Genomic DNA, 72,089 nt, shown 5'->3' with positions numbered 1-72,089 from the left:
GAAGGAAACTTGTCCCTTGTAGTTCATCCAACAGTTCCTCTATCACGAGTAATAGGAATTTGTCCATAATGGTTGCCTTGTTTAAGGCTCAGACATGCAAAACCTCCAGTTTCTAGGGTAGAGTAAGGCCTAGGCTTAGCAAATTTTTTCTTTTACCAAAATAACTAGGCTAGAGTAATGTTTGGGCTTAATTTTCCTTATTCCCAACATTTCAACCACTTTTTTTTTCTCTATTTTAGACTTAAAGAGGTGAGGATATCTACAAGGTCTCACATTAATCGACTCCACTTTGACTTTTATGGGAATCTTATTATGTGAGTCTTTCCTGGGTGGCAACTCTGCGGGTTCTTTGAAAATTTCCCCATATTCTCCCAAGATTTCCTCAAGTTCTGCATATTGCCTTGTGGTCAATCTCTCCACCATTTCCTCCCTTTCTTCCAACTTAGTCCTTCCTAAACTCTAAACTAATTAAACCACCTCAATATTTGTTTCTTTCAACAACGCTTCTGGGGTCACAACTTTCTTGGTAACTGTTGTGTCACCCTTAATCAACACCTCCTTCTATCCATGGCCAAAAATCATAGTTAAATTTCTCTAATTGATCTTAATTTCTCCTAGTGACATCAACAATGTTACCCCCATGATCAAATCCACACCACTTAAATTATCACTTTGTCTAATGATGAAATCTTTATTCAACACTTAGTATCTTTAGAAGAAAAACTTAATTGTTAAACGCTACCTTAGTGGTACGAAATCAAAAAATACTTTATTCTTCTGAGCAAACATTAAATGTCATTAAAGGGTTAACATTCAAAAACAAAAAAAGTGATAAGAGAAAAAACATATTTATTGCATGCACAATCTACTCTATTCTTTGCAGATGAGCTACTCTACACTCATCCACAAGCTTCAAATTAAAAAAATCAGAAGTGGACATTAGAGACAAAAGAGATATTCACAGAATGTTCTTCATTTGAAATGGTGGCTAAAAGAAAGTACAACCTACTTCAAGCAAAGTATTGAAAAAGCATGTCTGTTCTGACAAGTTGACTTTAACCAACTATTGCTGAACACGAAGAAAGAGAAGACACAAGAAACAAGGCTAAAAACTTAGTCTAACGAACACTTATCCAAAAAGCCTTTAAATAGAAGATCATTATAATGAAGAATCAAGATGATAACAAGAGAATAGAAAGAGGATAGCACACAACAAAAAATTCATCCTTTAAGAAGCATTAGAAAGAGAATAATTAACATTATTCAAGTACTTCAACTTTGTAGGGAGGGGTTTCTTCTACCACCAAGCCTTGTTCAACCACCAATTTAGTTGAAATGAAATTGTGGCAAACACCACTATCGATTAACACTAAGATGTGTTTCCCTTCCACCAACCTTGCAACTTTATTGTGCTTAACTACATTAGATCCCTTACCGAGAAGACTGAGAGTTCCATTTTCCTTTGCTACATTTCTTTTTCCCCTTCCCCTTCACCTTCCTACTCATCCTCAACCATGATTAGTATTGTAATATTCCTTTTGGACACCTATGGTTTGGGCTATAAGGACCACCATAATGAAAACATCTCCTCTCTTCCCTTCTCCAGATATATTCTAGGTAAGGCAGATTCCTTATCCCTAAGCCTCTATTATCTTCTATCATGTTGTTCCGTATCTTGGAACCTATCGTGGTATTAACACCTTCTTTCCTTGTGATGCTCATGTTACTCAAAGTCCTCTGTCCACTTTTGGCCCACTAGTACAAAAACAGCGCACAACGTCGAATATTTTTGGCCTTTCACGTCGAATTCGAGAACGACGTCATATCGGGAGACATTAAATTGACGTCGAATTTAAAAAATTCGACGTTAATTTAACGTTGAATTTTGTCAATATACGACGTTAATTTAACATCGAATTTTGAACATATACGATGTTAATCAATTTTTTTAATTAATTGTAATCCTTTTTAACAATCCTACGAAACCTGAAAAGCAAAACTATGAACGATAATATAGGATCAACAAAAAATAACAGTAACAAACAAAAAATAAGTTCAATCAAACAAAAAACAAGTTCAATCAAACAACAATAACAAACAAGTTCAACCAAACAACAACAAACAAGTTCAACCAAACAACAACAAACAAATTCAACAAAAAAAACAACAAACAAGTTTAACAAATAAGTTCTTCAAAACGAAAACGAAAACTAACCTTTAAAAGGTGAGTTCATTGGAATAAAGTTTTGCCACCAGTGAGAGAGAAAGCAAAGTGCGCCTATGAAGGACAAGAACACGAAAATAATCGGTGAAAACAAACGAAAATCATACCTAAAGTAGTTAATTAACATGCATTTGTATCAAATGAAAGAAAGATTACATGTGATGGTCGCCAAACTTCATTTGAGAAAAGTTTGAGTAGAGAAGAGGATCTTGCGCGCTAAGAAATGAATGAATTTTCAATCTCCCGCTCAAATTTTTATTGAATTCACTAGCCTTTTGACGTCTAATGCTGAGGCATTCGACGTTTTATATCGTCTTACGCCCAATTATAATTCTAAACGACGTTTAATAATTGCATTTGTTTACAAAATTGCCATCGGTCATTTTTAACGTTGGTTATTTAGTGGTTAGACGTTAAACGCGTGACATTATACGCTGTTTTTCCACTAGTGGCCCCCTTAAATGTCTCTATTTTGGAAACAACCCCAATTCCCCTTGATACCTTCCAATCGATTGATTATTCCTATTGGCTACTCCTCCTCCCATTATGGAATCTCTTGTAACCTCCTCCAAATACCTGGCTACTTTCATAGCCCTTAACAACTCCCTGGGATTATGGGGCTTGATTCGGCTCCTAATATCCCCATGCAAACCAATAAAGAAGTACCCCAATAGTTGTTCCTCTGTTAACTCTGTAGTCTGTGCCACCAACATCTCAAATTCTTGTATATATTCTTCCATTGGCCTTCTCTACCTCGTTGTTGACAATTTTTTAAACATAGAGCATCTATCCTTTGCTCTAAATCTTCTAGTTAAGGCTTCCGTTAATTCTTCCCAAGAAGGATTCTTAGTCTTTTTTTTCCAATACTTGAAAAAAACTTCTCAGTTGTAGATATCCATCATACTGGGTCTCCCCTTTCAAAAGTAGGTAACTTTACTATTTTCATCCAACCTTTCTGTATTTCCCCTTTCTCTTCCTGCATCACCTTCTCCATCTTGTCCTTCCTACCCATTCTTTCCCATTAACCAACCTCTAACTACCTTCCAAGCTCCTATTTGTGTTCTTTGTTTTCTTCATAAGAACTTTGATCATATACTTGAATTCTTGATGACTTTCTCTAGTCTCCTCCCGTAGATCTTCCAAGGCTCTTCCTTGTTCGCTGACCAATGTTTCTAGTGAGCTAATTCTCCTTCGCATAACTCTCTCCTTTTAGAGATTTGAAAGGTTAGACCAGTTGATAAGTTTCTTGGTAGCAAGAAACCTAGGACACCTTCATGTTACCACACAACGCACACACAAACACACAAACACACAAATGGTAAATCGTATTGATATTTGAGATACAAAGAAAATGTAGCATCTAAGGAAGATATTCTTCCTTCACACATGATGTAATATTCCTGTCAAACAACAAACATGTCTCCTCCGAGACACTCTTCCCCCTTATATAACTAGCTCCTAATTCAAACCCACCTACCAAAACCGCCTAACTAACTTCCCCATCCTAACCATTATGTCTTGTTTTTAATTCCCTTCGTCCTTAAATAGACCTTTAAGGTCCTATCAGGTAGTAAATAAAAATGTTTTAGACTCAAGTAAGAATTCAATATACCATCCTCACATAAAACACACCAATGTTCACTATCAATGGATACACGATATGCGAGCTCAATAAATGTTGAGTTTGGTGAAGATCACAATTGATAATAATGCAATAAACATGTTTACCAAAATAGTTACTCGAGAAAAGCTGAAATTGTGTAAAGACATTATTGGAATGGCTCTAAGATGATAAATTTCAATATGTAATTAAAGAGGAAGAATTGTTGAATAAATTCAACTATATGTAACTGCAAGAAAGCCAAAGGATAAGATGCCTACATATTTATATGCTCAAAGGTAGAATAATACCTACATTTAATACGTGGCTTCCATTCCTTCTATAGACTAGTATAAATACATTACCATTGGAGTTGTAAAATGGTCATAAAAAACACAACTATAATTACAGATAAATATAGAGACTTTTTTTGTGAGGTGTGTGTTATGTAATAAGGATGCTGTGATTAATTCGGTGTTTCTCACACACTCTACAAAGGTCACTTCTAATACAAGAAGAAGCAAAGACAAACTTTCCACAACAAATCAAATTCTTGAAACAAGAATGATTCACTGTAAACAAGTTGACAAGTCAATGAACTTCAAGAAGATATGGATCTACATCTTCGTTCCATTTCTTCCCCGAGAGTTTGGAGTACTATTTTCAATGATTTCCACAATTCTAATCATCAAATAAAATATTGCTTTCATTGATGATCTTGTGAGATTTTTTTCAATTACTAAAGTATAGAAGGTCCAAGGTGTGAAATAATGTTTTCTTAGATGATGACGATAATATGACTTTGGCCTTAGTTTATTCATCATATTGTGTCTTGAGATGCCCATCCTTTCTTCTCCAACTCTTGTCGCAGTGCCTGACACCAACCAAGATGTTTTCATCACAAAAATGTTTAAGGTAAGGATTTACATCCATCTGAAAAATATTCTTTTTCTCTACCATCTAAAAAATGTCAATTTATTTCTGACCAAAGCACAGTTAACTAAATTTACCTTCAGTTAAAGTGTGACTAATTTACAAAAAGAAAGAAAATCATTTAGACACAAATTTAGTGAATCATATAAAAAACTTTAACAAGTGTCAAGACATGATATGAGGGAAAAAGGTTTTTCCCTGCAAACCAATAATTTCTTTATGCAACTATAGAGAAAGGACTTAAACCATACCTTTATTCTTTTCCTATTCAGATCAAAATCAAAGTTTCCCACTCGAGATGCAGATCGATACTCCACAGTATAACCCTTGCCTGGTCGAAACCAGAACTCGACATCATCCACAAACTGTTAGAACATGACACAAAAAAAAGAGGAAATTAGAGATGGTTGATGATATCAACTAAAATATATAAAATGACTATTTTTTTTTTTCATGAGGAGTTTCCTTAGATATAAGTTACGCATACCCCCAAGATTGAGCTTTGATACTCCACACGGATATAGTCTTCTTTTCTTTCAACTATTCTTGGAGTAAATTTGTCTGGTGTTGTTGACTCAATCTGTAAAAGTTACGGGGAGCTGGTTTTTAGCATAAATGATTGAAAAAGTGCAAATATCCAGCTTTTACAACCCAATTATATATAACAAACTAGAAAAAGGTTAGCACTATAATTAAAGTTTAGATCTGATTTGATCCTACAAAACAGACTAGCAATAAGGGTTATCTCGACTCAAATATTTTGATTTGACTACATCAGTTAAAGAAGGATCTTGAACGCTCTTTTAAATAACTCTTCATTATTAGTAAAAATTTATTAAAAGCCACCCAATTATGTAGGTTACCCTCCTAAAGTTTCTTTTGTGACTATAATTTTCAATAAATTTTAACCAATAACAGAAAAGAAATTGCAATAGAAAGACTGTGTTGCAAAGTGTACTACTAACCCTAGTCTGATAATTTTTATAAATTATAATCAATGTTGACAGAGTGAGGGAAGGGAAAGAACAATTGCAATCCAGTGATATAATTCAATGCTTCAGTTCAGCTAGATTTTTTTTACCACGTCTATCAGTTCCTCCATGGCTTCCTCTCTGCTCACAGGATTTTTCCTGCCTTCAGGATTATAGTTCCTGAAAAAGAAGGAAACAAACTAAAACAAAGTGACATCATGATTCATCTATCTCCAATAATAAAGTTAGGAATTTGGTGGGTCCATACTCAATAATACAAAGACCAAGCTAGAGAAAAGTTTCTTTTGTCAAATAAATAGTAAAAGTAAAGATTGTACAACTTCACCGGCCAATATTTGTGTGACCAGTAATCCAATTCTTCTGTCAAGTAAACATTGTTTAACAGTCTATAGTCCAAAGCCGCCAGTTGCACAATTTTCAGGTGGTTTAAATTGTGATAAATTGTTCAAAGTGCACTTTCCTATTGCAACTTGATTCTCACAAATATTCCATAACATCCTTTTGAACTAAATCCAAAAAATAAATAAAAAAACCTTCACAAGTTATCTCCTAAATTTGGTTTACCAGATTCTCCTCAATACCTAAATTTGACACCACTTGATACTTACCCGAAGACTCAAGAACAACGTAATGAAAATACTTCAACTTTCAACATGTTTGAAAAGACTTTGTTAGACTTATAAGTATTTTTGCAAGTCATGGTATTTAAAATAACTTATGATATCTTTATAAGTTGTTTTCATTATTTCGACAAGATTTTCATAGGTTGTGAAAATAGGTTAGAACTTTATGAAAATAATTTAACCATATTTTTTTAATCCTGGTAACACATACATAAATAATTACTCTCGTTATGAGAACATAATCAGTAAACAAATAAAACATTGCATTTACTTCACTTATTCATAGAATCCCATAAAACCAAAACTAAAATTAAAATGAGGAAAAGAGGAGTTTTACCAAGGAGGAGCATAATGTGTGCGATCACTGATATTCTCAGAGGTTGATACACAATTCTTAGTTGCTGGACACAGAGCTAATGCTGGTGGGTTTTTCTGCACTCCAAGATAATCAGGTTTTTTGCCACTGTTTTAGATAAAGCAAATCAGAGTGTTAATCACAGAAGGAGAAGGACGATTTCTGCTGATTCCATACTACCATCATGAAAGAAGAAGAAAACAGTTTTATTTGATTAAATAAGACTTGATAAAAACTCAGTCCAGCAGAGGACTTATATACACAGAGGAGGGACACTAAAACACAACAACAGCATAAGAAACAAATCAGTAAACAACTAACTGAACAGAAGAACATATAGATATCTGATAGAGACCGCCACCAAAACACACAACCCATACCAAATTCTACTTTTTAACGACCACCCATTTCCAGCATAAAGCAAAACCAAAACTGAAAACCAAAAGGGTCTCAACACCCATTAACAAAATCAAATCCTGGATTAAATTTACATTAAAAAAATTGAAACTTCTCCCAAAACAGAGGAGAGGTACCTGAAGTTGAAGATAGCACCAATGGTCGCCATTTCACTGCTTCTCAAAATGATTTCTCTTCAATATAGAAAAGCAAAATTGAATGTGAATAAATTTCATAAGATGGTTATGACCAATCAAAAGAAAAGAGTAAGAAAAGCGAGAGAGTGAAGAACCTTCGGTGGATTTGGTCGGTGGGAACATCATCGTGGTGCTTCTGACAGAACATAATGCGAGGGAAAGAGGAAAAGCTGCTTCTACCATTGTTGGCTTTGGAGGGAAACTTGCGGTAGCTACAGAAAGAGCTTGCAGGAGTCAATGAAGCCATTGTTGTCGGGAGGTGAAAATGAAGGTGTGAGAAAATTAAAGAACTTGGACTGTTTATGAACGTTGAAGAATGTGATGTTAAATATTTGAGAATGAGGTGTGAACCACGTGTTGAATACAAGAAGGTGGACGGTGGGAATCTTCCTTTTAGCACCATTTTTTATGATTTGGATATTTACAAAGACAAAGTATTTGGAATGTTTGATCAAGAAAGGAACAGGTTTTTTATTCTTGAATTATTTTAAACTTGTTTTAAATTATAAAACTTTAAATTGATGAACTCACTTTCGATTTTTTAAAATATATGATTTTAGTTTTTTATATTTAAATTTAAATGTTTTATTAGGAAAATTAATAATACGTATACATAAAACAATACTTATGCAAACTATATATATTTTATTAAAATAACATTTTTAAAATATATTTTCTTCAACTTTTGTTTAGAATTTTGAGAAATCTGTATAACTTTTTGAAGATTTTAAGTTCTTCTTAGTGTCTATGGATTAAAATTTGATAGTATCTTAGAAAGTATAAAGTTTGAACTAGATGGATGTGACTTAATTTGTAGATATTATATTTATGTGAATTTTCTTGATTGTTGTGTTTTGAAACATAAAAATATATTAACATGAGAGTTATCAGATTAAAACGGTGATTTGGTTGTCTGTCGTTCAAAAATTTGATAAACTAATTTATATTTGTTGTTGTACTTCAATTAGATATGCTTTTACTTGTTGATAAAATAAAACTTGAATAGTTGATAAATAAACTGTATATTACACTTTGTTTGATATTTTAGGTTGAAAATGAATGGAGAGTGAAGTATAAAGAATGAACATTTTTATTTGAATATTTTAAGCTTATTTAGTGAAACACATTAGAAAAAGAGATTTAAATTATTATATGGCCTTAACAATACTTAAATACTTAAGTTAACAAAGAGTGTTGAAAGGAAAACTTTTAAAAATAAAAACACTAAAGTACACTTCGTTTTTATACTAGCTCGTTCCAAACTATGTTATGTTTAATTTTTTCCGTAAAATTCTTTAAGGGGTTCTACTAATCACAAAGATTACGTATGAGTTTAACATTTCTTGGTTTACTAGCTAACCAATTGGTTAAACGAGTTTCACCACTCCTCGTATCAACATTAGTCCAAATGAGTAGAATGTTTAACTCGAATGAGTTAAACTTATGAGTGTTTGAATTTATTTATGAATCTAAAACAACAAAGTGTTTTTGAAAGATTATGTTGATAGGGGGAGCACATGTGATAGCTGAACCCAATTCCTGTTATGTTGGTTTTTGATGATGACAACACACTGATAATAACAACACATGAATGTTGTCAACTCATAACAGAAAGGAGTTTCTGTGTGTTATATCAATGCATATGCTGATTTGAAATTGCATAAAATGTGTGATAAATGCATATGTTGAACATACTAATGTGACTGCATACTATCGTGTTTATGATGTGATTATATCTGTGTATGCATAATGTATGATTCTGTGTTATGAATACCACATGCAAAAAAAGCATATCTGAATGACAAAATCGATTACAATGTTGTAGTGATTAACTAAGGTCATTAGACAACTTATGGTTTTGAAATGTGGCAAAACAACTAATTTGAATCGATTACATTAGTTGTTGAATCAATTAAAACTCGTGTGTTTGCATATATCATTTTCAAATATGCTGTGATGAGTCTTTGGAAAGAAAAATTTTTAAAATTCTCTTAAGTGTTGAAGTTTAATCATTTATATGCTTTGTGTATTCAATTAAGTATGTTATGTTTGAAAACTAATTTTTTGCTAATTATAACTCCTATAACGGTCATATTTTTAAATTTGTTTGACTAGCATTTAATGAGAATCGATTACATTAATTATGTATTCAATTAAGAGCTAAGTTTGTTGTAATTCTATTAGATCTGTTTAATGTAACCGATTACATAAGTTTAGTAATCGATTGCTTTGCGTTAGGACTGATATAAACTATATATTGACACATTGTTTGAAAATATAAAATGATTGATCATACTTACATTTTCATATTTGATTGATTTCATTTGAGAGGTTTTACAGATTACTCAAAAGCTCCAAGAATCAAGAACGAGAAGAATTGGATCATCTTGAAGCATTCTTGAGAAGTAATTTACTGGGCTACATTGACTGATCGCTTTAGCACATCTAAAGGTGCATCTTGATTGATCAGGAGAGAAGACTTGCAATCTTGGATTATCTGTTTCCCTGTACGTGATCTTCAGGAAGAATAGTGGTGTGCTCTTGACTTTGGGAGGGGATATCTCAAAGGGTTTGCTGCAACAGGGACGGGTTGTTCTATGTTGGCATGTGTTGTTGTTTCTATATTTGATTGAGAGTTTATGAGGTGTTTACATTTGAGAGTTGCTCTATAGAGCCTTAGCCACAATACTCTGATCATTATAGTGAATTACTCTCCGATCTAAGGTGGATTGGAAGGGTGACTTGATGTAGGCATTAAGGTCGAACCAATATAAAAACTGTGTTTGTTTTTCTCTCCTTTATCTCTTTACATTTTCATTATCATTGCATATACACATACTTTTTCATCAGAGCTGGTTTTCAAAAGTTATTTGAAAAACAAATCGATTACTCTTTTTGTATAATCGATTACTCGATCCTGAAATGACTTTTGTTTCTCAAACCTTCGGTGAAGGTGCATCCACAAATAGACCACCTCTATTTGCTGGCAAAAATTATGCTTTTTGGAAAATCAAAATGCAAATATTTCTTGAGTTAGTGAACAAAGGTATGTGGGATGCGACTCTTAATGGTCCCTTTGAACCCACTCAAGTGATTAAAGGAAAATCTGTTTTGAAATTTTTTTCTGAGTGGAGTCAAGAGGAAAATAGAAGAGCACAATATGATGTTAAAGCTAGGAATGTTATTGCTTTTGCTCTTATTATGGATGAGTTTTTCAGGATTTCTCAATGCAAAAGTGCCAAAGAGATGTGGGAAGTACTCGAAGTTACACATGAAGGCACAAATGAGGTATAGAGAGTAAGAAAGAACTCCTTGGTACAAGAGTGCGAAATGTTCAGGATGAAGGCTGGAGAGACCATATATGACGTGCAAAAGAGGTTTACTCACATTGTCAATCACTTGATGGCTCTCAGCAAAGCTTTTGAGAAGGAGAAAATCAACATCAAGATCTTAAAGAGTGTTAACAAGAGTTTGAAGCCAAAGGTAACAACCACATCTGAATCTAAAGATTTAACTAACATGAATATGGGTACACTATTTGGTAAACTCAGGGAACACGAGCTCGAGCTTGGTATATTAAAAGAAGAAGAGGAGATTGAACATAAACAATCCATTGCACTCAAAGCTATCAACAAGAAGACCTCCAGAAAGGTTGAATGTGATGTAGACTCAGATGCAGACATCTCAGAAAAGAGGTTATGAACATGATGGTAAAAAAATTTACCAAATTTATGAAAAATAGAAATGGTGCAACTGACTTTGTAGGTAACTCCAAAGGAGGCAGAAGAAACTCAAAGATCAGCACTGTTACTTGTTATGAGTGTGGAAAAGATGGTCACATCAAGCTAGAGTGTCTAGAATTGAAAAATAAACAAAAAACTGATGCAAAGTATCCTCAGGACATGAGAAGAAGTAAGCAGAGGAAGGATTACATTGCTTGGGAGAACAGTGATGGTGATTCATTCAGCAATGATGATCAAAGTTTAGAGGAGGAAACAAATTTGTGCTTCATGGCTGATTCTGTATGCTCTGAAAGTAGTGATAGCGATTTCGAGAGTGAGCCAATTGAAGTCAAGTATGCTATGCTGCTAGATGCATTTCAAGAATTGCATGCTGAAGCAATGAGGCTACAGTACAAGGTTAATCGATTAAACTATGAAAGAAAAGACTTTGAATATCGAATTAATAACCTTGTGGGTGACAATGATAAACTTGAAAAGGAACTTGATCTTGCTTTACAATCTAGTAAACATGTTAAAACTGAAATTAAGATTGTAGAAAAGGATTGTGTTAATTGCCACGCTCATATTGAAAAAATAGAATATCTAACCAGTACTTTAGCAAAATTCATACTTGGTAGAGAGAATTTGGATGTTGTATTGGGGTCACACAGAAGAGCAATTAATAGGAATGTAATTGATTATAAGGCTAAGAGTGAAAGAATAAATTCTAAGAAATTTATTGACTTAAGCAAACCTGTAACCAATGCTTGCTTTTACTGCAATACAATTGGTCATACTATAAAGAATTGTTATTATATAAAGGTTGGTATTCCAAGAGGAAGATTTTAATGTTACTGCCAAAAACCCTAGAGCGAGCAATTGTGGCTTCCAAAATCACTCGTTAATAAGTCAAAGAGTAATTAAGTGCGAAAGATTTATTCTTGTAGTCGCCAATATGCTATGATATAATAATGATCTTGTGCCTGGTAAATAGTTAAATCGACTTCGAACACGACAATGAGTTGTGCATAACGTCTAAGCTCGTTTTCTTAACAAGACGACCCATCTGCGTTTAGTCTTTAAATTTTTGTGCTCATGAGGCTTATCTTCATGTCCACATCATTGTTACAATTAATTTTGCATGTTAGCGGTTACCAAAATAGACTCATCATCTTGGGATCGAAATAAGAGATACCAATTACATTTTAACCACTCGGAAATAGGGCAAATATAATAATTATATGATGTATGATTTACAAATAGAAGCAAAATAAGTCAATATACCTATGCTGATATATACTTTTAATTCGTTGGCCTAATAGGGCTATTATAATATGTTTACATAACACGAAGTAGGATCCATCACATTATTACTTATGCTCACAATAATTATTCATAAAGCTCTTAGGAGGCGTAGATTCAGAGAGTTCTTGTAGGTAGACTTGCCCTCTCTGTGATTTATATCCAATTCACATGTCAATTATTGGTCAACCCACCTCAAAGTCTACTCGACCAAACTCGGTAAAGAACAATGAAAATTACAGATTTTATATGTTGTATACATTTGGGGTTTAGGGTTTCATATATTTAGCAAAAACAATGGCAAACATGTTTTTGGTGTCTATGGCCATAGACTTTGCAACGACCACCTTTTCCGCAGGGATGATTTAGGCAAATGGAATTACAACGTTTCTCGTCATTCGTTCCTGGGTTGCAACTTTGTACTTGGTTGTCATAGCAGCAATGCACATTCATTTGTATATCTTTTGTGTCAATCAATTCCGCCAAATCCATAATTTCACTCTCCTGCACCGCTTTCTCGTACCTTGATTTTGCTTCAACTATGCTCACACAACAACACAATAGGTACATTATTCATTTATAACCTCATAATCAACTCCTCTCACATGAATGAATGATTAATGCCACCACACGTTTTAAGATAAACATTCATCCATCAATGCATGACCTTAATATAAATTGGTAAAATCAATTCTAAATACTTTTTAGTAATATTTACAAATTCATACCTTTCTCTTCTAAATATATATTTGGTTTTTAATTTGTTTTTAATACTACTTGTATGGATCGATCAAGCATCCATCCAAAAAAAATTATTAGTAAATAACAAATCAAATTTTACTTAAACCAATTGAATCAAATCAAATTGAAGAAAGAAATAAAATAGAGTAATAACTTCTTTATTCGACTCAAAATAAAATGTATTTCGTAGATTCAAATATTCATCCTAATTCCACTCATCAATCTATTACTCAACATAAAAACATATAACAAAGCCTTTTTATTCCCCTATTCAATCATAAAAAAGGAGTTTACCAGATAAGAAAATGATGACACCAATTGTGAAAAGAAGTAGAACGCTTTGGGTTCGTCGGGCCATTTTCAATTGTTTAATTGCCTTTGTGGAATAATGAGAGAATTTCCAAATATATATTCATACTTATAGTTGGAGGGACAACTTGGCCTTAGTTAATTACCCGTAGAGAAAACTGGCTGATAACTTTAAACGGTTAATGTTTTGTATAAAACCTAAAAATAGTTAAAATTCAATTTGTTTTATAACCTAGAAAAAGCAATAACCGTCATAAAAGAAAACAAATTAGATTTAATATTTCAAAAGAACTTGATTCAAAATCATGGTTGAATATAATATGCTTGAATCCAAAGTATTGGACATGCTAAATAAAATAAAAGCAAATAGCTTAATAAAAGAGAACAAATTAGGTTTACATATCTAAAAAAACGTCAACTTGAAATCATGGTTGGGAACAATATCCATGAATCCAATCAAAATATTGACATGCTGAAAACAGGGAAATAAAAGGAAAAAACTAAGAAATTGCATAGAAAACATTTACATCGTGATAACAAAATCAAATTAGAGACCATTATCATAATTTTAAAATGACGTCTACATATGTTGATTTAGGTTGCTAATGGCTAGGAATGGTGATGCAAGTGCTAATGCAGGAGTGTAGATTATAGATCAACGCGTTACGTATAAAGTCATTCATATCATTTGTGTAGAATAAATTTAGAGTTTTTAGTTTAGATAATACAATTAATGTTATGTTTTAATGGTCAAGATGTGAAGAATCATCATAAAGCAATGTAGTTCCAAAATTTTTATGAGTTTACCAATCAATTATTATCACATAAGATCCATACGCATTGAAAATATGCAGAAACCTTTCGTTATGGTTAAAGAGGTAAAACAACAATGGCTGATATCAAAAACTGTTGTAGTAGATTATGTAACTTTTCACAGATAACAGTAAAATTAACAACAAAATCATATTATATTATTATTTTTTGTTTGTTTAGTGTATTCTAGGAAACATAACACTTAATCCTGTAATGGCTAAAAAAACTTATTACATTAATCATTTTGACTATGATATCAAACTCTTTAGGGACTACCTAACATAAAAAATCACCAAAATATTAGTTTTGTTTTCCTAGTATTGAATTCAGAACTAAAATTAAAATCCTTGGTATCCCATGTTTATCGACATTTCAAAAGATTTCAAATTATTTTGACTATGATATCAAACTCTTTAGGGACTACCTAACATAAAAAATCACGAAAATATTAGTTTTGTTTGCCTAGTATTGAATTCAGAACTAAAATTAAAATCCTTGGTATCCCATGTTTGTCGACATTTCAAAAGATTTTTTCTAGCTATTTCAGAAATTAGAAATTGCGTACTATTATAATGATGTATCTAAGAGTAATAGACATAACTTGAAATTTAAAATATGTTTACTATATTTTGTTCTATGTAAATTAATTGATTTTTTTCTAGTTGTAGTTTAGTTAAGGTCTTTATATTTTTATTTTAGAAAAAAAATAGTGATTTTACTAACATTTACAACCATCATTAAATATTGCATAACTTTCCACTGAAAAACTAAATGGTTTTCTTGGGTTTATAATTGCCAATAAACACTACAAACTTATTTCAAATTAATTTAGTAGAGCTTAAAAAGGCCACAAAATATTAAATAAATAATTGTCGTTTATAATCGTCGTTAAATATTAGATGAGATCTTTTAAAATGTAAATTAGATGCACTCAAAAGGGACTCTAATAATTTTAATGGTCGTTATTCGGACGGTTATATTCATTTGAGGCTATAATACTTTTATGATGCCAAACTTTATATCGGTGGGTACGAAAATTGATTTTTCTGTGATACTTTAAATCAATCGACTTAACTACTGCTAAAAAATAGTTTTTATTTGTACTGCCAAAAACCCTAGAGTGAGCAATTGTGGCTTCCAAAATCACTTGTTAATAAGTCAAAGAGTAATTAAGTGCGAAAGATTTATTCTTGTAGTCGACAATATGCTATGATATAATAATGATCTTGTGCCTGGTAAATAGTTAAATCGACTTCGAACACGACAATGAGTTGTGCATAACGTCTAAGCTCGTTTTCTTAACAAGACGACCCATCTGCGTTTAGTCTTTAAATTTTTGTGCTCATGAGGCTTATCTTCATGTCCACATCATTGTTACAATTAATTTTGCATGTTAGCGGTTACCAAAATAGACTCATCATCTTGGGATCGAAATAAGAGATACCAATTACATTTTAACCACTCGGAAATAGGGCAAATATAATAATTATATGATGTATGATTTACAAATAGAAGCAAAATAAGCCAATATACCTATGCTGATATATACTTTTAATTCGTTGGCCTAATAGGGCTATTATAATATGTTTACATAACACGAAGTAGGATCCATCACATTATTACTTATGCTCACAATAATTATTCATAAAGCTCTTAGGAGGCGTAGATTCAGAGAGTTCTTGTAGGTAGACTTGCCCTCTCTGTGATTTATATCCAATTCACATGTCAATTATTGGTCAACCCACCTCAAAGTCTACTCGACCAAACTCGGTAATGAACAATGAAAAATACAGATTTTATATGTTGTATACATTTGGGGTTTAGGGTTTCATATATTTAGCAAAAACAATGGCAAACATGTTTTTGGTGTCTATGGCCATAGACTTTGCAACGACCACCTTTTCCGCAGGGATGATTTAGGCAAATGGAATTACAACGTTTCTCGTCATTCGCTCCTGGGTTGCAACTTTGTACTTGGTTGTCATAGCAGCAATGCACATTCATTTGTATATCTTTTGTGTCAATCAATTCCGTCAAATCCATAATTTCACTCTCCTGCACCGCTTTCTCGTACCTTGATTTTGCTTCAACTATGCTTACACAACAACACAATAGGTACATTATTCATTTATAACCTCATAATCAACTCCTCTCACATGAATGAATGATTAATGCAACCACACGTTTTAAGATAAACATTCATCCATCAATGCATGACCTTAATATAAATTGGTAAAATCAATTCTAAATACTTTTTAGTAATATTTACAAATTCATAGCTTTCTCTTCTAAATATATATTTGGTTTTTAATTTGTTTTTAATTTGTTTTTAATACTACTTGTATGGATCGATCAAGCATCCATCCCAAAACAATTATTAGTAAATAAGATAAATCATTTTTTACTTAAACCAATTGAATCAAATCAAATTTAAGAAAAAAATAAAATAGAGTAATAACTTCTTTATTCGACTCAAAATAAAATGTATTTCATAGATTCAATTTTCATCCTAATTCCACTCATCAATGTATTACTCAACATAAAAACATATAATAAAACCTTTTTATTCCCCTATTCAATCATAAAAAAGGAGTTTACCAGATATGAAAATGATGACACCAATTATGAAAAGAAGTAGAACGCTTTGGGTTTACCGGGCCATTTTCAATTGTTTAATTGCCTTTGTGGAATAATGAGAGAATTTCAAAATATATATTCATACTTATAGTTGGAGGGACAACTTGGTTTTAGGTATATATATATATATATCGGCAATGCACATTCATTTATATATCTTTTATGTCAATCAATTCAGCCAAATCCATCACTTCAAACTTATAGTTGGCGGGACAACTTGGCTTTAGTTAATTTACCCATAGAGAAAAGAAGCAAATAAATGTGAAGCGTTAATGTTTAGTTTAAAACCTAAAAATAGTTAAAATTCAATTTGTTTATAACCTAGAAACAATAATAACCGTCATAAAAGAAAAGAAATTAGATTTAAATATTGAAAAAAAACTTGATTTCCAATCATGGTTGGCAATAATATGCTTCAGTCCAAAGTATTTCACATGCCAAATAAAGTAAAAGCAAAAGGCTTAATAAAAGAGAACAATTTAAGTTTAAAAACTTCAATTTCCAATCATGGTTGGGAATAATATTCATGAATCCAATCAAAGTATTGAACATGCTAAAAAACGGAAAATAAAAGGAACAAGCCTAAGAAATTGCGTAGAGAACATCTACATATCGTGATAACAAAAACAAATCAGCGACTATTGTCATAATTTTAAAATGACGTCTACATATGTTGACTTAGCTTGCTAAGTGGATGCAAATGCTTGTTGATGGAAACATATTCAGGCATTACACGTGAAGAGCTTTCTTGGAACCAGAGCAACAGTAGACCCATTTAGCTTTGACTACATGCTTTCCTTTGGGTAACTCAATAAGTTCCCATACTTCATTTTTCTTTAATCGATCGAGTTTGTTCTTTCATATCTTCAATCCAAGAATTGTCTTCAAGAGTCTGATTGACGTTTGATGGCTCAATCTGGGATATGCGAGCAGTTGTTGACAGATTATGATATGATCTTGTCCTTACGCGTTAGTAAAAAAGCATTTTCTAATGCGTCATATACACTTATGTTATATAAAAATTGAAGCGTATAAAAACGCCGTGGCATTTTCAAAATTTTAGCCAAACTATATGCCTCGGTTGCCCAGGAACCAATGCTTAAACAGGTATACTGTTTCAGTTCTCTAACCAACCCAAGGCAGAAAGCTTTGTCTCCCCCTGCAAATCAGACTTTTCACATGAAGGGCTTTTCGGAATAGGAGATACAACATCGGTTCTCTAGGGAATCGAGGTAGTATGTCCTGCTAAAGGCTGACAACCTCTACATGGAACGTTCCAAATTCTTTTTTCCAACCTCTACTACCTCAGTTCAGAGCAGAACCGATGCCATAGGGCCTATCTACATCAGTTTTACCACGAACAGATGCGTATAAACACAAGAAAGAATGGATGAAGTTGATGATATTGTTGTTGGGGTTTAGATTTCACCTAACTTACTCTCATGCATATATGAATTCATCTTTCTTCATTAATGTTAATGCCACTTTCTAATTTACCTTAAACCCGATGTCTCGGCGAAGAAAGCCTAATCATAATCACTAGTTTACAATGTCTTGTCTCCCTAGCAATTAATCATGCATTATAGTGAACAGAAGCTTAAATGCAACCAACCATCATACTCATATGTCTAGGTTTATATTACTATTGGGAGAATTCCCCAGATCGTGATTTGTAAGATATCTCTCAATAACAATCCTAGGGAGAGAAGAGGAGAGTTGTCACATCCCCAAATCGTCCAACCCTAGGAGTACGAAATCTCCTGATACTTACAAATCATAAGATTTATGCCGTACATGAATAAAAAATCACAAGCATTTGAGCAAAGAAGAATATCTCTAACAATTAATGAAAGAAAGCATGTATCTTTAAAAGATCTTGAAGAACAAATTCAATACATGAGAGTTTAAGAGGTTACATCTTTCCCAAAAACAATAAGGGTTAGCCCTCCGTCGTCATGGAGAAACTAGATGAACAATGGAATGAAAGAATGGAAGAGATAGAAAAACCAGAGAAAGAGAAGAGGAGAGTCGTCACCATCTCCAAATCTACCCCCCAAGGGGTGAAAAGTGTGTTTCTGTGCTTAAGCCATCAAAAGATACAAAACCTAGGATGTTCAAGTCCTTAAATAGAACACAAAAATAACAGAAAACTAGTCCAAGCCCATAAAAATAACAGAAAATAGGTCCAAGCCCATAAAAATGGCGCTCAACGGCACTTTTGCCGCTCAGCGTTAAGTGCGGCACTGGCGCTCAGCGGAATTTGGCACTTAGCGGTGATTTCGACACTTCAAAACTACCGCTCAGCGTAACTTTTTCTGCACTCTGGTTGACTTTTCTGCATTTTGGTTGATTGTTGACTTTTCTAGTTGACTGGTTGACTTTTTTGGTTTCTGATTGACTTTTCTGCATTCCAACCATTCGGTACTTTAGCTCTTCTTTCAAATCAATCCAATAACCTACAAAATCAAAGGAATCTAGCACAAAACCATTAAATTCACCTTCAACTCTCTTATTCACAAAACTAAAGCAAAAACATGAGTTAAAGCAAGTTTCTAAGTCAAAAAGGGTTGATTAATGATCAAAATTAAGTATAAAAGTAACGGTTTTTCAACCGTTATCAGTTGTGTAGGGTGTCCTTTGGAGTGACTAGGAGTGGGTGGTGAAGGGTTAGTAAGGTTTAGGATTAATTCTACTTAAATGTGTAATTTTAAGTTTGTTATGTTGCATTACAAACACTTGGAGAGTGGAAAAGAGAGAGAGAATCGTGAGTTGAAGAGACACTTTGGGAGAGCAACCAAGTTGGTGAGAGAAAAGAAACCTAAGAACCTTGGAGCTTGGGATATAACTTGAAGAGGAAACTGGAGAAGGGAAGGGCTTGGAGTTTAGTGAAGGAAAGAAACTTAAGAACCTTGGAAGATTGCTTGGAACTAGAGGTAAGGGATTTAACTTGGGATATAACATGGTGTATGATAGGTAGAAGATAACATGTTATTACATGCTTTCTTTCTTTTGTGTTGAGATTAAAAATAACATGTTGATTCATGTGTTCTTCTTTTGTGTTTAAGTTTCATGTGTTGTTACATGGAAAATGGGTATTCACATGTTCATTTTCGTTTTGCTATTATATGGGGTATATAATGGACTATACATGTTTATATTTTATGAAAAAATGTTGTTATTGTAATGGGTATACATGTTGGGTGTATTGGGTTGTTTATTGTGTATGAATGGGTTCACTTAAAATCATGATTTTAATGTGTGTATCTTGGTTATTGTTATCTTACATGAATTATATATTTTGAGGGGCACATATCTATACTCTTTGACCAAGACTATGGGTAGGAGGGAATTGAGAGTTCTCTTCCACTTTTGGAAGAGAAAGGAATGAGTTATGAAGAATAAGAAGAGTAAAGGTGAGGTTTTGGTAATTGAGATGCATAGTTTTGATGAAAAACATTGATGGAAGATGGAGTTGCCACCATGGATGGAAGAAGAGCATGAAGGAAGAAGAATAAAAGTGGAAGATGGACATGGACATGGCTTGGTTGATCTAAAAGTGGCAAAGAAAAAGAAAGGTGTTGCAAGAGGAGAAAAATCGTGAAGGAAGCAGCTTTGGGATGGTCTTTGAAAGCAAAGAAGAACAAAATTAAAAAAAAAAAGAGTTCTTGGAGTTTGCATATTTTACATAGAGGATGAAGAAGAAGAAAAAAATAGAAGAGAGCAAGGGTAGAGGTTGATGTAGCATGGTGAGGAAAAAGGTAGTCTTTGGGTTTTAGGTTGGGAAGAAAAATATGAAAGAATGGTGGGAAGATGGTTTACGAGCAACGAAGGGGGAGAAGATTGGTGTTGAAAAGTTAAAGGAGATGAAAAATGGAATGTGTCTGTTAGTGGTTTGCTAAATTGAAAAGAAGGGGGAGAGTAAGTGGTTATTTACGTTATGTGTAGAGGAAAAAGTGAAAAGAGGAAAGGTGTAGTTGAAAAGTCAAAAGGAAATAAAAGGAATGGAAGTAGGTTATGTGTGTGAAAATTTACATGTAAGTGTAGGTAGAGAGAGTGTTTAGAAACCAATATAAAAGTGTGTGGGATGAAATGGTGTGGGGTCGTGAGCTTTTAACGAGGGAGAGAGAAGAGAAAATTATAGTGTGTAGTGTGTATGTGTCCAAGTTACGTAAAAGTAGAAGAGTGGAGAAAGAGAACTTAGTTTTAAAAGTAAAAGGAGAAAAGAAGAATTAAGAGTGGTTTTGTGGAATTGAATATAAAAAGAAAAAGAGAGAATGACGGAAGTAAGAGTGGTTACGTAAAAGTGAGTAATTCAAGTGGGTCATTTGGTGAGAGAAAAATGGAATTTGTTTTAAAAGAGAATAATATTTAAGAGTGTTGAGATTGTTGATAGGGGGAGCACAGTGTTAGCTGAACCCACAATCTCTGTGATATCTATTTTTGATTATGACAACACATTGTTAATAAAAACACATGTGTGTGTACTGTGTTATTTGTGTTATATATGCTTCTGCTTATTGTGAAATTTGTACAAGCATAGTTGTGGACATATTGTGTTGATTATTGCATACTACTGTGTTTGAAATGTAATTATATCTATGTATGCATAATATGAGTTTTGGAAATGGAAAAACCACATGCACCAAGCATATCCTATGACTTAATCGATTACAATGGTGTGTTAATCAGTTAAAGTCATCAGACAGCTTAACTTTTGAACTGTGGCAAAACAACAAGTTTTGAATCAATTACATTAGTGATTAAATCGATTACATGGATCCTGTATTCAATTAAGTTTGCTAAAGATTTGAAAATTGTTTCACTGCTTGACATAACTGTCTCAAAGGTCATATTATTAAATATGTTGACCAAACATTTATTGCAAATCGATTACATTAATTGAGCATTCAATTAATGGCTTTGACTGTTGTTAATATGTTATAACTATGTAGTGTAACATATTAGATTAATAGCATAATTGATTAAAATGCGTCTGATTTGACTTACTGATGAGTCATTATTTTCTACTACTAACTTAGCTTTTTGCACCATATTGTGTTTAATTCTCCATTTTTATCTCATTTTCACTCTTTGGGCTTAATTTCAAGATAATTCTTATTTTAATTAATTTGAATTATTTGAGCTTAATTATTTCAATCATTATGTGCAGGTCAATCGTTGTCTGAGGTTGAGAAAAGATTTGGGAGTATTGCTCAGCACCAAATGGTCTGTTGAAGAATTGACCGAACGGTTTGCTGAAGACTTGACCGAACAGTTTGTTGAAGCATATGTCGAACGTCCTGTAAATGCCTACACCAAACGGTTTGTAAAGCCTAACCAAAATGGCAGAGCACTACAAAATCGAACGGTCTGTGAAAGCCTCTACCGAACGACAAATCATCATTGCATGAGAGTCTTGGCCGAACATCTTAACCGAGCGCATATACTGAATGGACGAGCACCAGAGAACCGAATGGCAAAGAAGCACAGACTGAACTTGCACTTAACGACTGAGCACAACGACAGAACCGAACGGTCTCAACAGTGTTGCATGACCGAACGGTCTTATAGAGACTGTACCGCACCAGTTCCTGAGCCTGTTGAGCATTGCTGATTGAACGGTGTGAGTCTTTCATGACCGATCGGTCAAATGAGCTGACAAGAGGAACTCAACAACAATGCTGGAAGCACATTCTGGGACTTCAAGAGGGTGGCCACGTCACTGTTAGAGTGTAATTTCGTTTTAGAATGCCATTGGGTCAAACCTTAGGACTTTGGGCCCAATTTTAGGTCATTTTGTAGGACAAGCCCATTAGAAGGGCAGTTTGGTCTTTTGGGGTCTATATACCCCAAAATCACTTTCACTTGACCGAAGTCTCCTAGCCGCCAATCACATTTTCCATTTCTTTGGAGCGTCTTCTTCTTCCTCCCCCTTGGAGGAGGTTTAGGTTTTGGCTTTCTTTTCTTTTTCATGTATTGAAATCATTATCTTTACAATTTCATGGTTGAATTTGTTGTTGCACTCAAGTTTCTTGTTCATTTATGTTCTATGCTTTTCACTGTTCATTTTCGCGTTTATCTTCATGCTATGCTGCGTTCTGCATTTCCGTTTTTATTTTTCACTTCGTTATCATTTGCGTTTCTAGATTTGAAATTTATGTTTAAATTGAATTGATGCATTTTAATTTATTGCAATTTCATTTCTGCCTACGTGTTTACTGTTCCAGCATTTTGTTTCTACTGCTTTTTGTTTCTGCACATTTATTGTTTCTGCATTTACCAAATTACAATTAGGTTTTTCATTGCTACTGTTCAGTCTGTCAGGACTGAATGACCCGTCGTCTTTGCTTATGTTTACCGTTCAGTCCATCGTTAGGACCGTTCGACTTTTATTTAGGCTGTTGAATTTTACTTTTACCGTTCGGCTTTAGTCTGAATTTCCATTTTACTGTTTTAATACCAATCGGTCTCCTCTCCAGGATCATTCGATCTAGGAACATAATCGTTCGGTCTCCAACACACTTATTATTAGAGCCGATCAGCCTGGTTAGTAGAACCGTTCGGTCTTCATGTTTTCCACATTTTCCTCAACATTTTTAATTATGTTTGGTTGTGTTTAATTTCAAGCTTTAATTTAGTTCATTTCTAGTCACAAAAACCCTTTCAAACCCCCCCCCTTCGTGTTTGACCTAAGTCTCGAACCTCATTTGGTCCTTGAGAGACAATCTAGGAGTCACTTCCTTGTCTATACTGCATTCTTATTTGCACATTAAATTTGTATGGGGTGCGACACCCATCACTTACACTATATATAGACGCATGATTTGAAATTATGAAAGACAATTGAGTTTAACAATTTTCATATCAGTTTTAGATTGAGCTTTGAAGTTTTACAAAAGAGAGAAACGCTCCAAGAAACTAGAATTGTCGTGGTGTGCAAGTGTTGAAGATTTCTGGAGAAGCAAGATTGATTGATTCGTAAAGTCTGGTCATTCTGCACAATTGTTAACTCATTGGCAAGTGTACCAAATCGTATTAAGTAATATAAAATGGCAAGACCAATTATTGTTTCCCAAGAGACTCGTGTCACCAACAATCGTATAATAACTTAACTAATTAAGACTAAAGAACGATTCCATTGAATGAAATTTAACGCAATAAAAGTAAACATAATAACTTGAATGTAAAATTGATCTTTTGAAGCTAAAGCAAGAATCAATGAATGGTATTTAGATGATATGAGATGATGATGTTGTTGGGATTAGATTTCACCTAATTCACTTTCATGCATATTAGAACTCATCTTCTTCATTGGAATGCTAATGTCACTTTCAAAATTACTTAGAACTCAATCCCTTGGCGTAAAAAGTCTAGCCTTGATTATTACACAACAATCCCTTTAAACCCTAATAATCAATTCTGCATTAAGAAAAGAAGCTTAAGACAACTAAATGTCCTATTTTTATCCCTAGATAATATTTCATTTCAGTGAAATCCTCTAGATCATGGTTCCTAAGTATTTCCCAATAACAAAGAAATCCAAACATCAAGCTATGAATGGCCAAAACATAACAAGCATTAAGAATAGGAGAAAACACTAACATTCAATGAAAGAAGCATAAAATATTCAAAACATGTTCAAATACATGAAGTTCAGAGGCTACATCTTTTCCCAACAACAAATGAATTTAGCTCTCCATTGTCATGGAGAACCTTCGCTTACAATGGAAGAATGTAAATGAGATGAAAACCCTAGAAAGAGAAAATGAAAGTTCCCACATGCCCAATCTTCCTTCAAAGCGTCGAAAATAGGGTTTATGTGCTTCAGTCGTCAAAAGATGCCCACCCCAATGCGCCAAAGCCTTTAAATAGATCCAAAGTATCACATAGGCCCACATCGCTAGCGTTCATCGCCCTAACTAGGGGCAAACAAGCAGAACTGTGCGAAGAGTGGCGCTCGGCGCCCTAGCTGAGGGCAACCATGTGTCCTATGGTAGGTGTAACTAGCACTCAGCGCCCCAGAGAAGGGCAATCAGGCGTGGTAGTGTGGCCTTCTCCGCTAAGCACCGTAGAAGAGGGCAAGCAGGCGTCCTTGCGCGACCACTAGCGTTGAGGGCCTCTAAAGAGGGCAACCAAGCATGATTGCGTGGCAACCAACACCCAGGGCCCTAGAAAAGGGCAATCAAGCTTCCTTGAGCCTCTGCAGCCTTCTATTCTAGTGCTTCTGCTGTCCTTCCTGGGTTTCAACTTGATACTTTGCTCATATTCCAAAACATACCAATAACCTATAAAATGGAGGGAATTAGTGATAAAAATCATTAAGTATAAGCTCAACTAACTTATTCAAAAAATTCAACTAAAAACAAGAGTTTAAACAAGCTTCACAATCAAAGAGAGTTGATTTAGTATCAAAATTTCATCATAGATAATGGTAAAATCAACCGAGCTCAACAATAGAGGGGCTTACTGCTTGATCAAGAGCTTTAGCAAATGGTGAGTATTGTTGTTTCCCTGTGCTGTATACAGGAAGAAGAACGTGGTTCTTGACTTTGAGAAGGGTCTCAAAGGGGTGACTTGATAACGATTGAAAATACCGTTATCTGTGATGTAATTTTGATACTAAAAGCACCATTTTCTGCTTAGAAACTTTCCTGAAATCATGATTTTCTGTTAAGTTGTGTGAATAAGAGAGTTGAGGTTGAACTTAATGATTTTATAACTAAATTCCCTTGTTTTAGTAGGTTAATGAAGTGATTTGGAAGAGGAGTCAAAGTATGAAGGAGTTGGAACTCAAGGAGCGAGCAGATGGTAAGACCAAATATCGTATCCCAAAGGACTCTCGGCACTAGACAATCGTGTGATAACTCGATTAATTAAGACTTAAAGAAAACGAGATCATTGGTTTCAGATGCAAAGTATGAAGTGATTTGGAAGAGGAGTCAAAGTATGAAGGAGTTGGAACTCAAGGAGCGAGCAGATGGTAAGACCAAATATCGTATCCCAAAGGACTCTCGGCACTAGACAATCGTGTGATAACTCGATTAATTAAGACTTAAAGAAAACGAGATCATTGGTTTCAGATGCAAAGACAGAAAATTAAGTATGAATGCAGTTTGATCAATAGCAGAATAGCATAGTGATGAACGAATGTTGTTTGTAATATGAGATGAGTATGTTGTTGGGGTTAGATTTCACCAAGTTCCCTCTCATGTATGTAAGAATTCTTCTTTATGCATTAATGTTAACGTCACTCACTAAATCACTTAAACCTGATCCCTCAGCGAAATAAGTTTGTCCTTAATCACCAGTTCATGCAATTCCTAACATTCCTAGTAATTAAATGTGAAGATCAAGAGCTTTAAGACGACCAAGACTCATACCCTCATCCTTGAGCAATATTACTCTTGAGAGTAATTCAACAAGAACCTGAATTGTAAGGAACCTCACGACACTCATGCAATTCATAAATCATGTTATTGAATGAATTAAACAAAGCAAGTGTTGTAACAGATGAATTACTCTAACAATTAATGAAAAAGCATATATTATTAAGAATCAATTCAAATACATGAGAGTTCACAAGGTTACATCATCCCCCAACAACAAATAGAGTTTAGTTCACCATGGACATGGTGAAACTAGATAAACAATGGAGAAGAATGAGATAGAAAAACCCTAAAAGTAGAAGATGGAAGCTCCCACATCCAAATATGCCTTCAGAGGGTGAAAGAATGTGTTGTTGTGCTCCTCCAGCCAAAGATACAAAACCTAGGACATTTGGGTCCTTTAAATAGAGCGGAAGCAGAACATAAACAAAGCCCAAGCCCGTGTCGCTGGCGCTCAAGTACCCCAAAAGGGGCACCCGGGCGGCGAGCGGCACTTTCTGCGCTTAAGCCTCCAAACGGGGCGCCCAAGCTTTAAGCATTCCTCCCTTTTGGTGCTTTTCCAGGCCTTTCTGAGCTCCATCTCCTTGGCACTTCATCTTTGCTTTCCATATTATCTCATTTCCTGCCAAAACAAGGGGAATTAGTCATAAAACCATCAAATTCAACCTCAACTCTCTTATTCACACAACTTAACAGAAAAACATGATTTCAAGCAAGTTTCTAACCAGAAAAGGGTGTATTTAGTATCATAATTATATCACATATAACGGTATTTTCAACCGTTATCAAAACACTAGAAGGGAGGGGGGTTGAATAGTGTTTTTGGAAAATGTTTTTCGCAATCCTTCTGATATAGCACGTTTATTAAGCGTGTAAAAAAATGTTTCAGAGGCTTAGACGCTCGACTTGAAATATAGGCTTTGAAAAGATCAGCGTGTTATTCAGAATAACATATACTACAATGTTTGTAAGAACTTCCTTTAAAAATAAAGGATCGTTTAGCCTGGAATTTCTTATATTTTAAAATATAAAGGTCAACTGTAGGTTTTCTAAGAGGATTGTTTAACAAAAAGAAGAGAGAATAACATGAGAGATTTTATAATTGTTCGCTCCAACTAAGCTACGTCTAGTCTCCTCCGTAGAAGATTCCACTATAATTCTCACACGATTACTGTAAGAAATATTATGCTTTATTTCTCAAGACCAAGAGGGGGTGAATTGGTTTTCAATAAAAATACTTTCTTTTCTATATTTTTGGAAATCTTTAGAATGATCTTTAACTCATAACACAATAATGAAAATAATGCAGTAAAGGAGTTTAATCAAACACATCTTTTTATACTGGTTTGGCCTCTATGCCTACATCCAGTCTCTTCCAATCAACCTTAGATTGAAAGACCTTCCACTATAAAGATTTGAGTTTTTACAACAAGGCTTTACAGAGAACACCTCTCAAATGTAATCTCCTCTTTAACTCACCAATCTAATATAGTGAAAACACACCCTGCAGAAAGAACATTCCTCTTCTCTACAGTACCCCTTTGAGACCCTTCCCAAAGTCAAAAGAACACCGCATTCTTCTTGCTAGCAACAAGCACAGCGAAACCACAATATCTTGATTGCAAAACAAAGTTCTAATCACGAAAGAAAACACCTTAACGTGCAGTAGTTGATCAGCCAATAAAATGTCCAAAGCTCTCCTTCTAAAACCCTTCAAAAATCTATAAATCTTTTGTATCTTGATTCTTCGAGCAATCAACGCACCTACATTCTTTTCTTGACTCACTGATATCATATATGAAAGTTAAAATGATCAAAAGTTGTTAATGTAGAGTGCAATGTGTCATTATATAGATTTTCTTATGTTTGACGCTTTTTAATCGATTACAAAAATAATGTAATCAGTTACACTTTTAATAGAGTTACACCAGAATTACATTGAAACAGATTTAACTGATTAAGTAATTAATGTAATCGATGACACATAAACTGTAAGTCAGATTATTTGAAAATATGACCATTGTGATAGTTAGAACATCTCATGAAAACAATTTTCAAAGAATACCACACTTAACCGATTAAGTAAATAGTGTAATCGGTTAATCATTACACTTAGATAATTTTGAAAACTTTTTCTTCTCAAAACTCATCAGAGCACACAGCAAATAGGTGTTAGCAAAGGCACGAGTTTTAATCGATTATACATATAATGTAATTGGTTAAAACTTTGTAGTTTCCCACAGTTTAAGCATTAGCTATCTAATTAACTTAATTGATTACATAACCACTGTAATCGATTACTTCATACAGATCTACTATGTGCAACTTGTGTTAACAAATGAAAACATGAGTATGCATACAACAAATGTAAACAATAAAGTATGCAACCCAAACAATGCAGTCAATATATGAAACATTTTTGTTGTTGTCATGGAAACATATATGTGTTGTCATCATCAGAAACCAAACACATTAGGGAATGGGTTTAGCATTCACATTGTTCCCCCTATCAATAATCTCCCCCTTTTTGATGATGCACAACCATGATGTACAACACAACCATGATGCACAACCAAAAATTGTTCTACCAGTTATTTCAGTTTTACCAATTTCTAATGCCACTAATTTCTCTCCCTTTGGGCATTAGCAAAAAATATATAATGAATTAGAAACAGAATATCATCCAGAGATACACCATTATGTATTTTTACATATTAATATCAGAAATTGATGCTCCCTTATCATTATGCAATAGCTCTAATTTCACTAATTTCTCCCCTTATCATTTAGTAGCAGAGCTAACAGTAATGAATGTATCAGGTATGTAACAGCTTAAGAACAGCAGAATCAGATTCAAGCATATAGCAGATTTAATAACATGTATCAGAGTAATAAGTAATGCTTGAAGTCAATGGATTTTAGTTTGCAACATCCAAAATGCTCAAAATGATTAACAACGAATATGATATAATGAGTATAAGAATGCATGAAATCATATGTCATCAGAATGAATGTGATAAAATATATGATTTAGTATAAAAGAAACTCAAACCACATTCACAAGGATTAATCGATTTAACTGCTTTTGCAATCAATTAAAATATACAGAGCCACTTATATTCCATTTCAGATCAATGCAACTTTAAGTAAGCATATTATGTTCAGTAACAGACCTAGAAATCACATTCTTCTCAACTTTGTTTAGTGTTAGAACAGAGATAAAGTACAATTGTGAAATGATAGAATCATCAATTGAGTGTGAGTGTGTAAAGAAGTATATGACAGTGAATTTCCAATTTGCACTCATACAACTCATTCAGCAGATATATTCAATGTAATTTTATGCAGTTTTGATCAAGTATTCCCAATTCATTCCTTATAGTATAATTTTTTTTTGTTCAGAGGCTTTGTAAAATTATTCGCCCATTGATGTAAGTTATCCACATACTCAATTTTGATTTCTCCTTTCAAAATGTGATCCTTTATAAAGTGATGCCTTATTTCAATGTGCTTGGTTTTGGGATGAAGTACATGATTTTTTTGTTAAATTTATGGAACTTGTGTCATCACATTTCAAAGGTATATGATTTAAAAGTATGCCATAATCTTCTAGTTGACTCTTTATCTAAAGAGACTGAGCACAACAACTTCCTACTACAATGTACTCGACTTTTGTGGTGGACAGTGCCACACAAGTATGTTTCTTTGAATGCCAAGACACTAGAGAACAACCTAGAAGGTGACATATGAAACTGATGCTTTTCCTATCTAGTTTGCAACCACCAAAGTCAGAATCATTGTAACCTTTTAGAAAAAGATTTGCACCACTAGGGTACCATAATTCAACTTTGACTATCGAAATTCATCAAAACCTGCAAAACAAGTAGAACCTTGTTGGGCTGATGGGCTACATTCTCGACTTCCTCGCGAACATCGCCAGGTTGGAAGGTTGTACCTTGCTTGAGAATTCTAGGGGCCCTCTTCACGGGGGTTTAGTCGAGGTCGAAGAAATGACCTCTCATTTTCCAAGGCAATCAACCTATGTTGTAGCTTTTGGAGTTCGTGTAGGTCGGCTTATTGTCGGACGTGCATGACCTCGAACTCCAACTCGATATTGCATTGCCTGTTGTTCATTGTGTTATTGTATAAGCGTTTGTACTTACTGGTGAAGGGTCACCACCTGATTGACTTCTATCTCATGGGAGATTTGGATAGACCTTCAGGTGGTGACCATAAGGAGGTGAAATCGGGGAAATGTTTTACTAGAGCCCCATGGTTTTACCAAAGTCCCACGGTGGACGTCAAATGATCTTACCGGGATCTTGAACGTGGATTTATAGACAAGTGGCAAGATCTTATCGGTGGCTTGTGAGCTCTTATTGGTCAGAATGAAATTCCTTGTTGTTAAGAGGGGAAAGGGATCCATCTACAAAAGACTCTCTAATGCTCAAGTTAGTAAGAGAGTTTAAAATTTTTATACATATAGTGAGTAAGTAATTATTAAGTGAATATTCCTTGAAAAATACTAGTTGAATTTATAAAATCAATATTGGATTGTCAGCTTATATTCTTATTGCAATAATACTTCAAGCATATAATGATAATGTAGTTAATAATAAAATAATGATACATCATCATAAATAATAACCATAGCTCCATAACGAAAAGACTTAATAAACCTTAATGAGTTGTACTTTTTAGATTGTCTATTGAATCTAATAAAAACAATATTTTAACAATTTAAACGGAACAAGATGCAAAAATAAAAATAAAAACGGGACAAGTATATATGTATATGTTTATACTAAATTAAAAAATTAAATATTAATCAATATGAAGATTTTTCGAATAATATCAACCAAAATGGATTTATATGCATCCCTCTCTGCATTAATTTAACGTGAAAATCTACACTTTTAATATTTATTTTAACATGAAAACACTACACTTGTTTTAAAGTACATTTTTTACTTTATTAATTAAATATATCTGGTTTAATATAACGTGAGACAAGAATGATTTTTCATATGAGATTATTACACTTGTTTAATATGAAAAATCTACCCTCTTAATATTTATGTCAAGATGAAAACACTACTTGTTTTATTAGTATACTTTTTTTCTTATTAATTAATTAAAAATTATTTGCTTTTGAAATAACTATTATAAATACAATTGAAAAATTTCGGTTTAAATTATTGTTTAGTTTTTATATTTATAATTCTTTTTTTATCTTTTTATAAACTTATAAAATTCAGCCAATTAAAAAACAAATGCTGAGGAGTATTTTTTTACATGTCTTATCTTGACATTGTGTATTAAATTAAACCAAGAATTTCTCTTAAAGCGGGAAGTCCGAAAAAGCCTGTTCATTCAACTCTCCTTCTTCTGCAAGCCTAATCTCCCTCTTTCTCTCCTTTTCCATCCATGCCTCCGGTCAAGGTTCGATTTTACTTCGTTTTTCTGTACCCTTTTATGTTTCCCCACTTCACTTCTCTGGGTTTAGGGTTTTGCTTCAATATTACTCATTTTCAGGGGAAACCCCATTTAGAATGTTATTATCTTTCCTTTTGTTCTTCTGAATTTCATTACTTCTGAATCTGTAATTTAATTTTGTATTGCCTCAACGATGTTACGAAAACAGGATGCGTTGCTTTTGTTGCTTGATGTGGGCCCATCCATGCATTCTGTTCTTCCTGAAATTGAGAAAGCCTGCTCCTTGCTTGTACAAAAGAAGGTATTAATCGTTCCCACCCTCTTATTCAAAGTTAAAATTTTTTTTATTGTTGTTATTTCAGTCTTGTGTGTTTTGACTTTGTTTTATTTGCAGATGATCTATAGCAAAAATGATGAAGTGGGAATAGTCTTATTTGGAGCTGAAGGTACTAACTCACTTTGATTTTTACTATGCAATGAATCGTGTTGATTTGGTGCTTTTATGTGCATTTGATTTTTTGTCATGTTATTGCCGAGTATGCTTGCACTGAAAATGGTAACTTTCTGTAATGCAGAAATGGGGAGTAAGAACTGAGAAATTATTGAATCTTCCTTGAATTTCTTTTTTCTTCTGTTGTTTTCAATCTGATTGTAAATAGAATATTTTCCCTGTTGACTACACTGAGTTTTTACATTTTCATTTCTTGCTGTTGCTGTTACTATCTAGTAACTATTCATGTTGCTGTGTGTCAATGGAAGAATCCCATTTATACTTTGCTATTTGTTTTCTTTATTATGTCATTTTCCTGTGGTGACATTTGATTTAGAGCCCCTCCCTCACCTCTTTTTATGTTGATATTTCCTCAGACACTGATAATGAACTAACGACGGAAGTGGGTGGGTATCAACATGTTGTGGTTTTAAAAAAGATTAAAGTTGTGGATGGAGATATTCATGAGGCTTTACTACAGCTGCCTCGAGGAACAACTGATGGTGATTGTATCCATAAGTTTCTTGGTTGTTTTATATTATGCTAGACTTTGCTTGTTAATTGATAACATTTTTAACATGTAAATTTATTACCATACGGTTTTGAGTTTTGCCATGCAATAAAATATGCACATGTTTGCTTCTGGCAAAAAGTATTTTCTTTTGCAATCTCAGAGATTAGTTTTTCCGATTACACTATGTTAGGACAACGAGGGTTTATGAAAGGAGAAAGATAGTAGAGAAATAAAGATGAGTAGTTAACTGTTGAGCAGTTAAGGGGGCGGGAAAAGGTCTATAAAAAGGACCTCTTTTGTAGTTACAAAGAGACAGTTTTATACTCTGGAGTTGTAGACCAGTTCAGACCTGGTGAAAGAGGTTAAGCTCCTGGTTTCCAAATTGTATTCTTGATTCTTTGATGTGAATACAAGTCGTTTGTTTTACAATTTCTTGCTGTGAGTTTACTGAAGTGTGCGAGTAAGGGAGAAAGTTAGGATTCTTACCAAGATTCCTAACACACTATATTACTAAATGCCATTAATCTTTCAAATTAGGTCTGTTTCTTTTCCTTTTCTTATATTTATCTATACAAACCTCTGTTTTGGCTTTACAGTTTACTTACCTTCTTATTCAGTAACTCGTTGATTTATTTAATTTTTGTCGATGGTATTGTTTTTGCATGAATTGTATTACAAGTCTAGATGTCCCTGAAACCCACTAGGTTTGTGTAATTAAAATCAAGTTATTCCTTGACTTTGATGTTAGTTCTTGATGCTGTCATTGTTGGCATGGATATGTTGATAAAAAAATTTGATCAAACAAATAAAGGAAAGAAACGTCTCTGTCTTATTACAAATGCACAATGTCCAATAAAAGAACCTTATGAAGGCACAAAGGAAGAGCAAGTTACCATCATTGCCAAACAACTGACTGCCCATGGTATGAAAATGGAAAGTATTATTTTTAGAGGAAAGCTTGGTCAAGATGCAAACAGGGAAATAATGGATGAGAATGATCACTTGTTAAATATTTTTTCCAAGGAAACATCAACAAGATTGTTGTATTTGGAGAATCCAATTTCTTTGTTTGGTGCTCTTAGAACAAGAAATATAACACTTGTTACAACTTTCAGAGGGGATCTCGAAATCAGTCCAAAATTGAGCATTAAGGTGAGATCTATGAATATAAATAAATTTAATTTCAAGAACATGAATCCATGTACCTTCAAATGTCATTTATCCAATGAACCCATCATACTCCTTTCACATGTTTTTCATTGTCATTGTCATAGTCATATTGATTAAGATATTTAATGATGTTATGCCTTCTTACATACTTTTTTCCATTGTAAACGATTACCAAATATAAAATGGTACAATTTTTAGTTGTCCGTGTACCATGATCCATGGACAGTTTATCTCTGATCAAGTTTACTGTGGAGGGGCATATACAATTATTTATCTTGCATCTTACTATTTAACACCATATTTCTTTTAATTTTCTGTTAGAATATTAAGTATAATTTTTTTTTTCTGGAGTAATGTATATCATGATTTGTGAAAAAATTTGAAGTTGAAGATTGCTTGTTTACTGTGTTTTTAATTTTTTTTCTTGTCCCTCTGACAATTGACACACCAAGCAAGTGGACTATTTTTGTCCAATTGTGTTTTAAATAGAACATTCTTAGTAAAAAATGTATTTTGTTTTCTTGAAAATGGCAATGGTAATTAGGTAATGGTATACAAGAAAACAGCAGAAGAGAAATTTCCTACACTGAAGAAATATTCTGATAAGGCTCCTCCAAATGCTCAATATGCTACACATGAACTCAAAATAGATTATGAGTACAAGAGTTCTGAAGATCGTGACAAAGTTCTCCCCCCTGACCAAAGAATTAAAGGCTATCCTTATGGGCCTCAAATAGTTCCCATATCCCGTTCTGAGTGGGATGCTGTTAAATTCCAACCGGAAAAGGGTGTGAAGCTTTTGGGATTTACTGATTCTTCTAATATATTTAGGTAAGATTGTATATGTTTTAGAAAAATATATTTGATGAATTTGTTTTAGGAGATTTCCTGACTCGTTGTTTCTCTTATATCCCTGTCCGAAAATGAAATATGCACTTAAGACATCATTACATGAAAGATGTATATGTGTTCCTACCTCAACCTGGAAATACAGGAGCCATGCTTGCACTTTCTGCTCTTGCACGAGCCATGAAGGAAATGGATAAGGTGGCGATATTACGCTGTGTCTGGAGAAAGGGACAATCAAATGTTAGCATTGGGGTCTTGACACCTAATTTATCTGATAAAGAAAATATTGTTAGTTTTTCCTATCTGTTGCTTGTATTTTATAGGTTTTCTGTTCTCTTTAAGTTTGCCTCTACTTTTATTTATTTCTTGCTTCTCTCATTATGCTGTGCAGCCTGATTCATTTTACTTAAATGTACTTCCTTTTGCCGAGGATATTAGAGAGTTTCAATTCCCTTCCTTCTCTAATTTCCCAGCTTCGTGGAAGCCAAATGGACAACAGCTAGAGGCTGCAGCTAACTTAATAAAAACGCTTGATCTTGCACCACATGGACAACCGGAAGTTTTGCTACCTGACTTTACAACAAATCCAGTGTTAGAGGTTCTTATTCTATCCACTCGTATATTTCTGGTTTATATTCTCATTTCTTCCGAATCTGCATTTACTTGTTGGCTAGAGCTAGTACTGGATGTTTTAAGACATGGAGAAGTATGCTTAATTAGCATTGATCTCTGATAAACTATCTCCCCTCCCCCCTTAAAGGGTAATCATATGATAAAGTTATATTTCTTCAACCTTTCAGCGCTTTTATCGTTTCCTTGAGCTGAAATCAAAGGATCCTGATGTGGCGGTACCTCCTATTGATGACACACTCAAGAAAATTACAGAGCCTGACACCGACCTGCTTTTGCAAAAGAAATATGTAATAGACTCATTTTGCAGGTCTTTCGAGCTTAAGGGACAACCGTTGGTGAGAATGAGTCCTATGGTCTTATGTTTTAAACATCGACTGTGATATTTGGAACAACCACATCAACTATGATTTACGTTCAAAATGTCTTGCTGTAGAAAAAGTCTAGGCGACTATGGGGAGGGAAGAGATCTTCTACAAATGATGTTATTGAAAATGCATCTGTTAAAGTTGAGAAAATCGGGGATCTGACTCCTGCTCAAGATTTTGAAGCCTTGATTTCCCGCAGAGATAGTTCAGATTGGGTTGGAAAAGCTATCAATGAAATGAAAAATAAAATATTTGACCTGGTGGAGGACTCTCATGAAGGTGATAACTATCCTAAAGCATTCGAATGTTTAGTTGTGCTTCGCAAGGGTTGCATCCTTGAGCAGGTAATCATCTCCCTTATTCAAGATGGTTAGGATTTTCGCTATTCAACCCTTAATGTTATCACTCTTTGAATTTCTTTTGTTTTATCTGCCTTGGCTTTTTAACTTGTTGAATTAACAATTTTTCGTTTGTGAAGGAACCAAAACAGTTCAATGATTTCCTTAAACATATTTGTAATTTCTGTCGAGAGAATAGACTTCACAGTTTCTGTCAATATCTTGCTTCTAAGGATCTCACCTTGATCTCCAAAACAGAAGCTGTAGACAGGTTTTTGTATTCTCATCATTCAATTCATACAAGTGTTTCTTTTTTCCTTTATTGGATCATAATTTGTTCTTTGGTTTCTTTACAGTGATGTTACTGATGAGGAAGCCAGAAGTTTCTTGGTTGAATCTGAACCAAGAGTTGAATGATTCCTTCTCTATATGTACTGAAATAAAAAGCTGTTGTTTTTTTGGTCTCAGTAATGATTATCTTGTAGAAACAACTGATTTTTGAAAAAAAGAAAAGTACATAGGAATACCTTGTGAATATTGTTAGTACTCGCCGGAGATTCTCTCACTTCGATTGCATTTGTGAGAAATCAGAATTTGATAAGCCTGAGTTTATCAAGCATATGTTATCAACACAAGAAACTATTGCAATGTCTATTATGTACTTGTTTTTCTTTTTATTGTTAAAAGCTAAATTTTCATGCAGCGTTAGCGAGAAGATTTTTATATAAGAGATAGATTTGAAGGTAATTAAAAATTAAAGCATGCAACGAGTTTAAAGTAAGCATAAACAAATATATTGTTAATGTGTATAATTTTTTAAATATCTGATGTTTAGACATTATATTTATTTGGTTTTTTAAGTTTTGTTTGTAATGTTATCAATTGATAAGAACATTCATATGAGTAATGAAAAATATAAATTAAAAAAGGCTATGCTTGAATGCTCGTTTGGGTAGTTCTAACATACTCTGTCTTGTACTTGTGAAGTTCAGTCTGTTATAATATTTGGTTTTCTCAAATGCATGTATTGGAACGTATGATTAGCGAGGAAAGTGAATTGAACTGAAAAAAAGACCCATTAGTTTGCTATGACTTAAGGAAAAAGAAAAGATTAAAAGGCAATTGAGCCTATTTTAAAAGGAAAAAAGTAGTTGTTATATATACAATGTTTAAATATGTTGTTAGGAATTCTAACTATTTAAAAAAATTATAGTTAGTTCTTATTCGAATATTTAATTCTAATGGGTTTTTTATTTTCTGAAACATTGAATTTAATTATTGTTTCCAACAACGTTAAATTTTGTCTCACATGTAACAAACGATATTTTACATAAACATCTGTAGTGCTTAAACGTGTATTGACACATAACGTGTTCAATTTATTTATTATTGAATAATTTTTTTTTTAAACTTAAGTTATAATAACTGTTATTGCTGAGTGCACCTTCACCACCATCTTCTGCGTTTTTAAATCACATCTTCACCTTCATCAACCCAAACTATTCCTCCATTTTTTCCATCTCTACTCATAAAACAGACTCGGCCTTCTTCACTTTTTCTGCTGACTTATCTCTTCACAAACCTATCTTGGAAGTTGTACCTTTTAATAAGGATAACCAAACATAATAGTATAAACAATATTAGAGATCTCGTCTTTAGATATATTAATGGAAACACATTTCTCTGCATGTGTTTTCACTTTTATCTTATGATTATAAAAAAATAAAAAAATTAATTATTCTAATTATTATTAAATTATTTTTTTTTTAAATTTATAAAAAATATATTCCTAAAAGATAATTATAAAAAATAGATATAAAATTTAAAGAATAAAATAATTTATATTATTAAAAGTAAAATATGTACATAAAAAACGGTTACATTTAAATATATAGGTATATATAACTAAAATAATATATATTTAGGTATACTAAACCAATTTTATAAAGTTCAATTATCCATTTTCTTGTAAATCTACCTAAAATTTCTTTAATTAACAAACCCAAATCCATTCAATGAGATTAATTAATTTAAAATTATATTATCACAAGAAAATAACAACCAATTTTAAAGACAAAAAAAATTAGTCACTATAGTGACCAATTCAGTTACCAATTTATAAACTAAAAATTAAATAATTAATGTTGTTAAATATAGTAAAAACTATGTATGAGATTAACCTTTCTTGTATTGAATATACACATAAATACTCTATTTATAATAAAAGAAATATGATCGTCTATAAAATTGAACTGTCTAAATGACCTATATGTTTTGAAGTTTAACAAACAAAAATAAATGAAATGAGTATATGACAGAGTATTATCTTTAGAAAAACAATCCAGTTAAAAGATTAGTAGTTTATGAAAAAGCTTTATTAAAACTAACTATCTTGAGAAAAGCTTTAGTAAACACACCAACACATGAATAAACACACTACTAAACAATTTCCCTATTATATTCGTTAATTAAAGTCTTGTTGAATGCACTAGTGTTATACATTGCTAAGTTTTCTAAGATCTTTGGTTTAAAAATAGTTGCAAAGATGTTGTTTCATTTGAGAGATGCCATGACTGCCCCTACTTATAAGAACAATGTCATTAACATATACTATAAAGTAGACATATCCAACACTCGAGTGACGATAAAAGATTGAACGATCTGCCTCACACAAAATCATACCAAATTGTTGAACAATGTTACTAAATTTTACAAATTATGCCCTAGGAGATTGTTTTAGGCCATATAAGGATTTGTGAAAATGACAGACCAACCCAAAGAACTCTTCTTGAGCAAAAAATAATTGAGGTTGCAGCATATAAATATCTTCTTGAGCAAAAAATCATTCGACATCCAATTGGTAGGCGATTGTTGAATAGCTGCATGACTATAAATACACGAACAAATGTCATCTTTTTTTATGGAGAAAAAGTATCACCATAATCCAACTAAAAAATTTGTGTATAACTTTTGGCCACAAGACGAGCTTTGAGGCAATTAATAGTTTCATCAAGACCAACTTCGATGGAGAAAACCCATATGCAACCAACAATAGATTTTCCAGATGGTAATGGGACAAATTGTCAAGTTCTACTATTCTGAAGAGAATTTAGTTCATCTAACATGGGCTGACACCAACCTGGATGGGCTAAGGCATCACTAACAAATTTTAGGACGGTCATAGAAGAAATAGATGAAAGGTAGGTATAAAAAGGCGAAGACAATCTATGATAACTTAAAGCAATATAATGTGGAGAGGGATTACAGGTATAACATATACCTTTGTGGAGGACAATTAGAAGGGTAGACTCTGTTGTAGGAACCAGAGTAGACATAATAATTCACACTTGTATTAAGTCACTTGGTGGTTGTTGAGAAACACTTGGTGGACTAGGAAGAATTGGAGGAGCACAAATAATAGGAATATTAATTGTATTAAGAATATTGACATGTATTAGAGGGAGACATATCAGAAGAATAATGATTGTTAAATAAAAAGAAGACTCATTGAAAGTGGAATCTACAAAAACAAAATAACGGTTGGAAAAAGGAAAACACTTGCATCCTTTTTTTGATCTAGTAAATCCTAAGAAAACAAATTTGTGTCATTGAAAAGATAAGTTATCTAGTCCATTTGTAAAATTATGAACAAAACATGTATACCCAAAAAATTTTAGAGGTAAGGGATGAAGGGTTCATGAGGAAATAAAATAGAATGATGTATTTTATTATCTAAATCCGAAAAGGGCATGCAATTAATGAGATAACATGTAGTAAGAATAGAATCACCGCAACAATAATAAGGAATGTTACCTTGAATTAAAAGAGTGCGAGTTGTTTCAATGAAATGTCCATTTTTGTGATTAACCACCCCATTTTGTTGAAATGTATATGCACATGAAGTTTGACAAAGAATACCATGAGAAGCCATAAATTGTTTAAAAATATGGTTTGTGCCTGAAAAATTCCCCCCTTTTATAAACTGATTTTATAACAAAAATCGACTCTTTCAAAACAAGAACGATAAAGATAATAAAAACTAAAGACAAGAGTGTAAAGAAAGAGAAATTCACACAAAGAATTTTATAATGGTTCTGTTGAAAAGATCTTATGTTTAGTTGTTAATATCTCTAGAGAAGGATTAACCAATCACTAAAAATAACTCATAACTTACACTAACAGATAATAAAGTTAAGGTTATAAAACACCTCTTTTGAAGACACAAAAAATGAATAAGACTTCCTTTGACATACAAAGGACGAATAACACTTTCTTTGACACACGAAAGATGAACAAGTTTTCTAGAAACAACAACACACAATCAAAAGACACACTTAGTGAAAGTTCTCACTCTACTCATAATAGGGTTTTTAGAGACCCTTTTCACAAGCACAAATAATTTCTCTAGCACACAACTCTTAAACCTGGGTAAAACGTTTTTTTTTCAAATTAGGTTTAGAGAAACTATATATAGACCCTTAACCATTAATTTGAAATTTAGGTTGGAAAACTGAAGAGTCCTTTAGCAACTGGCATTGATAATCGATTATCATAAGTGATAATCGATTATTCCAGAGTCTTTTTGAAAATTCTGAAATTAATTGAGATAATTGATTATCAATCATGGTAATTGATTATTTTAGAGCGTTTTTGAAATAAGACACTTTCCTGAGTGCTCTGCTTTGTGGGTTTTGTCTGTTGACTCTTGATCTTCTAATTTAAATACAATACACAAATTACAAGACTTCAACAACTAAATTTATTCATTCTTCAATGTATCTTTTAAATCAAAGAATTCTTTAGGTCTTCAACACTTCTCCATGTATCATCATCATCATCAAAACTCTTTATTGAAGCAAGATGTCCATCTTCTTCATTTTGCTAACAATCTCCCCTATTTGTTGAAAGCTTGTGAAGTATCCTCTTCTTTTTGCTAACAATCTCCCCTATTTGTTGAAAGCTTGTGAAGTATCCTGTTCTTGAAGGCTTGTGATATCTCCTATTCTTAATCAACAACTTAGGGGAAAATAATAATTATAGAAAATATTAGACCAAGTTTCTCAACCAAGAGGAGGGGGGGGGGGTGAATTGATTTTTCTTTATAAAATTTGTTCTTTTAAAACTCTTTTAAAAATCTTTGAACCTTTCTTGGAATACAAGCAAATAAAGAAAGTAAGGAAATAAAAGAGTGTAAGGATAGAAAGATCAACACCATAGTTTATATTTGCTAAAAAGCCTCTAGAATAATCGATTATCATACCTCATAATCGGTTATCACAAAGAGAAAATAAATTTTGAAATAGTTTCTAGAATAATCGATTACTAGTTACGAAAAGACTCTTCAGTTTTCTGACCTAATTTTTAAATTAAGAGTTGAGGATCTATACATAGTTTCTCTAATCCTAATTAAAAAAAAAAACTTTTCACTCAAAGGTTTAAGAGTTGTGTACTAGAGAAACTATCTATGCTTGTGAAAAGGATCTTTGAAAAACCTAATGTGAATAGAGCGAGAACTTTCACTAAGTGTGTCTAGTAGTGATTGATTGTTGTTGTTGTTTTTAGAAAAGTTATTCATCGTTTGTATGTCGAAGGAGGTGTTGTTCATCCTTTGTGTGCCAAAGGAGGTGTTGTTCATCTCTTGTGTCTTCAAGAATTGTGTTTTCTAACCTTAACTTTATTCTCTATGATTGTAAGTTGTTGGTTATTTTTAGTGATTGATTAATCCCTCCTTAGAGAGATTAACAATTGGACGTAGAGTCTTTTGATCCAAACCATATAAAATTCCTTGTGCAAATTTCTCTTTACCTACACTATTTTATTTACTTGTTATTATCTTTATTGTTCTTGTTTTGAATGAATCAATTTTGTTATAAAATCACTTTATAAAAGGGAGAAATTTTATGGAACAAACCAATTTACCCCCTCTTGGTTTTTGTCTACATGTGAACATTCCGCTGCCCGATTCTAAAACTTCAAATTTTTCAAAAATGGTGGGAAAAAACCAAACCTTTGCAGAAGGTGCGTCTATTAATAGACCTCGATTTTTTATTGGTGAAAATTATCCATTCTGGAAATTTAGAATCCAAATCTTTATGGAATCTATGATAGAGGTGTTTGGGATGTTATTTTGAATGAACCATATATGCCTACTATTATTGTAAATAACATGTAGGAAGTTCTAAGAGTGACATGTAGGATGTTATTTTGAATGAACCATATATACCTCTGTTTGTAAAAGCGCTCAAGAAATTTGGGAAGTTCTAAGAGTGACACATGAAGGAACATATGATGTAAAGCATGCACAAAAGAACTACTTGATACAAGAATATGAGATGTTGCAGGTGCAACAAGGAGAAACAATATATGACATGTATAAGCACTTCACTCATATTGTTAATCATGTCTCTGCTTGTGTAAAATTTTTTATATTGATGAAATAAATATAAAATTTTTGAAATCTTTGAACAGGTTGTCGCAACCTAAACATGCTACAATAACGGAATCACAAAACCATATCACCATGTGTGTGGAGACACTCTTTGGTAAGTTAAGAGAACATGAACTAGAACTTTGGCGATTGAATGAAGAAGAGAAGCAAGGAAAGAGAAAGAACTTGGCCTTTAAATTTGAAGTTGAGAGGTGTAAAAGTCTCGAGGAAGATGAAGACTTAAGTAATGAAAATTTGACTCACATGATCAAAATTCAACAAGTTCATGAAATCCAAAGGTAAGGAACAATTTAAAAATGGAAAGAAGGAGAAATAACGATCCTCTTCAAAGTATTGATGCTATGGTTGGGGAGAAAAAGCACATGTTAAGGCAAACTGTCCAAATGAGCAAAAGGGTGAAAAAAGGAAAAAAAAAATCTTCAAGAAGAAGAAAGATTATTCTGCTTACAAGGATAATGATTCTACCTTATCAAACTCAAGCAATTTTGATGAGCAAGCAAACCTCTGCATAATGACCAACAAAGAATCATCTAGAAGCCAAGTAAGTATTTCTAGTTGCAATAATGATTATGATGAATTGCATGATGCTTTTCAATAATTATTGCATGAATATGAAAAATTAGATATTGCCCATAAAAAGTTGAAAGGGGATTTTAAAGAGTTACAATCAAAATTTGAAAAATCTCTTGAAGAGGAAGACATTTTGAAAAATAAAATATCAAAGATAGAAAAAAAAGATGTTTTAAATGTTGAAGTGAGTCTTGTAAGAGTCACGTGTTTCATATTGACATTCTTGAAAATTTGCTTGAAGAGGCAACTAAAAATAAAAATGTTGAAAATCCTACACTTAAGAAAAATATTTTTAAACATAAAAGTGTTTCTAAGAATACGAATGAGAGAATTCATATGGTATGAGTTAAAAAAGGAAGCACTAATTATAGGATGCCAAATGTTATTACATGTTTTTATTGCATGCAAAAGGAACATACCTCTAATAAATGTAGAATAAAACATTAAGGTCTTCCAAATGAAAAATATGTTTGAATTCCCTTTATAAAGTAATCAACATGTAAACTTAAAGGACCTAAATACGATTATGGGACCAAAATTCTTAGTTTTGTTTTACAAGTTAAAATTAAAAAATAAAGAAAGGCACTATGGTATCTTGGTAAGTTTTATGAGCTTTGAAAAGTTTCAGGAAAATTAGATATGTTTTAAAGGATTAAGAATACTCAAAATTTGACTTTTACAAAAATTTAAGTGTAGATAATTGATTATCAATGGTGATAATCGATTCTCAAGGCCTTAAAATGTTCATTTGGGCTCTTGAATAACCGACTATCAAATATAATAATTAATTATCTCCATGCAGCCCCAAAATATATATTTTCCTATGAAATAATCAATTATCCTAAGTGATAATCGATTATCTTAAGTTCTAGAAAGAAAAACTAGTTTTTTTAAAATCTTATTAATCAAGGGATTACTTATCCTAGAAAGAAAGGTTTATTTTAATCATTTAGGAGGAATACTACATTTATGAGGGATTAAACTTTTAATGATTGAGAGAGAGCTAAATTCTAATTGAATTAACGAAAGGAAAAATATTAATAGTCCCAATACCATGAGCTAAAACTCTAGATGCATCAGCCATTGTAATAGAAGATAAAGAATTCAGAGAGGATAAGAAGGACAACAAAGATATGTTACCAGTAATGTGATTTGTGGCTCCTGAGTCAAGAACCTAACACTGAAAAGAAGATGGAGTCAGACCAACAAAAGATGTACTTATGTGTGTTATATATTGTTGGTCCTTATACCATTTCAAAAATTTACTGAAAATACATCATTGGTAATATCGGATGAAAGAGGATCCCAGTAGGTGATTGTGAGGGAGAAGTGTGAGCAACAACAAAAGATCTAGGAGGACAATCATGTAATGCATAACACTTATCAATCTTATGGCCTAGTGTGCCACAATGGTAACACTTGTGACGTCCTTTTCCCGGTTTGCGAAAGTGATTGTGATCATCATGTTGAGATGCCAACATAGAGGAATCATCAACAAAAATAGGTGTATCATTGATGGGTTTACTAGGTACACGTAAAAGAGTGGAATAAGTAGAAGTCAAAGTGGGTAGAATAAGTGAACCCAAAATCTGATCACAAATATGGGAATATTTATCAGCAAGGTCAATGACAATATCATGAAGAAATTTTACCATTGATGTATTTCTTGGACAAGAGTAGAGGCAAGAGGAATTAATTCATTAAGTTCATGAAAAAGAGCATGAATTTTATCCATATAATCAACCATAAAGTCTTCATGCCGAGGAGTAATAACATTGAAAAGATCATTACAAATACCATAAATACGTTGAGTATCATTGGTGTATAATAATTTGGTGTGTTCCCAGATTTGGTGTATAAGTCAAAGTTTAACGTCTGATGTCCAAGTCACATAATTAATGTCATCTAACTTATACATAGATAAATGCACATTGACATAATTAATATATATGGATAGGTCAGATATACTAGTGACAACATAGAGGTCAGAATGGAAAGCTAGATCAACGGAAAGGCCCAGAAGCCCAATCAACGCAGAGCTAGATCCAAAGAGATGAGGTCGCAATGAGTCCAACGAATTGTGATTAGCGTGTGAGAGTGCATCTAGACTCTGATGACAACAATCTAGACAACGTTGTAGTCGCCTGGCCAAGACAAGCAAAATTGTGTGGGGTTGCTGGTCAAAATTGATGCTCTAGCGATGGTGATACACTTGTAAAAAAACGCCTTTTTAACGTGCTATATACGCCTCAGTTTTACTGAAACCGAAGCGTATAAAAGCGCGGTGGAATTTTCGTAGTTTTAGGGAAGTTATATGCCTCGGTTTAAAAGAAACCGAAACGCAAGATGTCTACTACCTCGGTTAAGCCAGAAACCGAAGCATAAAGTTTTGCCATGTACCCTCTGCTCCTTTGCAAATCAACTGACAAACTTTTTGAAAAACGCATATTGCCTCAATTATAATCAGAACCGAGGCATAAAAGGGCACGCTATCACATCAGTTTGGTGCCAACCGAGTCATATAGTAATAAAATAATATTAAACGGACAATGAATGATGGGATAGGTATGTAAAATGACACAAAATGATGGGATAGGTAAACTGACACACTGAATGAACATGGAAATGTAGTATATATTTCTCTCTTTAAAAATAATTCTTATTCGAGTTTTTTTTAATTTTATTTTAAATAATTTGTTGTTTTAAAAGTTAAAGAATATTGTTTATTCTACCATGTGGTGTTTTAATAATGATAGCGATATTATATAACGAAGAAAATTTATAATATTTAACAATTTTGAAAAAATATATACAATTTTGATATTATTCTTATTCTTCTCGGTTTTCAAATTTTAAAAGACTTGTTGATCTAATTCCCAACTTTTTGTTTACATTTTATTTCTTTTATTTTACTGAAAGAAAATATCATATATTCATTTCATGTATGACAAAAATAATAAAAATAAAAAATAAACATATATAAAATTGATTATAAAATAAAAGTTACAGAGTTTATAAATTATGAAAACTAAAATAAAAAGCAAAAAAAAAAATTAGTTAACAATATTTTATAATAGATGAAAACATTATATGTGAAAAAGTGATAAAAGAAATCCCCTAGTGACCTAATTAAGGGTTCAACTTCTTCCCTTGAACGCGCTAGCTAGAGGCTGAAGCTTCTTTCCTTCCTTTTCTTCCTTTCTGTGAGCACGAGCAACGAGAGTGTTGTGATGGAGGTGAGTGGCCAACGAAGACACAGAGAGATGCGGTGAGGCGTGGCAAGGTCACGTCCGACAGCGACAGTGCTTCCGGGAAGGTTCAAACTCCGACTTCTTCGATGGCAACGACTACGCGAGGATGTTGGTCGTTCTGATTCGTGACGCAAGTTTCCTTCTCCTCCTTCTTCCTCTGTTTTCGTTTGAGTTTTAGGGGTTTCCTGTTTCATATAAGAATGCGGGTTGGGTGTGAATGAGGTTGCGATGACGGACGAAGGCGGCGGAGGCGCGTTGCGAGGAAGGCGGCAGCGAAGTGAATCGTTTTCCGATTTGGCATTGTAGGGTTTCTGAAATTGAGAATTGGGGAATTAGGTTTTTCATTTTCAAATTTGGGGTTTCTGTTCTTGTTTTTGTGACTTAGGGTTTCAACTATTCATCTGATTGAGGGGTTCCAGCTTTGCTATCTGAGTTTGTGAATTGGGAGACAGAGATTTCATTTCAAATTAATTTTTGGGCTTCTATCTTTGCAATCGTGATTTTTTTTTTCAGTTTGGGAGCTTGAAATTAGAATCTGGAATTGAAATCAGAATCGAGGCATAAAGGTGGCGAAAGAAGAAAAATAAAATAAGGACCCTACTGCCTCGATTTAGGTTCCAACTAAGGCAGTAGAGGGGGACAAACTACCTCGGTTCAGAATCGAGGCAAAAAGTCTACCACTTTTTGTGTTGCTTGGATATGCCTTGGTTCAGGAATCACTGCCTATAAGCGATAATAACCGCTGTCGTTTCCCCTGACTGCACTAGTGATAACAACAACGAAAACTCTAACTTTAGATATGTTCAATATTGTAAACACCATTGTACTATATCCGGGTAGCCGACCGTTCGAGGGGAGTGTCATCCGCACCAACCGGTAATCTAGTGATCGCGAACCAGGTAAGATGAATGTCATTAATGGCCAGTTAATATATTTAATGACCATATCAAAGGCAAATATATGATATTTATGGGTGATTGGAAGATTATATTGCACAAATATATTGTATTAATGAATAATTAATATAATTAATGGGCTGGACAATTATGAGGCCAATAAATACAATATTAATGTTCAGGTAAAATGATATGATTCTAAATTACTATCAGAATACACAAGGGGCAGTTTTTTCTGACTTGAGCGTCGGAGTATTTTCTACAGGACCACCCCTGGTCGGGAGGACAACTTAAACACTAGAAAAACGGATTGGCATAGTGAAGGTCATATCTGTAGGCAGAAGAGGCTAGGATTGAAGACGGACAACCTCGGACCCCAATTAAACTGAAACAAATGGCGCCCACCGTGGGGCCGAGGTGTGTAGAAGAAACCCAGCTTGAGACCACAATGGCAGAGCAGCTCCACTTACAAGTGCTTCAGGAGATGCAAAGGCAGATGCAAGAAATAAGGGCAGAGGTGGTGGCTTTAAGGGCTGAGCGTGATGGTGGCCAGAGGGAGCAATCAGTGCAGCAGTCAGTGATCCCGACACAAGAGCATCCAGCTAATATTGACCGTACAGCTTAGGCAGAGAATAGAGGCCAAGGGGCAACCAGTGATGTGAGGAGAAATGCTTAGGATGCTCAACATAACTTGGGGAACCGTTCGGTCCGTGAGGAAAACCCAACCATGGTGAATCGTCCCGAGAGGGGTAATCATATTGTGCTGGTGGAGCGTCCCAATCAGGCAGAAGGCCTTCATCCCTTTACAGCAGCAGTAATGAGGGCTCCAATACCCGAAAACAAAATGCTACCCACAATGGATAAAAAGTATAACAGAACGACTGACCTAGAAAAGTACCTGTGGTCTTTCGTGGATGCTATGGCGGTTTACTCACTGGACGATCTAGTCTGGTGCCAGGTTTTCTCTTTATCCTTGAAAGGAGAAGCCTTAGATTGGTTCTACTCTCTAGAGTCTGGGACAATTGATGGATTCGCGACGTTGCGAAACTTGTTCGGTCAACAATATGTGTCTAACAAAGCGCAGGGTTTGACATACCTTGTGTTGGTCAAGATGCGGCAAGGGAGGAGGAGACGCTGAAAGACTTCATGGATCAGTTTAATCAAACCGTTCGGCAGGTGAAGGATGTAGATAGGAAGCTCATAACAAGTACCTTGACCACTGCATTAAAACCTGGACCTTTTGCTGATTTTCTATATGCTGAGGATCCACAAACGCTTGGAGAGCTGCAAAGCAGGGCAGCAAAAGGAAGGAGGCAGCACAAGCGGTTAAGCCCAGTCGTGAAAACAAGGAAGTAAAAAGACTATTCGTTCCAGACGAAGGGGGGGTGGTGCAAGGCCCCGATATACGAGTTACACACCTTTGAATGCCTCCAAGGCGAAGATGTTGCAGGAGGCACTACGGGCGGACCTGTTAGTAGTAAAACGAGTACCTACTTCACTAAATGCTGATGGGGGAAAGCATTGCCAGTATCATCAGAATCTAGGGCACAATACCAAAGATTGTGTCGCCCTCCAGGACAACATAGAGAGATTGGTTAGAGCTGGGCATTTGAAAAGGTATGTACGGGAGAGTTGTAGTGAAAGGCCCCGAGGGAAGACAATCGGCAACCTGACAGGGCCGATCGGTGGCATGACGATTCGCACAGTAGGAGGAGGAGTAGGGAACGACCTCTTAGGGGTCATATCAGTTAAGTACAATTTGTAATATGATATTCAAGAAATAATACCATATGTTTTTAGATATTTGTTAACTTATTGTTTGCAGCCAAAAACTTACCTCTACCTAGAGCGGAACTACGACTCGCTCGGTGACTCCACAAACGAATCATCTCAACCAAGAGCGAAGCACACACACCGCTCGGTGATTCCACAGACGAATCACCTCTACCCAAAGCAGAACTACGACTCGTTCGGTGATTCCACAAACGAATCATCTCAACCAAGAGCGAAGCAAATGCACCGCTCGGTGATTCCACAGACGAATCACCTCTACCTAGAGCGGACCTACGACTTGTTCGGTGATTCCACAGACGAATCAGCTCTACCCAGAGCGGAACGACGACTTACTCGGTGACATTACAAACGAATCTACTTCGACCACAAAGCTCCTTTGTAGAAGAAGACAATCACCCGTAATCGCATTCGGTCCAACTGTTCCTATCACTACTTAACTTCCTGACTTATAAAACCCCTTCGCACCTGCAAAGAGCTGCTCGGGGCTTGGGGAACTTAATGTACTATACCCGGGTAGCCAACCGTTCGAGGGGAAGGTCATTAGCACCAACCGGTAATCTAGTGATCGCGAGCCAAGTAAGATGGATGTCATTAATGGCCAGTTAATATATTTTATGACCATATCAAAGGCAAATATATGGTATTTATGGGTGATTGACAGATTATATTGCACAAATATATTGTATTAATGAATAATTAATATAATTAATGGGATGAACAATTATGAGGCCAATAAATACAATTATATTGTATTAATGAATAAAAAATATAATTAATGGGCTGGACAATTATGAGGCCAATAAATACAATATTAATGTTCAAGTAAAATGATCTGATTCCGAATTACTATCAGAATAGACAAGGGCAGTTTTTTCTGACATGAGCGTCGGAGTATTTTCTGCAAAACCACCCCTGGCCGAGAGGACAACTTAAACATTTGACGAACAGATTGGTATAGTGAAGGTCATATCTGCAGGCAGAAGAGGCTAGGATTGAAGACGAACAACCTCATACCCCAATTAAACCGAAACAACTATGTATTAGATTAATCTTTGTTGAATATACTATAAGGTAGTGTATTAATAATAAAAAAAACATGAGTTAAACCCAAAATACAAATAAGAAATAATAACAAACTAACTAGAAATAAAAGATAAAGATAAAATATCTATTTAAAATATATAAGAATCTAATATATTTAACAAATGCCTGAATTGGTTAGTAATTAATTATAAACCAATTTACACACTAATTTCTTTATGATAGAAAAATCGAATAAATAAAACATATTCACAATTCAATTTTAATTTTTTTATTGACAGACTACTTTATATACTAATAATATTTAGTTTAAAAATTGTTATTTAGAACCGTCATTGTAATAACTAATTATATTTTAAACCTATTTTTTTTTATGATTGTTATTGTTGTTTGTAGGTTATAACCCAGTGACTTTATTAAGTTACTTTTCGGTTTTATACATATCATTAATGTTTTAAATTGATTTTCCAGTTTTCTCTGCACGTAACGAATTAAAGTCAAGTTGTCCCTCCTGCTATATATATTGCAATGCTCCTTTTATTCCACAAAACAATTAAATAAAAAACATTGAGAATGGCTAGACCAACCAGAAGTCTTCTATTTCTTGCTGCCATCATTTTATTATCAGGTATACTCAATATTTATGATATAATAGGAAGTGAAAAGGTTTTGTTCTATGCTTTGATGTTCAGAATACGTTAATGAATGGAATTAGGGTTAAAATTAAATATGTCAAATAATTTTTATTTTTAAACGAATAATTACTCTATTTTATTTCATCTAAAATTTGATTCGATTCAATTTAAGAAATAATATTTTTGAATACTACTAATTTTTATCTATGGATATCGCAACAAGTAATATTTAAAAAAAATAAAAAACTTAATATATATATCTAAGAGGAAAAGTTTTGGATTTGTTGATATTAATAAAAAGTATTTACAATTATTTTACTAATTTTTATTAAAACCTAATTGGGTATAAGTTTTATTTTCATAATCATACCTTTATCCATAATATCTTGATTGATAAGTAGATTTTATTTACCTCTCATTATCTAATCTAATATATATATATATATATATATATATATATATATATATATATATATATATATATATATATATATATATATATATATATATATATATATATATATATATATATATATATATATATATATATATATTTCATTTTATTTTGATTCCTTAAAACGAGCAGAAAATATGTTATTAAAAGTAAATACAGAAACAAGTTATTTACGGAATAATGATTATGATTATAATTAATCTTAAATTTTATTAAAGATATATTCCATCTTATTATGATTTAAGTTATTCATTAAAAAAATCTGTTGATGATACATTATCTCTAGGGTTTAAACAATACGTTTAATATATATATTGACCATTTAAGATTCAGATAATACAAGGTTAATTTATCTTAAGGTAATGATGCATGTTCAAGTTAAAAAGTGTTGTTCCGTTAATCATGTATATGTATGTGAGAGGAGTTGATTTATGACGTTATAAATGATTATGGTACACATTGTGTTCCTTATGAAGTTATATCATTGGTGTGTGAACATAGTTGAAGCAGAATCAAGGTACGAGAAAACGATGAAAGAGAGTAAAGTGATGGATTTAACTGAATTGATGGACATAAAAGATACAGAAACGGATGTGTTTTGCTGCTATGACAATCGGGTACGAAGTTGCAAGCCCGGAACATCGGACGAGAGTCATTGTAATTCCCTTTGCCTAAAACATCCCTGTGAAAAAGGTGGTCGTTGCAAAGTCTTTGGTCATAAACACCCAAGAGAAGTTTGCCATTGTTTCTGCTAAATGTATGCAACAAATAAGATAATTGCTTCCTGTCCGTATACAAATAAGATGATGAAGATTCAAAATCTTAAATATACTATATGGAATTCTGTGAATAATAATTTGCTTATGAAAGTCTTATGTTTCATTTTGATATAGAATTTCGTAACTTTCAAGATTCACCGTAAAATAATAAGGTACAAAAATTCATTCGTAACTTTCGTAAATTTATGGTAATTCATTGGTTAACATGTTAGTTAACTGTATTTTATAATACCCAAAATTTCTATAATATTGTAATAAATTTCATAAATATAATACTGTAAAAAAATAATGTATTCAATTCAGAAAGAAAGTCTTGAAGGTATCCTTAATAGATTTATTAATACTAGTAGTACTTGTAACATCCCAAAATATAGTAATAAACCATATAATAGTAGTCACAAAAATAATAAAATAGAACAGTTAAAGACAAGAAGATAAAGTATAAACTTTACAGTCATCCAAAATAACCGTAGAATTTAAAACTTTATATACATAAGAGTATTACAAAACTATAAACCAAAATAACAATCTAACTAAACTAAGCAATAGCATCTTCGCCCTCCAAAGCCTGCTCTAGAGGCACCTCGTCTCTCTCTGCTCACATCCATAGGATGATCATTGCGCAGAAAGAACACCAAACATACAAGATACAAACACAAGCAGAAGGGTAAGCTAGATATAAAAGAAAACATATAAACTAATAGCACATAACATACACAAGATAAATCAAGCAAAGTAACTAAGTAAAACATCCTAGCATGTTATATTCTAGACTTGACTTGTCCGGACTTAGAATGATTGTCGAGCTATGGCGGGTCATGCACTCATGGTGGCCTCTACTTCTTTACAAAGCCCTTGCCAATAGGTTTCACCCTACCACACTCACGAGGTTAGTCTGTACCACACCTTGGAGCATACTGGAAGCCTCCAAGACTAAGACCTCCTGCTACTCCTCACGAGGTGTTCAATCCTCTCTACTTGAGAATGAAAGACCATTGGAGTTTCAGGATAACCCCAATACTGAGCTCCTGCATTCATTCTAAACAACCTGGAATCTCACCACGAGATTCTACATTGAAACTTACATTCACCACTTTTGAATCACATACTTTTACTTGTAAATTTACTCATAATAATAATCAATTATATATTATTATACGCCCTCAAACATACTTCACAATGTATACAACAATTAACTTAATTCAACTCAAGACAAAGAAATAAAGAGTAGACTAACTCAAACCTGTCGCTTCGCGCACCCTATTCGCAAGGCGAACCCAAGAGTTTCTCGTACAACGACTTATCTTGCTGTGCGAATTAACTCGCAAAGGTACCAGACCTCAATCCCTCGCATAGCGCTCCCAGGTCGCTATGCGAAAACCCAGACAGAGACCAAACCCCCCAAACACTCGTTGTGCGCCCCTTTTCGCTATTCAAATTAATTTTGCAGTGACCACAGACCACCTCTAGTCGCTCAGCTAAATGATTCGTTGTGCGAATCATCAAACATAGAGCAAACCCCCTAGCCATTCGCATAATGTACCCTATCGCTGTGCCAATTGCCCAAATATAGAGAAGCTCGCAAAGGCCACTCGCTGTGCGAATACATTCGCACAACAAGTCTGCATAATTCTGCAGCACGAATTCTACAGAATTAAGCAACCCAACCCAAGTTTACCAATTCTAATTATTTTTCCCAACTTCTAACACTCCTAAATTGTATTGTATACCTAATTAGACTTGACTAAACGTTCCTAAACCTTCTTAACATCAATCTAAAGTGTTTATGGATCAATTTCTACTCCAAATCATCAAATTCCTCAACTTAGAGACTCAAATCACAATCTACCACTTTGAACATGCTTTTGGACCACTTTGATGACTCAAACAAGTCACATTTGACTTACATAAATTGTCCCAACAAACCAATTGAGCCCTTAACTCCTAGTTCTCCTTTTTACTACCTCTCTTCCTCCAAGTTGACTTAAAACAAACATAAACTACTCTAAACCACAACAAGATGACTCAATTCACAACCAATTCATATTATCACAAATTTCTAACTTCTAACACAACCAATTACACATTAAACATCATTCAATCAAGTCAAATTTCATAGTTCAACGATTGACACACCATAATCATTCAAAATACATCTCAATAAAGGATTGTACTTTACTCTAAACGATGTTTCTACGTTGGATGATATTCTTTTCGTAAGCTATCCTCTTGATTCTTTCTTTGAATCTTCTTCTCTTTAAAGGATTTTCAAAAGATATATGTTAGACTGAGCTCTTGCCTTGAATCTTGTGTCTTCTCTGTCTTGTCGTGTGAAGCATTTGTTGGTTAAAGTTAATTTGTCAAGTAGGCTTGCTTTTTTTAGTACTTTGATTGAAGTATTTTGTGCTATTTTTTTGGCACGACTTCTGTTGGGGTGACCATTCTATGAATGTCTTCTTTGTCTCTAACATCCACTTCTAATATATTTCTAATAGAGTAAGTGGATGCGTGTGGTAGGTTATCTAGATAAAATATAGTAGATGTACATGCAACAAGTATGTCTTTTCTCGTTGTTTTTGAACGTTAAGCATTTAATGACATTTAATGTTTGCTCATAAAAACAAAGTGTTTTTTCACATTTTCTACAGTTGAGGTAGCGTTTATCATTTAAGTTTTTCTCTTAAGATACCAAGCGTTGAATAAGAACTTCATTGGACGAAGTGAGGGGTTTAGCTCATGGTATCATCTAGTCTGTTTCTAAAAGCTTTTTGAGATTTTGCTTTCTTTAGCTAGAACGTTTAACAAGTTTTGGTTTCTACATGTTTTTGGATTTTTTCTTGAGACACTTCAGGATTTTACCAAAAATATTGTTCTGACACTTCAACGTCCTTTTGAGAGCATAACTGATTACCGTTTAGTACCGTATAGCTTACATGTTTAGTATACTCTCATAAATGCTTTGACTTGTAAGACGTTTGGTGTTGCCATTGTATGCCTTAACTTTCTTTGTTTTATCTTTCGTTTGTTCTTAAGTGTTTTCCTAAGGCTTTTCCTATGTTACTAGATAATTAGGGATTTTGAGCCGAACACTTATGTTTTTGCTTATCCTATTATTCTAGTTATAACATCTTTAGATTCTCATATCATTTAATGTTATTTGGTTAAACTTCAAAACACATTATAGCATTTAGAGATATAAGTCTTATAGACGATTTTGTCTTAACATGTTAGATATGAGATGAAATAAAAATTTTCATAAAAGTTAAGTGATTAAAAGCAAGTTTAATCCAAAAGTTAAATATTTTAAGGTTAAAAAAAAAAACAACAACAAATTTTCATACATATACATACTTTGACACTGTAACTAGTGAAAAAGTGTTATTTATGTTTTAGATTTAATGTTTGAAGCTCCTAGATGCTGACACGTCTATCTCTTTTCTCCCCCTTATTTGATAAACATCAAAAGGGAAGGAGAGAATGTGACACCTCTTTAAACTTTGATTCTTTACTAAACTGAGACTTATATGTTCGTGAAGTTTTTAGAGATGTCACAGTGTCGTTTTATGCTTCGATTTCGTAAAAACGAATACGTATTAGATGCATTAAAAACCTAATTATGAACTAATAATTAAAATTTAATTAAGAATAAACAAATATTGAATGAAAGAACAAAGGACAAAATTGAATATTTATGATATTTCTTCCATATTTAAACCTTACTATCTAATTTAAATAACGAATAATTTTTCCTACATTGCAATAACATCTTAATAAATATATAAACATTAATTTCAAATTTTTGTTTTATTATAATTATTAATGATCTTAAGTATGCATGAGGCACTATAGTGAAGTTTCCCCACCTATTTATATCTCCTACCATCCTAGTTTTAGTCCATATACCAACAATAACCATATAATTTAAAAATGGCAATACCAGCCAGAAGAGTTCTACCACTCTACGCTGCCATTCTCGTCGTCCTCTCACTAATATTTGGTAAACTCAATTTCATGATCATAAAAGCTAAACAAGTTTCATTGTGATTACTGGTGGCTGCTCTGCACAGTGGAATTTCCATTCCATCGAATTTATGTAACCAAAGCCTATATGCATGCATGTTTAAATTAAAGTTGGTTCTTGGAAATCATGCATATCTGCAAGTTGGGTTTACCCACTTGCATTAATTTTCTCACACTGTAAACCATATTTTTTGTATAGTAATGTCTTACAATTGAAAAAAGAAAAGTCTTTTTTATGGTGTTATATATTATACATGTTCCTTATTATGAAGTTAATTATAATATTGGATAATTGTTGTGTGAAAATAGTTGGAGCAGAATCAAGGTACGCGAATGGTGTGATGGATTTAGCTGAATTGATGAACACAAAAGATACAGAAACAGATGTGTTATGCTGCACTGAGAACCACATAGGCAATTGCAATCCAGGAACACCGGACGACGGACATTGTAATGACCTTTGCATGACGCCCTGCGGAAAAGGTGGTCATTGCACGCCAAAACATCTTTGCCATTGTTTCTGCTGAATGTTACACCATGATAATTGCTTCATGGATTACACAAACTAGACCAATGTATTTCTGTTTAAATGAAACAATGGAGCATCAATAATCTCTATTTATATTTCTAATAATAAAAATTGGTTGAACTGCTTTTTAAGTAGTATTACTACTCTCTTGTACAGTCCTTTCTTATACGGAGAAAAAAAATATATTAAAATATGGAAAACGTCGTTTATTTTGAAATTAAAAATATTAAATAGGTTTAATATGAAAGTGATATTAGTTTAAAGAAAACTAAAATTAAATAGTTTTTTAATGGAACTGATATATTTTATTTGTAAGGAGGGACGCGACCATCAATAACTAGTTACTAATATATTTTCTTACTGTCAAATTATTTTAAATTATGTTTCTATCTACAATTGTTTAGATTTTAAGACTTCAAGACCTGTTTGATTTTAGTCTCAAGTGAGAAATCAAAACATATCATTTTTCTAAAAAAAAAAACTTTTTATGGAATCTAATGTTAACATTTAAGCAGAGTGGAAGAAAAAAAATAAAAATTGTGCTCTTAACTGAGATCTCGTAAACGTAGATTTTGAGACAGGTGATAAAATATAAAAGAATTACAAAATCTTGATGCGTATTTTTAAGGACTATAGAATGTTTGAATAAAAAAAAATAAGTATGAGAGTGTGTATTTTTTAATTAAGTATTATGTATATTTATAAAATTTTAAAAAATAATATGTATTTATAGTATATATAATAATTAACAAGATAATAGCAATAATTAAAAAATAATAACATTTGACAAAAGAAAAATATGTAATATTACAAGTAAATATGTAATTTGTTTTAGTATTTCCAATTATTCAACTATAATGTATAATGTAAATATGACTCAATCAAATCATATTATATATTAAAGATATTAAAATTCATTTTTTTATTATTATAAAGAAAATGTTTTCATATTTACATACTGGAAACATATTTTACCTTAAATATATATCAGCTATTTGACAATTTGAAGGAAACACAGTTTTTTCGTATGTCAGAAATTTGATGGCTACAAATTTTTCTAAGACCATTAGTAAGATTTGAAGACTTTAGTAACTGAAAATTAATTATTAAATGTTTTAACGTCGAATTAGTAAGTGATTTAGGACAAACTTAATAACTACACGTTAATAAACCATAGTAAATGCTATTAAATTTACTATTAAATATGACAATTATAACAGTTTTATTGATGAAAGTTACATCTATATGTTGTTTACACCATTTGTATGCTCTTTAATGCAATATTAGGTACTTAATTAAGTTGTATTACATACTTTTAATGCTTTGGCTTTTACTATAATGAAATATTGTGAAAGTAAATGACTATATGATAGAAGTCTATCACATAAGATGTCACATCATACAATTCGCTATCCTATTTATGTTCTTTTTAATATACATAAGCTAATTAGCTTTCAAAAGTCGGTGAAGGGTAAGATGATTTTAAAATTGTTGAACTTTTCACTAACTTTCCAAGTTTAGCAAGTTCTTCATTAAATTTCAAAAGTTGATTAAGGATTCAATAAATTTCAAAAGCTGACACACCCTCAATCGAGATTCGAAAGTAGGCGATCTTTTAACTGGTTTTCAAAACCCAATTAAGGGTGTGAGAGATTCGAAAATTAGACCCTTCACTAGTAAAAAATCGCATTTTTAACTCGCACATTACGCTTTGATTTTTCTGGAATCGAAGCGTATCAAAACGCGGTGGTAGTCTCTTAATTTTTAAAATAGTATATACCTCGGTTGTTAAGCAACCGGTGTCCAAAGAGAATACTGACTCGATTGTCAAAGTGAACCAAGGCATAAACCTCACGTGGCAAAGATACTACCTCGGTTGGCAGATGGGTCGAGGCATATGGGCTTGGACGGTAGGAAACTTAGCCTTAAAACAAAGAAAACCTAGTATTTGGGAGGAAACTTTTCCCAAAAACCTAGCACCTCTCCTCTTCTCCTTTTTCTCTACGATGTGCGATGGCGGTTAGAGCGCGCGACGGTGCAACGAGAGAGGCGCGACGGTGCGGCGAGAGAGCAGCGACGGTGCTGCTACGGCATAAACTCTTTTCTTAAGGAGCGGCGAGGACGCAGCGGCGGCGTGGTGGCGGTTAGTCGCTCTCTACGCACTCTCGCATGCTAGTTTCTCTTTACAGAGTGCATTTCCTCATCGCCAACCTCCATCACAAACCTCTCCTCCGCACTGTAAGTCTAGTTTCCTTCACAGATCCAACATTCTTCTTCCATATTTTCCCTTTCTTCAACCTTAGCGACCTTAAAACCCCTTTTCTACCGATTAAACTTGTTTCCCTCTGTTCATTCCTCTTTTCCACCGTTTAAAACCTTGGTTCCACCGATTAATCGGTCAAGATAGTGTCTCTGCAGGTGGATGGCGAAATGGATTTGGGGGTTATGCTTCTTAGTTTGCTATGGGGCTTCTGATTGCTCACTGGGAAAGAAGAGAAAGAAAGAAAGGGAGCACCTTGATGGAGTGGTTGAAGCGTCCCCGGTAGACATTGCTCCAATCTCTACAGGACTTCAACCTCAGCTGCTCGGAGAAGTTGTCGGTAGCCAACAGGATCTCCTCCGTCGTATACTCCCGGAAGGTGCAGCGCGTGTCGGCGTGCCTAGCCGCCGCTCCTCGATCTCCCTCACCATCTCCGTTCTCTCCCCTACCTCTCGAGCTGCGTCTCCACCCGCGTCTTGGCCAGTGTCCATATTTGAAGCCTTTTGGAGAGCTTCGATCGCACCTCCGTCAGGGGCTTCTGATTGGGGTTGAAAATTTGGGTTGTTAGTGCAGGTTGAAGTTTGGGTGCCACTGGTTCGTGATAATCAAGCCATATATTGTTTTGTCTCAAAATTGTGTTTCTGTCTATTTTCTTCCTTCTGTCATTCATATCTTCCTTCCTTCTTTTTTCCAGCACAATCATAGGTTATGTTTATATGTACTTTATTTGTTAAATTTGTGGCTTCATACTTTTCATTGAATAGTGAGAACTCAGCAACAAGTTTCATATGTGGATTGTTTTCCTTTTCAGTATGTTATCTTTATATTTTAGTTGCCAATGGTAACTAGCTTCTTTCTTGCTAGTTTTGATCAAGAATTCTAGACTTGGTTGAGATTAAAAAGAGAAGGAAAAGCGAAAGCAAAAGAGCATAGAAAAACAGAACATAACGAAGAAACGATCTCGGTTGAGATTAAAAAAATTAAAAACACTTTACCGCCTCGGTTGTTTAGAACCGAGGCATAATCTGAATCCTTTTGAGTCGGTTCAAAATCGAGGCAAGAAGCCTACCCTTTTTGCCTCGCCTGTATATGCCTCGGTTGCGAAACCGCTGTCTATAAGCGAAAGCAACCGCTATCTTTTCCCTTGACTGCACTAATGCTTAACCAACTTTCGAAATCTGATGATCTCTTAACTGGATTTCGAAATTCAATTAAGAGGTTGAACGGTTTTCAAAAGTCGTCACACCCTTAATCGGCTTTCGAAACGTGGTTAAGTCTTCTACAATTTCCCAAATTCTTTTGAGTTTAACGGATTTCAAAATTTGTTTCCTCTATAATTTTTTTAAAAAATTTACTTATTTTATTTGCATTTTTTATTTATTATCTAACTTTTATTATGTTACAATTTTATTATTACTTTTAATATTATTATTAGTATTTAGGGAGGTATATTGAGTGATAAACATGTTTGTTATCTAGGTGGTAATTAATATTTTAAGATGGATAATTATACAATTAAGTCAATGGATTCACAAATAAATTTGAGTTTCGTATCTGAATTTTCTTCTTTCATAAATGAAGTGGCGGAGGAGGATTATACAAATAATTTTACAACCGATAAAATATTTCCATAATGCGATGAGTTAATTGAATGGGCTCGAAGGATTGCGTTTGATCTTGTATTTGTTGTGGTTACTATAAGATCTAACACAACAACTTGTGAACCTAGAAGAAGGACATTTGTATTGTTAGGTTTTGAAAGAAGTGGGCAATACAGGAAATACAAAGTTGATGTTCAACCGAGTGTACTGACACAAGAAAATGTTAGTGTCCCTTTAAGTTGTGAGCCAAACCTTATTCTAGGGAGAGGGTTGCGTGTTAGTGGTAATCTACGGATATCACAACCATGAATTGGCTAAGACTTTAGTTGGTCATCTTTTTGCTGATAGGTTAAATGTTACTGAAACAGTCTTTGTTAAAACAAAATCATCTATATGCCTAAATGTTCTCATGTTTTGAACTTTAACTAAATAATATTAACCGAAAAATTAATCTGAAAACAACATAGGATGAAAACAAAAGTCTTAGAACCAAAATCCCCAACATAGAAAACCATAGAAAAACACTTATGATTTTACAAAACAAAAAAAACTAAGTCAAAACACTCAAACGTAATGCTAAACGATTATCAAGTCAAAAATGTCTACGAGACTTGAAGTTAAACGCGTAAAGCTTATGATACCTAAAGGGTATTCAATTTAGCTCTCGAGAAAACAAAACATGTCAAGATGATGTCATTTACAAAATACACTAAAAGACTAAAACTTAAAACAACAGAGAAAACACAAACAAAGTTAAATGTTGTCTGTCTGAAAAGGAAAAATCACAAGAAGCGTTTACTCTGTCTAAACGAAACGATGAGCTAAAACATTATGTTGAGATTGTTGATAGGGGGAACACAGGATTAGAATAACCCACAATCTCAGTGATATTTGTGTTTTTGATGATGACAACACATAATGAATAATAACACATGTTATATTGTGTTACACATGTTATGTTGTCTTATATTGTGTTATACAAGCTATATGCTTATACTTATGCTTACTGTGTTATATTTGTACAAGCATATTGTGTTGTCTTGATCATTGCATACTACTGTTTTTGATATCTGATTTTATCTGTGTATGCAAAATATGAAGTTTTGGAAATGAAAAAACACAAGCACCTAGCTTTGGCTATTTGAGTTTTAAAGTATGGCAAAACAACAAGTTTTAAGTCAATTACATTATTGGTTAAATCGATTAAAACTCGTGTGTTTGCACAATTATTTTTCAAGAGTGTTGTGATGTATTTCAAGAAGAAAGGTTTTCAAAAATATTCTAAGTGCTTCTACTTAATCGATTGTATGCAACTTGTATTCAATTAAGTTGGTTATTGTAATGAAAACTGGTTAAATGCTTAAAATAACTGTCACAACGGTCATATTTTTAAATAACAGTCACTAGTTTACAATTTCTTGTCTTCCTAGCAATTATTCATTCATTACATTCGCATAGAAGCTTAAAGGCAACCAACCCTCATATCCCTATGTCTAAACAATACTACTTTTGGGAGAGATTCCCCAGATCTAGATTTCCCCATATGTGTCCATATCGACAAAATCAATAATCATGCAATTGAATAAGTTAAACAAAGCATGCATAGAGCAAAGAGAAAAAACCCTAACAATTAATGAAGTAAAGAATATATAATCAAGAATCAATTCAATACATGAGAGTTTAAAAAGGTTACATCTTTCCCAACAACAATAAGGTTTAGCTCTCCATTATCATGGAGAAACTAGATGAACAATGGAATGAAAGAATGGAAGAGATAGAAAAAATCTAGAGATAAGAGAAGAGCTGCCACAAGGGTGAAAAATGTGTTTTTGTGCTTAAACCATCAAAAGATACAAAATTGTGTATAATAAAGCATGAAAGTATTTTAGGATAAAAACACATTATATGTCTCATAACACATATGTGTGCTTACTCTATGATTGTTCGGAATGTATATTATTTTTGTAAGGATTTGTTTATATCAAAAGACAAAAGACAATACAAGATCTCTCGATCAAAGAGCTAAAAGTTATTTTTTGTTTATAAAATCTTTAAACAAATCAATTATGAAAGAACTGTCACTCTCGTGCCACACTACAACTTTAGTTTATTTAAAAAAATACACATTTATTGGGATATTTTGAAAATGAAGAAAAACATTTATTGTTACATGAAGTAAGTGCACTAAATGCGTCCATTACATACTATCAAGCTCATCAAACAAAAGAAAAAGGGATTCAAAAGAGTTGAAGTTACTCAATGGTCATAAATAAGGGATACTTTCTTCTGGAGACAATATAAAACCTTTCAAGAAAAAAAAGAAAACGAGAGAAACAATGCGACTATTACCGGAACGTTGCAAAATTTTCTAAGCCATAAGAAGCTTCAATGGATAATACTACTAGTATTCAATTCAACGAGCTAGAAGGGAGAGTGATTCGATTTCTCACACTTTAACAAACCAATTAGTTATTACTTGAAAGTGATTGTTGTTCAAAGAATACTTATATAAGTATAATTAAAACTAATTGCCAACGATACCTATACAAAATGACAAACAAATAGTATATAATTAGCATAATTTAAAAATTAAATGCATGCTAGAAAACTAACTCTTCAACATATGGAGCCTTGTAAAAATGGCATTGAGTCGCTCATCCATGTTTGTAGATATTGTTAGATTTGAACATTTGTGTTCCTAGACTTTTTGGATCGATTGAGGCTCACCAATATATTTTAAAATTTTGTTGTTTCATGTCCATGTACCCTAATACAATGAATTATAAGTACAATTTCAATAGTATAATGGAGACATGGAGCACCTACTTTAATGACACACTTGGATCACAAAAGAAAAAGAATACAATTGAAAGAAATATCCCACCATGACAAAAGAACTACGCCAACCGATACAAACTACCAAAACGACCTCCAACACCTCTACGAAAGAAATGTAGAAACAAAGTTGCCTAGAAAACAAAAAAAGACTGGTTTGCAACACCCGAAGGAAAATGAATTGCAGAGCTCTAGTGTGAGTAGGTTTTGTTAATCCTACTTAAAATGTTAAATGTAATACATATCTTTGAACTAGTGTACAAATGGTTATTTATCAGAATCAATTATAAGAATTTTTTCGATGTCACTTTTGACTTACACAAGTTCACAAAAATCACTTCTATAAATTGATTAATCTTCCTTTGATCAAGCACGAATACACAATGTAACTTCTTAGTAAAGACACAAAGTTACTTCTGACTATACAAAAGTAAGTTGTTTAAGATAAAGAAATCTCTCTACAAGAGGATGCACAATTGAGCATTCTTTGAAATAAGAGATTAAAATCACAATAGTGAAAGATTTACAAATATAACACACTTTAATAATTTATGAAATGAGCTTTTGCTACAAGAAAAACAATAAATAGTGACCAAAAACTCAATCACTAAATGACTAAAATCGGTTACTAATAAAAACAATGACTAATTTAGTGACCGAATAAATTGGTCACTATCTTGTTCGTCACTCATTTACAGTGATCAAATTAGTGATCGAATTTGTGAATGAATTTATACTACAAATAGTGATAGAATTAATAACCAATTTTAAAATCTTGATTTTGAAATAAAATTGTCAATGATTTTTCTATTTCAATTTTCAATTTATTTTTTAAAATAATATAAACCCAATAAATGTTGCACAATTTCATCATAGTGAGACTAATTTCACATAAATATTTTTCAAAATAATACAATCATCCAAAAAAGTTCATAATATTGTTACATAAATGGGGTTCAATATAAACAATAAAATAATAATAAGCTAAAATCTAGGTAAGGAGAATAAATTGAAGTCATATTTGAGAAGGTTGAAAGTTAGCTGTTAAAATGATATTTGGTTACAAACTCAGAACAAACTAAGTTTTCTCACTAATGAAGTATATGGATAACCTAGGTATCAATCCTCGGACTCGATACAATTAAGTTTAAAGTATAGAATTAGATCTTATTTTTATTCTATTTACTAACAGGTGGCGAAAATGAAATTAAATTGAAATTTAAAAGGAAAAGAATCAAAATAAAAACAAAATCCATTAAAAGAAAAGAAGAAAGTAAGTACAGAGAACCTAAGCTAAAATAATATAAAAAAATATAGAATCTATTTATACCTAAAATATATACTAAAACTAATTGTATTATGATTGACTATGTGACTTGAATCTGAAAACAAAAGTTTATGTATTCTAAAAGCAATGAAAAAGGAATTTCAGTAACGCGAGATCCTAAACTAAAGGAAAGATAATCATCATTTCGGAATTGGAACTAAGAAACAAAACTAAAATATTGAAAGTAGAAAACAAAAGAAATTGAATCAACTCAACACGAAAATACCTCATCTAAACTCATTACAACATTCAGCAAAATGTGAAAAACACATGACTAAACTAAATGCATAGACAAAATTGAATTCACAAGTAAATGCACGTTGATGTGAATAAAAGAGTGCTTAGAGTTCTCATGAAGACATCCTGATAATGTGAATCCCAATCCAGGGTATTCTAGTTCATATTTCAGAACTTTGTATTAACTTTTTCCACTCATTTGTCCAACCAATGTTCATTTTCACAAGAAATGAAAATATAACACCGAAATTGGACTTATTCTGACAATTATGAAGCTTAACATCTCTCAAGATGACCTCTTGAAAATCTAGGCCTACCTCGAGGTCCTGTTACATCCAAACAAATGTAGAATTGTGGATGTTTTCCTTCAAAATTGTCAAACACAGTTCAATTACAACATTCAATGACACATATGAGAAACCAAAATAAATCTGATGAATCTTTATTTATTGAACTCCTGTCCAACTCGAGAAGACATCTCGATAATGTACGCCCACCTCGGGGTCGTTTAAATCCAAAAAGGAATTATAAATGTGCAGATATACGAGTTCAATTAGTTTTCAATGAAAACAACACAAGAAACACATAAACATTGAAGAAGAACAATCAAAACAACAGAATCATAAAGCACACAAAAAAACACATCAAAGAAAAAGAACATTTTATTAACAAGAAACGATAATTACAATAGAGAATACCGAACAAACGCACAATCGGAGCTATCACGGGCTGTCACCACCGTGAGTGTGCGATCCAAATGCTTAAAAAAATGAAAATCCTACTCTGTAGAAAGCGTAAACTCTAATCTACAGAGCGTAAAACTGTATCTGAAAAGTGTGTGTAAAGTGTCTATATACATTGCATAAACCCCTTTATATAGGGTTTGAAGAAGTAGAGGAAAGAAAAAGGGAAGGAAAAAGGGAACGGGGAACCTTCGACGCTTCGCTCTTTTCTTCAATCGGACGGTCTCCGCTCTTCATTGCACTGCTTTCATCTTTGCCATCTGATCAACTCTAGCTTCTCACCGATTCAGCCTCGGTCACATGCTTCTTCTTCGGTCCAGATCATCTTCTTCGGGCAAGATGCGCTCCTCTCTTCAGCTCTTCCCAAGCCATAGCTCGCCCTAGCTCGAGAGAATGTTTCCTCTTGCTAAATGAAGCCCACGAGCAAGGAACCCCTAAGGCTGTAGCTTGGCTTCCACTTCTTACAAAAATGCACCGCATCACTAAAGTTGGAGACCCAAAAGCCGGTCCAATGCAAGGTACAGCGCATCCAAATCTTACGGCTCAATCTACTGCTCACAGTTTCAACCCAGCAGAGAAAACAAATGCAATTCGATCAGCCCAATTTTTCAGTGTAGAGGCCCAATCTTGGAATTTCAATTCAACTATGAAAAAAAAAAAACAATTACCAATTAAAGACAAAGACAACATTTAAAAAAATTAAAAACCTATTTAAGCAAAATAAAGAAAATAATTTTTTTTATTAAAATATTTTCCAAAAGTACTAATTTCCTATTTATTAACATAGACTAAAAAAATACTCCTAAAAACCTATTTTTAACTAAAATTCTACAAATCTAAAGAATTAAAAGAAAAACCTAAAACTAGCCTAATTCTAAACCATTAGAAACAAAATACACTAACAAGAACATTTAGACATAGAAAAATAGGTAAATTTGGACAGTTATCATTAGCCTTCTCCATCAAGAGATGCGACCATTTTTTTTATTTTACTAAATTTCTCTCTTATTGTTGAACATTCTATCAGGAAAATCATCCTTCTCATTTTCAACTACCAACAACTTGTTTTTAATTATTCAATTTCCTCCTTAATGACCTACACAGATGAAGATGTAGAAGCATGATATGATTGTCTCCCATTCACTTTGGTTGACTCAAACCCAACCTATATACCTTGTCTTTGTTAATTTAAGCAATTTTACACCTAAGTTGTAATTCATTAGATGGAGATGCTCTTGTAGTAGATGTTGATTGGGATGCTTTTTCCCATGCATTGGTGAACTCTGCATATAAACATCAAAATAAAAATGGTAATACATTGATAATATTATATTTATTTGTGACTTAGATCAACAATGATGATCTCTAATCCATCCAAGTTTTGTCCTTCTTTTGTTGGTGTTTAGACAAAATAGCTCTGATGGTGTGGGAGATTTTCCATCGAACTTTGTCTAAGATAAAGTGAACAAAAATATTAACAGTTTGCTTGAGTCTGTTCACAAGTTTAAACAAAGTAATATTTAGTTATATAAACTTATCATTGTAGATAGTTAACAAGTACATATAAATATCAACCAATAAATCAATTGCATATGGAATGACCTATTTTTTGTAGCTACTTACATTTAAACAAAAATTATTTTATTCAAATAAACTCTCAACAAAATTTTAAGACAACTATGTTTTTGTTCATATGGTGCCAAATCAGGAGAAAATATTGTTGAAAAAAGAGAAGATGATGAAGATAAGGAAATTTTGATGATTATAAAAACAAGTCTAAGAACTCAAAATTCAAAAGATATTGGAAGACTTGTATTTTAGAAATTAATATTTTTTAATAAGTCATATAGAAACCAAATTTTATGTAGGACTTAGTTTAGAGAATCATAACGTAGACCTGCAAAAAGATCACTCATGAAAGCTTTTAATTTTCCAAATGACTTGTTTTCAGAAAAGACTCTATGACAATCAATTATTCATTTCTGGTAATCAATTATCACATCGAGAAAATGTTTTTAGAAAACTGATGGTAACCTCCTTAAGCTAGGTTGGGCCAAAGCTTAGAAGGATGCAAAGAGGTGGTCCCTATGATGGATATGGTTGCAGAAATGGGTGGTGAGGTGATAGGCTCACGAATTTTAATGATACGATGAAGATGGTGTGTAGTTTGAAGGTTCAAGGAGAGGTTAGGCCAACTCCATCAGGTAGGTGACTAGAAGGGCCTCTATGGTTGTTCTAGTCTTGATCAAGGAAGAATGAGGCTACAATTTGGCAACATAACATTACTAATTACCAAGATGGAATACAAGGGTGGAAACACCCCTATTTATAGGCCAAGGGTGTCTCCTTCTAACCCTAAAGGCATGATCTCCCACCTTTGCTCTCATTGGTAAAAAAAATGAGGCCTTTTAACCTCTCTAATGAGGGGAGGACATGTGGCCACTCACAAAACATAATCCTCTCCATTCCTAGGGTGTCATGTGGCCAACACTAAAAGAAAATCCTCTCCAATGGTAGAGAGACATGTGACCACTACCAAAAAGAAATCCTCTCCACTCCTAGGATGTCATGTGGCTTCCTTTTATAAAGTTAATCCTCTCCAATGGAAGTATGACACATGGCACACACTTTTCACTTGGTTTCAATATCTAACTTAAGAAAAATCTTATGCTACTTAGGCATTAATACACTAGTGCAAAAAAGGCTTTTAACGTCTGTTATTTAGGGCTTTCAACGTCTGATCGCACCGACGTCTTCTTGGGAGACGTCAATGTAGACGTCGGATATTACAAGTTATACGTCTATATAGACGTCAGACAGTACAGGTGAGACGTCTATATAAAGGTCGGATAGTACAGGTCAGACCTCTATATAGACGTCGGACAGTACAAGTCAGACGTCTATATAGACGTTTGACTGTGGGACGACCGACGTTTAATGTCCTGGAACAAATCTTGTCTCTGTGATCCATTAGACGTCTGCATGTGCATTGACAGACGTTAATAGACGTCGGACAGTGCCATAACAGACGTCTACTTGGTGTTTTTTTTAAATTATTTTATTTTTACAATAAAACGACACCTGAAAAACAAAAAATTGTCCCAGAACAGCATAATATAATATATGTTATGCGTTTCAAATTAACATAGTTCTAAAAAACAATCCAAAACCTAAACTATCAAAAATTAAAGTTAAACTAAATGTAAATGTTCAACAACAATAATAAATCTTCCTAGGTCCATCTTTGGAGAAGATAAGCTGCCCACTCTTATCTTATCTTCATAATTGCGTCCTCTGGTATAGGAGATGTACGCTTGAAGCGCTGCAAAATGAAGAAAGATTCATTATGTTTGCATATGTTCAAAGATGGGTTTAATTTTCAATGAATTGAAGGTAAGCATCATTACCTTAATCTAGTCATCTGTAATGGCAGCTCGAATGATGGTCTTAATCCAAGACATGACATAGTAGTCACATTCTCATGAATCTAGCTGCTTGTTACACTAAAATGACAAACTAAATAGTCAAAAATTTAGATCATTCAATAATATAGAAAATGAATTAGAACTATAAATGACTTACAACCTTTGGATATAGGATTTGAACTAGCTGACCTCAGGCTTTACCTACAACTCTATTTACATTGAAAACACAAGGTAATATTAATATAACTATATTTATCATAAAAATTGAAGGTCAACATGAATTTGAAACATATAAAAAGAAACACTTACCCTTGAAGCATGTTTTTCAAGTTAGTTTTCATCTTCCTATGTAGCGAACAAAACCATATAATTTTGCATTGTCTAGGAATGATGACCATCAGCTCCCAGTAGACCTATCATGAATCATAAATAGTTAGTAAACTAATTAAGTAAACCTTAATGAACTTTTACATAAAACAACCCATACCCATCAATGTATGGCACAAGGTATAAGTCTTTATTTGACTCAGTCATCCATGTTTGCAAATAATTTTGATTGGTCTCAATTGTGTTACCAAAAGGTTGGATGGTTTGAGGATCAAAAAGTCTGTACATGGAAGACCGACCTTGGTCCACAATGACTGTGTTCATGTACCTAAAACAAAAAAGTTAAGTTGTTAGAAACTAAGAATCTAAACATAATTAATATGGAAGACAAAATTAGCTATCTTACATGCACCACAGTTGAAGGATGGAAGACCATCAATAAATCACATTGGACCTCTTACTAGAGCCATGGCAAGGAAAAATCAAGAAGAAGAAGGATCACCTAACACTTTACTTCTATGGAAGGTTACTTATGAAAATCCTTCTTCTCTTGTCTATCACGAGCTTGTTTGAGCCTTCATATCACAGAACCTTTTTTGTTTAAATTTCATTTTGGTTTTTGGCTAAGTGACTTGGGAAAATGCTCTTAAAGCAATTCCAAGATCACATTTGAACATTTTAATAGTGTAATTTCGTTTCCTTAGTGTGGAAGTGTGTCAAGGGGCTCCAAGTGTCACTTTCACTTTCACTTAGTGTCGTCTAGCATTTACATTTTGCATCTTTATTGCTTTCTTTAAATTGCTTGTTGATCTTTTTGTTTTAAGTCTCCGTGGTATATAGCATTGCATAGCATCTAGATAAACCTTCTTTTGGCTTTTAGGAGCATTTCATTAACATTTGAAAATATTTTGAAAGATTTCTACCTAGAAACTAAGGTAAAAGATAATTCTAAGGAAACTTTGGTTAGGAAGAACTTGGTTTCTAAGCTTGTCCACTGTGACTCACCTTTTCTTCCTAGGAGCTACTTGGAAACATTTTTGCCTCTAGAATCTCTTTAGAAATCTTTCACCAAAAACAAATAAAGTTTGTGAAAATCTTTTCACTCATTACTTGTCAAAATTTAAAAAAACCTTGTGAAAACCTTTTCTCCATACTTGACAAGGATGAGTCAATCTAGTGTCCAAGGAAGTGTGAGACCTAAAAGTGAGAGCTTACAACTAAGAGAGGAATTTGAGCAAAAGTTCCAACAAAGGGACAAAGAGATTAGTGAGCTCAAGGATATGATTGGTCAACTTTTGATCAATCAAGACAAGGGTAAAAGGAAATAAGGGTCTACACATAGAAAAAGAGAATACCTTGGAGATACATCCTCTCCACCTAGTGAACCTGAGCATTATAGTACTCATCACAACGATGACCACTATCAAATACCTCCTAGGAGAAATCATAGAGTGAGAAAACATCACCCAAGGGAGCCCAAGATTGATCTTCCTCCCTTCCATGGAAAAGATGATGTGGAAGAATATCTAGAATGGGAGATGAAAGTTGAGCAATTGTTTGAGTGTCACCAAATAGATGAGGAGAGGAGAGTAATTATGGCCTCTTTAAGCTTTCAAGGTTATGCCTTATATTGGTGGACAACCTTGGTAAAAGATCTGAGATTGAGAAACCTACCTTCCATTAAGTATTGGAATGAGTTGAGGTCTGCCTTAAGAAGAAGGCATGTGCCAGCTTACTATGATAGGGACTTAATGGACAAGCTCCATAAACTCCAACAAAGAAACATGACTGTTGAGGAATATAGGCAAAAAATGGAGCTACTCATGTTGAGAGCTGGAATAAGAGAGGAACCAAGGATAACAATTGCTAGGTTCCAAAGTGGACTTAATTATGACATAAGAGATAAGGCAGAACTCTTACCTTACAATGATCTCAATGAATTATTCCAACTTTGTGTGAGGGTGGAGCAACAACTCAAGAGGAAAAGCTCCACTAGAAAGGACTACCCTACTAGTTCTAGCCTTAAGAAAGAATACAAGAGGGAGGGTAGTCTATCTAAGCCAAGGTATGATGGGTCTAGGGAGAGAGAGAGAAAAAGAAAAGGTTAAAGAACCTTCAAGAGACCATAGAAGTAAGGAGACTAAGTGCTTTAGATGTGGGGAAAAAGGGCACTATGCATATGAGTGTCGCAATAGAAGGTCAACTTACATTCTTGAGCATAAGAGTGAAAGTGAGGGTTCGGCATCTCTGAAACATCCACTTCTGAAGAAGAAGAAACTTTACCTTGTGATGGTGACTTATTCATGGTAAGAAGACTCCTTGAAAATAAACATGTTGAGCTAGAACAGTCACAAAGAGAGAATCTATTCCACACAAGGTGTAAAGTTTTTGAAAAAACATGTTCAATGATTGTGGATAGTGGATCTTGTTGTAACTGTTGCAGTTCAAGAATGGTAGAGAAGTTAGGCTTAACTACTACTCCTCATCCTAAACCTTATAAACTTCAATGGATCAAAGAGGATGAAGGAATAGTAGTCAAAGAGCAAGTAAGTGTACCCATTTCCATTGGAAAATATGAAGACCAAATTGTTTGTGATATAGTACCAATGGAAGCTGGGCACATATTACTTGGAAGGCCTTGGCAATTTGATAAACAAGCTCTACATGATGGAGTCACAAACAAAATCACCATTCAACACAAGGGCAAGAAAATTCTTTTGTGTCCTCTTACACCTTCACAAGTAAGAGAGGACCAAATAATTCTTAAGAAGAAGTTGGATGGAGAAAAAAAAAGGGAAAATAGGAAGGAAAAGAAGGAGAAGAATATGGGATTGGTAAATAGTGCCTCAACCAAAGAAGTTGTCCAACCCCAAACTTTGAAAAGTTCTAAAA

At 33.4% G+C, this 72,089-nt stretch overlaps 2 protein-coding genes and 1 long non-coding RNA gene across 3 annotated transcripts; 2 read left to right on the top strand and 1 right to left on the bottom strand.

The window, feature by feature from the left end:
- Positions 1-4,419: 4,419 nt before the first annotated feature.
- On the bottom strand, positions 4,420-7,622 carry LOC124839600 (uncharacterized). The gene is made up of 7 exons (XM_047315474.2): positions 7,416-7,622; positions 7,261-7,317; positions 6,710-6,835; positions 5,839-5,908; positions 5,245-5,337; positions 5,009-5,122; positions 4,420-4,698 (listed from the first exon to the last, which is right to left on the bottom strand). Exons 1-7 carry the CDS (start codon positions 7,565-7,567, stop codon positions 4,645-4,647), a joined length of 666 nt encoding a protein of 221 aa, XP_047171430.1. The 5' UTR covers positions 7,568-7,622; the 3' UTR covers positions 4,420-4,644.
- Positions 7,623-31,548: 23,926 nt separating this feature from the next.
- On the top strand, positions 31,549-36,723 carry KU80 (Ku80 family protein). The gene is made up of 12 exons (XM_047307976.2): positions 31,549-31,672; positions 31,875-31,967; positions 32,061-32,112; positions 32,534-32,665; positions 33,419-33,822; positions 34,385-34,671; positions 34,782-34,977; positions 35,081-35,287; positions 35,490-35,657; positions 35,756-36,031; positions 36,166-36,296; positions 36,382-36,723. Exons 1-12 carry the CDS (start codon positions 31,658-31,660, stop codon positions 36,440-36,442), a joined length of 2,022 nt encoding a protein of 673 aa, XP_047163932.1. The 5' UTR covers positions 31,549-31,657; the 3' UTR covers positions 36,443-36,723.
- A 19,083-nt stretch (positions 36,724-55,806) lies between these two features.
- Positions 55,807-56,582, top strand: LOC148193618 (uncharacterized). Its single transcript, XR_015782071.1, has 2 exons — positions 55,807-55,890; positions 56,223-56,582. It is a non-coding gene; the product is annotated as an uncharacterized LOC148193618 (long non-coding RNA).
- Positions 56,583-72,089: the final 15,507 nt, after the last annotated feature.

Source organism: Vigna umbellata, chromosome 9, assembly GCF_029865625.1.
Source record: "Vigna umbellata cultivar VRB3 chromosome 9, Vumbellata_1.0, whole genome shotgun sequence".
Classification (NCBI taxonomy): Eukaryota; Viridiplantae; Streptophyta; class Magnoliopsida; order Fabales; family Fabaceae; genus Vigna; species Vigna umbellata.
This window is presented reverse-complemented; position numbering and strand designations above follow the sequence as displayed.

Coding starts and splice junctions, on each gene's coding strand:
- LOC124839600 (XM_047315474.2), bottom strand. CDS start 7,567: ATGGCTTCATTGACTCCTGCAAGCTCTTTCTGTAGCTACCGCAAGTTT. Junction 5,909..6,709: donor ACACATTATGCTCCTCCTTG/GTAAAACTCCTC, acceptor CTTCTTTTTCAG/GAACTATAATCCTGAAGGCA. Junction 5,338..5,838: donor TGGAGGAACTGATAGACGTG/GTAAAAAAAATC, acceptor TAACTTTTACAG/ATTGAGTCAACAACACCAGA.
- KU80 (XM_047307976.2), top strand. Junction 34,978..35,080: donor TATCTGATAAAGAAAATATT/GTTAGTTTTTCC, acceptor TATGCTGTGCAG/CCTGATTCATTTTACTTAAA. Junction 36,297..36,381: donor AAAACAGAAGCTGTAGACAG/GTTTTTGTATTC, acceptor GTTTCTTTACAG/TGATGTTACTGATGAGGAAG.